Raw genomic sequence first — 72,089 nt, 5'->3', positions numbered from 1 at the left:
GGTGTCGATTAGACAATCGGCGGGGCTCGTCTTTGGCACTGATCTCACAGTGATGGTACCGCACGCTGTGGACACCCTATTGAATAAGAAACAGACACAGCATTTAACTAGTGCTCGTCTCACAGGCTATGAGTTGACGTTGTTTGCCCCTCATGTTACAATTAAAAGATGTGCCTCTCTGAATCCAGCCACGTTACTACCCCTATCTTCGGACGAAAAGGACAATGACGTCCATGATTGTTTGTTTCGGACTGAGGAAGAAACGAAGGGATGGATAGACTTAACAGACACTCCCCTAATTGAACCCCAAGGGGAATTGTATGTCGATGGCTCGTGTTTTAAACTTCCAGATGGCACTACGACTGCAGCCTATGCCATAACAATGTTGCAGAAGGTTGTGGAGACATCTAGGGTCCCTTATCAGTCAGCACAAGCTGCGGAGTTGGTAGCCTTGTTACGAGCGTGTGAATTGAGTTAGGGTCTGGATGTGAATATTTATACTGACAGCCAATACGCCTTCGGCGTGGCTCATAGTTATGGGCGACTGTGGGCACAAAGGGGTTTTTTGACATCACATGGACAGAAGATACAGCATGGCCCATTGATACTACGAATGTTAACAGCATTAACGCTTCCCAAAAGACTGGCTATAATAAAATGTAGTGCACACAAAGCAGTGGTGGACGATGTGGGCCGGGGTAATGCATTTGCAGATCAGACAGCTAAGGAAACTGCTAAGACAAAACTCCCACATATGTTTGTGGCAGGACCAGCTAGGTGGGTACCAGACAATGACATGTTTATGAGTACTGTGGAAAGTGTACGGGATATTCAGACGGGGGCAACAGTGGATGAGTTGAAGATATGGAAGGAGAGTGTGGGGCGACTGGATTCGGATGATTGTTGGACAGACAGACAAACAAAGGTGGTTGCTCCCAGACGCATATGTACTTCATGTGGTCACAATGGCTCATGGACCAGCGCATGTTAGTGCCCAGGGGATTTGTAAATTACTGGACCCAGTATGGCGAAATGACAATATCTCTAGAGTAGCAACACATTTGGTACAACATTGCATGGTCTGTTTGCGATACAATCCTGGGAGGGGGACAACTGTTCTCCCTGGTAATTTTGCACCTCCTTCTTTCCCTTTTGAGGTGATCCAGATGGATTACATTGAGATGGAGAGGATAAACAATTTTAAGTATGTTCTGGTGGTGGTGTGTTCTTTTAGTAGATGGGTGGAGGCTTTTCCAACGAAAGAATGCACAGCTATGGCAACAGCAAAGGTGTTGATTAAGGAATACTTCTCGAGGTATGGATTGCCTCGGGTGATCTGGAGTGACAACGGGACACACTTTACTGCTAGATTGATGAAACTGATATGTAAGGGACTGCAAATTCAGCAGAAATTTCATGCAGCACGACATCCCCAATCTGCAGGTTTGGTAGAGATATATAATGGGACTTTGAAGTTAAAGTTGGCTAAGATCCAAGAGAGTACAGGTCTGCGATGGCCAGACGCACTCCCTTTAGCTCTGCTTTATACTCGGGTGACAATTAACTCCACGACAGGTATCTCCCCATATGAGGTGGTCTTTGGTCGCCCAGCTAATGTTTGGGGTGTCCCGAGGCCTAAATATTTTGCTGATATTGAATATCATTTGTAGACAGACTGCTTATATGCTTTGACTAAAGATCTCTGTTCCCTTCACCAGCAGGTAGCAGACACGCTGAAGCATCCATTCCATCCAACCCGGTGACTGGGTATTGGTTCGTCGATATCAATGGAAATCCTGCTTGGAGCCGAGGTGGAGGCAGCCTCGGTTGGTACTACTGGCAACGCGTACCGCACTCATGATCCAGGGCCACAAGTCGTGGATGCATGTCAGTCACGTGAAGAAGGTTCCACTTCCAATGCCCTATGATGCGTGGGTGAGGGAGGGCATCGCTGATCAGGAAGGTGAAACAGTTCCTCGGTATGTGCCCTTCTCGGATGCTCAGTTGAGAGGAGAGGAGCTAGCTGAGAACGAAGAGAGGCTGACCTCAGTTGAGAGAGACGAAGTCACTCGAGATTGAATTGATTCGACATCAGCGGATAAGTCCCTTACCGTTGACCCCCCCATTTTGTTCACAGATCAAGAGGTGCGAAGGAGCCCTCTCTATAATCTGCGGCCCAGAAAAGGAGGACAGTGCACTGGAAGAGGGGCTGAGCGAGGGAAATAAGGAAGGACTACAGATTGAGGGAAGTAGGGAAGGACTACAGATTGAGCCCTGGTGCACTAGCCGAGACATTGCTACGAGAACATTAGGTCGTGTCTGGGCCCGGATTAAGTGCTCCTCTGAGTTGTGAAGCTGTGCAACTCCGACGTGGGAGTTAGGGCATGAACAATAGGAGCCTGCCTGTGAGGCTCTAATGGACACAGGGAGAAGATCCCCTCTGGTTGGCCTCAGTGTGGACTGATCGTTTTCCTTTTAGTTTATTATTGGACTTATAGCTAGGTGAATATGTACCCTTTTGGCCGTCCCATTCCCGAGGAGGAGCAGCCCTTTGCGGCTCCTCACAGAGCTGAACCTGATTCACCCTATTCATCATTATCCAGGAATGCAAAAATTCTTGTTATAGTAGTGATCATCATTGCATTTATAATAGTTCTTGGGATTCTATTTTTCCTTGATGAAAAGTAGCCGGTTCACCAATTTATGTCTACCACTACTCCGACACCCGAGCATAATGTGGTTACTTTAGACTATTGAGAAGGTTGATTGCGTAAGGGCTACCAGGATAATATTTTCATTAAGACATTACATCATGCTCATGCTGTATACAATGTTACTGACTGTTGGGTTTGTGGGTTATTGCCTTCAGCGGTACACAAAAAAGATAGGTTGCTGGCGTTTCCATTATCTTATGTGAATAGTTGTGTGGGATGGTGCACTCTGATCAGTTTGGTGAAATTCTTCCAGCAGCCTGATTTCTTGCCGCCCGACTCACCAACAGTGGATCCACCCTAACAATGTGAGTACGCCCTATACACCAATCCCCTTTTAGCCTGTTTCTTAATGACGGACGTTTTGACCAGACTTTTGTAGATACACGTTACAGAAAGGTGAGACGGTATACTGCACTGAATGACACACATCTCATGAGAGAGAGTTTTCGGCAATTGAATTCTTCTTTGATTTTCCGACGTCCTCCCCCGGGGAATAGCAGCAGGCATCCCTTAGTCCCTATTGCTGCGGTGGGTCCTCAATCTCCATTCTGCATTCTAGGAAGGGGACCTATAAAGGTTGGTAACAGTTCCTGTAATGTATCATCTTCAATTTGAGTGTCCATCACCCCCTCTTTAGTCTCTCCACCGAATATCTATTTTATCTGTGGTGAGAATGGATACCTCTGGTTACCTGAGGGCTGGGGGGTGCCTGCTATCTAGCGTATCTTCTACCCCCAGTTTATTTGGCTCCTTCTAATTACCATAAGACTCATCGTTGGTCCCCAGTGGTTCCCGGACAGAGGGGAAGGAGGGAACTTCAAGCAGATGACGTCAACCAGACTGATACTTCTTTACAACAATGGACGGACATTACACGGGGGTTGTTACCATTTTGGGGTCCCATGTTCAATAGTAGGGCTATTAGGAGACTATCTAGGGTTATGGAGAAGGTGGTCAATACAGAAGCTGACATTGTGACCAACATGACCGTTGAGATGCAGGCTATGAAACTTTTCACTTTACAAAACAGGATGGTTCTTGACATCATCCTGGCTGATAGGGGTGGAGCCTGTCGCATCATCTGGACCTCCTGTTGTGTTTACATACCTGATTCCGCTCCCACTGTTAATCTGGCTGTACTAAAACTTTATCGATTGGCTGCTGAGTTACATCAGGACACTGGCACCTGGTCATTGAGTGGGTGGTTCTGGCGTGCTTTCACTTCCTGGGGTTGGAAGATCTTGATGGGGGTAGTGGGGGTTTTGGGGTTTATCTTGATTTGCTGTTTTGTGTTTATTGCCTTCCTCCTTGTTGCTCGCTTTGAGCCAGTACTATGACCTCCTCTAAACATCAATCTCGACAATATCCAGTTTTGAATAATGTGATACATAAAGAGATTCAATCACTTATGGCTATTGATGAGACATTTTTGAGGATTGAGGATATTACTAGTCATTTGCTTTTCCCCTAGTTGTTGTAAAGGCACTCCTTTTGGTCAATAAAGACCGCGCACATGTTAGCCACACAATGCTAAAAGGAGGGCCCGATAGGTTTTGCATTTCCCGCCCCATAATTCACTCAATATGATGACGTATAAGTTAGCATAATGTGTCTAACCGAAATGATGTGTTGCATATGTATTTAGGACTAATTGGTTATTTTCATGTTCCAGTTAGCAATTTCTTAACTTAGCTCCTGTGCCGCCATTTTGGGAATATATCTCCGTGACAAGACTGCAATGCCCCTTCCCTTATGAGCAGAAAAATCCCTGGTCTCAGCGTTTCTCGCATTGAGTTAATATCTGCAGAAAAACTAACAACGAGAATGTGTTTCTTTGCTATCAGTAATGTTCCCATGCCTCGAGGAGCGGAGCCTTGGCACCGTGGCCTTGGGGTGATAACAGAGCCATGCTCCCGCCGGTGCAGTGGCTTCATGTTCACTATTTCCCCAGTCCTGTAGATTTCCATTAGGGGCGTGACTAATGTTGCTGTAGCGTGTTATAATGTATTGTCGTTTTGAGAATTGTCAGTCCTCTCGGCGCACTCCTCGGAGTGAAGTCCTGACAGGACCTCGCTATAGAGAGAAATTAATGGCCTAATAAATATTTTCGAATTCTTCTCCACTGTCTGGCTGGCTTATTTTATGGGAATGATATCTGAGTGAGGTAAGTTTGCTCAGGTGGTTTTGAGCCACGCGTATCAGTATTCAAGTTGATCTAGATCGCCCTGACCTGTTTTTTTAGCTTCTTGCTTAACTGGGTACTGTCTTTGTGCAGTTGGTTGATTTTTCAACCTGATTTTATGGTGTGGTGAGTCCTCATCCCATCCTACAGGATTTTTGTATAATGCTGGGGCTTGGGCGACTGCCCATTTCCTGATTAGATAAGGCTGGCATAATGATGTCTTCGCAATGTGGGCACTCCCTGACAAATTCTGGTGGCCAGTCTTGGTATGTCTCCCTCCATCTGGAGTGTTATTTCATATAACCTATGTTGAGAACTAACCCTGGTATCTGCGGTTTCAACTTGAATGTCCTCATTCAAGTCCACTGTCTCCAGAAGTCCCTTCAGGTTCTGGCGAGCTATTGTTACTTCTGCTGCGCTGTCCAACATTGTCTGAGCCCCTTCTCCGTTCTTGAGTTGTGTCCTCAAGATCTTCGACATGTCTGATTTTTAGACCTGCTACCTACTTTTTGGTGAATTGAGGTTTTGGTTTACTTTTCTGAACGTTTTGATCGTCTTTGGACTTCACGCGTTCTTCTTTGTTTTCTGAACGTCCTCTTCTTTTGGATTTCTGTGATGAAGTCTGAAAGGTACGAGAAGAAGATGTATCAGTATCTTGATATCTATCAGGTTTTCTCAAATTATCCCTATTCCTGAGGTTGTACCTCCTTTCAGAGGGCTCCTCTTGAGGAGACCTACCTCGGGAATGAGAATGCTTCTCTTTGGAAGTTTGTTTGCTATTTTCCCACTTCTTTTTAGAAGGAGTAGGAGTGTTTTTACTAAAGACCTTTTCAGGACTTTCAGACAGTTGTGGTTTCACTGGTTTCCCACCCAAACTGTCTCTGCCTAATTCTTCATAGCATTTTTCAATTATTCTGGCTAGTTCTTGTGGTTGGCTGTTACATCAAATTCCCTTAACTTCTGGCGGATCGCCACTCATGCTGCTTCTCCTTTGATATTAAATAATATTATTGTAGAGACCTGTTTGAAATCTTTCAGTAGTTTCATACCTCAATTTAGAGCAGGCTCTGAACCGTATTCGTTTTGAATCTGTTTCAGGACATCAGGTATTACCGCCATAGATGGAACACCGTGTGTTTTAGTGTAGATTTCAGCGAAGACTGTACCCCAAGTGGTGCAGTCCTCCAGATGGGGTGTGACCCCCATTGGTAAACAGATTGTTAAAATTCAGTGTTTTTCATGAGGGCTAGTATTAGGAAATACTACTTCAATTTGAATAATTTTCTGAGCTATCCAGAATGGAATTTGTTCACGTTTAGTGGGTAATTTACCCAAGACTGCATGTAAAGTCTGTGGTGTAATTTTTAGTGTAGTCCCCTGCTGAGAGGTTTGTTGTGGAAGAACTGTTGTAGGTTGGACTGTAAGAGCGGTATGACATATTGGACCAATTATTTAAAAAAGCAAAATGTAGAGAGCTAGGACTGTTGGTCGGCCGTCCTTGTCCCTAGAAGTATTTGATAACCAAAGAAGACGGCCAAATTAGATGACTATCTGACAAAAGAGTGTCTGGCACCTCAAAGGTTTGTTAAGAAAACCCTCACACACCAACCTGGTTGGTGTCATGCTTCATCATCAGCCTGCCTGCGCCTGAGGATCCCATTCAGGTGAACCCGCGGACGAGACCTCTATACAAATATGTGACTTAAAAGAGGCTCGCCCCCCCCCCAGGACCAGATGCGATACCCTGCAAATCTATTACTGTATTTACCAAATTGCGAGGACCCATATACGGTCAGTCCTCTATGCATATATAGCACTCCTTAGCACAAGTGCTAAAAATGCTTTTACAACTCACTTTTTCACGTCACTCTCTTTTATTCTGAGAGGTCCTGAAGAAAGCCCCACTATTTCTTAAAGTGGGCTGAAACATGTCGACCATCATTGGGTAATAAAAAGCTACACATAGTATCTGTAGCCCATTATCCACTCCCTTGTTTTTAAATATACCCCAGATCACCAGGAATAAATTAACGGGTAGAAGTCTGGAGGTATTTTTAGATTTACACTCACTTAATCACATTCACTTACACCTCAACCAGCTGCACTGTAAACAGGTGTCGCAGCACAGCTGGCTAGCATTCGGCTACCCGGCTGGGATCCGATGATAAAGCATGACACCAACCAGGTTGGTGTGTGAGGGTTTTCTTAACAAACCTTTGAGGTGCTAGACACTCTGTGTCAGACAGTCATCTATTTTGGCCGTCTTCTTTGGTTATCAAATATTGGACCAATTGTCTGTAGATTTTGATTAACCCTTTGTGTTGAGCTAGTAACTCTACGTCTGACATGTCATTATTGTCAGGATGTGGTGCATAGCCGGCTAAAACCGGCCATGTTGCTCCTGGTCTACCTAGTGGACCGAGCCTGGTAATGTGATTTAAATGTTTTAGGGTGGGTTAAATCAGAGCTCATGCTCCTAGTATGTGAGTGGAATTTCAATATCCTCGAAAGGAATATATTCCTCTGGTGGATCATCTTTTTTGTAGAACTGAAACATACGTGTTACTGGATTTGCTTCAGGGAAGACTATCCATGAATAGAATACCTCTGTCTGGTGATATTCATGTGCCTCTATCACAAAAACTGATCTACCACCCATTGAAGATAGACCATGTTTTATAAGTTTTATAGTGATGTCTTTCCTTAAATTTTTGAGGAATGATTATAGCAGTCGCATTGGTTTCTTGAAAACCTGTTAAGTTTAAAACACTGTCTGCGTTTTCGCCTGTAACTGCAGTCGAGGCGTTATCCTCGTCAGCCATTTTCAATGAAAGTTTGCAGAGCAAGTTTCAAGGAAACAAAGATAAGGTGCACAATATTTCGGAACACTGTATCCTTCTACGTTGAACAAACCAAAAAACTAATATATAGGAGTTTTCGTCCTACCCAGCTATGGCGGATATTATCCTTTACCCACTCCAGACGTCTATTGGAGTATTAAAGGGTCTCCGAGAAAAGCACGAGTTACTTCAGTATCTAGCGTTAAATTAGTGCCTTACCAAACGTTGGGCGCCATGTAGTGAAGTTCCTATATCCCTAATAGGCTCTGCGCATTGGAATAATATACACTATAGATGTGACATAGGACTGAGGTCAGTATGTCTCTATCGAGTACGTTAAACTTAATTGCGTGCTCCAGCTAACTCAGAGGTCACTAGAAACTTTCTCGAATGAACTAGAAGGGATTAGTCGCTGACAACCACTTAAACATTACAACTTTGTTTCCCTGAGAGTAGGAACAATATCTTCAGAGTTGTGGAAACTATTTCACCCAGTCAATCGTGCATGCCTCGTTTCTACAGAGTTGCACAAAAATAGAGAGACGGGCGTTTCAATAAAAAGGGTTTATTGAACAGTCTTCTTTCTCATGCAAGAGATATGAACTGCTACCATCGTTAGACAGAATGCGAAGTATAATGTGTACAGCGTAAACAGTAATCTAAAATAATACTGTAACAGCATTGTCTGTTGCTATGACGTATATAAAAATATATACATAAATAACACAGCCTAAAATACTCAACTGGTGCTTCTAAAATACACCTACCCCAGTGTACCTAACCTAGGTGTAGTACGAGGGAAGAAGTATGAGCTGTCTTAGCTATAGTTTAGTTTTACCAAGAATTGCCAAAGGTTTCTCTAGGTTCTAATATGCTCCATACCTTAGAATGAGAGAGGTTGGTATCTCTTTCCTGGGACTCAGTCTCCCAACACGCGCAAGGGGAGTCAGAAACACTGGAGCTGGATTCTTGGCAGTAGGATGACAGCTTCTAGTCAGTGCGTCAGCTGGGGAGTTGTCTTCCTTCGGTACTTGCTGTGGCGAGCTGCATCGTGCAAGTAGGTAGTCGAACTGCACCGAACCACACTGTGCTTTGCCATAGCAAGTGAAGGTATATTTATACCTTGAAGGTGTTTAGGAATGCCAGCATTGACGTAAAAGTCTGGCATATGAACGTCATGAATGAAGACCTAAGGAAAAGATGTTCATGCATATTAAATGAGTTCTTAGAGAAATCAATAACCAGGCAAGGGGAAGTCCCTAAAGCTTAAGAGTCTGTTTTTCCAAGAAGTCTTTGTGACGTAGATGAACGGATGTAAGTAGCCATGCCTGTATTTGGATAGCATGGGCTAAGCCTAAATAAGGACTGGATTTCTATTCCTATATTAGGGCTATGTGAATATACCTCTATAGGGTATGAATCGGGAAATGCATAGGAATCTAAATCGATACACAACAGGATATCTCCTATCACTCTGTCCATAATGTCCGTCATGTATCGCATTTATCAGGGTGTTGGCCATCTCAAGCCCTGGAATGGATATTTCAGAACCACAGGACCGGAGCAGCCCACAAGCCCTGCCTGACCGCTGTAAGTGCAAGATCGGTCTTCCCAGCTGGGATCGGATATTTGTATCAGCGGCTACGCCAGAATACCCAATACTGCTGCTGGACCCCCTTCAGCAAGAACTAAACTTATTGCTGCAGCTCCTGCCGATCCCGCTGCTGCTGCTCTGGTAGTAACTACTGAATGACCAATGCACCTGCATACTTTAGAAGCAGCGGTGCACTGTGGGGCCATTACACTGCCCAAAGCGGACACAGAGGGCTCAGAGTAGCCAGTAACACGTCTGTGAGTTGGAGCTGGTAGGAGACGGAGAGAGAGCCCAGCGTGGCTCCACTGCACTGCTCTGCTCACTTGGAAACAGTTGCAAGTGACCACCGAGCACAACTGCCACATCAAAGCGTCATTGTTGCCCAGACCGCTACCGCCGCCTATGGAGTCTCCGCTGGCTGCACTCTATTTTCGCTGCTCCGGCCGCCGGGTAGGTAATGTATATATATGTGTGTATATATGTATATATATATGTGTATGTATGTATGTGTATATGTACATATATGTCATCCAGGAGGGCATATCAATGATGAGGAAATAGCAGTACATTTCCATGCGCTGTAATTGATGCTGTTTTTGTTTCTAGGATACGATCCAAGTTACTGTTATAAAATATACAGATGCTTCTATTCCTGTTTTCTTGTATATTCATAGATACTTTTCTGTCATATGTCCAGTCACCTGTTTCTAATATGCACCCTTTTTTCAGGAGGAAAGGAAGGGGCCCTTGGATTCAACTTGGGACCTCCCGGGTTCCCTACCCTTTTCTTCAATGGATCAGTTCATCAGAAGTCCACTGACATACAGATAAGGATTTGAACATCACTGTTTAGTATAGTTTGTTTATCACTTTAAATAAAAGTTGTTTGTTTTTTACTTGTGAGCGTCTATAGCCATTTAATGTCATACCCACTATGGGACCATGAATTTTACATATTGGGACATGCCAACTGACACCAGCATATTTACAGAATGCACCATGTAACAATCAATTTTGTCTGCCGTGTAATATGAATCTTCCATTTTTACCCACTATGGGAACGACAGACAGTAGGGTATATGATGAAAGAATACATGTGTTTCCATACGATGCCGCTTAGCATTGCAATGTCTATGTCTACTTCACCCACTAGCACAACTGCCGCACGATTTGGCAGAACGAAATTAACAACATACAAGAATTGAGCATCTTGCATATCATATTGTTTAGTAATGCTATTGTATGTCCAAAAGTACTATACTATGTGCAGTTAAGTTAAATATCAGTTAATTATCGGTGCATCTATATTATGGGGATCTCACGCGACCACATTATGTTACATCACATAAGGATGTTTTCTTTTACCACTCCAAGATGGCACTCATTTTCAAGTAGGATGTTGTCCGTTGTTTGTTTTTTGCGATGCATTTGCCGATTAGTTCTACACCTATGTTGAATGTAGATATATGATGCTCTATATGCACTTGTTTTGTTGTGTGAAACTCGTCACGTTGATGGATTTATGATGGAATAAATCCTTTTTTGGTACCACTTTCCTTGTGGACATTTGTTCCTGAGAGCTCGCTGACTACGCCTATCCTTTACGGATTAAAATTACTGGTTGCTCCACCGGTTGCGCACCACCTCCCACGGGTCTCCAGGTACCTGGAAGAAGTTTCTGCTTGGTCTGTTTGCGTGTATGTGTATGTATGTATATCAGTGGTCGAAGTGGGTGGGATCGGCAGGGCACGGCGTGCCCCTACTTCTTTAATTCCAAGTTTTCCGTTCCCCTATGTGGTGCTAAAGGACATGCGTGCACTGGCACAAGGAGGACGCGGACACAGTGCGTCGTTGCAAGATACTTTAATCTCAGAGGGGAGGCACAGGCCTTTTCTCTTCTCTCTCGGTCTGTCCCACGATCTGCCGTCTCTCACAATACCTAGAGGAGGGGCCGCAGATCACCTGGGTCCAGAGCACTAGAACGCACCACCACATATCTCCTTCCTTTAACCCCTTCCATGCTGTCGTCGGCCATTGGCAGACGGCAACGCTACCTTGCTGGCGCTGCCGTCGGCCAATGGCCGTGGCGGCCGGCCCGTTTTGCGGAAGTGCTACACTTCCGCTAAATCGCGGGCGCAGTAGAGGGTTTAATAACAATGCAACAGGCATATGAACAATTGTCCCGACTACATAAACGTCTTGTCGGCAGCTTGTGGGTGAGCACTAGTGTACCCAGTTTGTGTGTGGAGAGCCCTCAGCGGAGGAGTCCTGGGTGTCTGCGTTGTCAGCTCCGGGTAAGATGGTGTTGACCCCTTGAATCTCTATGTGGTAAAGTCATTGTATCTTCTTGGTCGCACCACTCTTCTACCTGTGCGGGTGTGTGTGTAGGAGGCCTGCTCCTCTTGCGATTCTCTTCTCTGTTCGTTGTCATGTGGAGTGGACCTCCCTTGCCTTGTTCCTGGTGTATCCGCCTGACTGGGCGTTGGAGGAGGTCTATGTTGTGCTGGGGCGGCGTTGTTTCTTTCACCAGCCAAATTGGTGCTGCCCCTTGTCCCAACTTCTGGACCACCAGACTCAGCATTGTCGGTAGTGATGTCATCATCCAGATCCATTGCTCTCCCTTGAGGTGGCGTTGCGGGAGGGGACCCATTAGCTTGCCACTGTAGGACCTTGTTGCACTTTGCCATCCTGCTGTGCGACCATACTTTGCCTTCGCTTAGCTGTGCTGAGCGGGTGTACAGTTCTTGGACTCGCAGTGGGGGGCTGAATTTGCTGTCACCTTTCCTGCTGAAGTGGCTCAGTTTCACTCTTACCCAGTCCCCTCGGGCTAAGGAGACCGCCCGCACTCCATGTCCTTGTATATCTTTTGGGCTTTCTTTATGTTGCTTCTCACCACTGCTGGTGACCAGCGGCTTTGAAGTTTCAAGTCCATCCACGCCAGGTTGTCCCTTGTGAACCGCTCCCTGCCGCGCAGGATCCAGAACGGGCTGTACCCAGTAAGTGTGGGAGTGATACGATAGGCCCATACAGTGTTCCTGATTTTCGTCTCCCAGTTCTTGCCCGCGCAAATGGCTGCCTGTACTGAGCCCATGAGGACTCGGTTGAACCGTTCTGCTTGGCCGTTGCCAGCGGGATGATATACTGGTGTGTCTAGGTTTCGGATGTCGTTTCTTAGGAGGAATGCTGTCCACTTCTCCGAGGTGAACTGGGGGCCGTTGTCGCTGGTGAGGACTCTTGGAATACCCTGTCTCAAGAATGTGTTAGCCAAGAATGTGATGACGGCATCGGTGTCCACCTTTTTGCAGATCTCCACCTCCGGCCACTTGGAGTATCTGTCTACGAGGACGATAACGTGTTTTGGTACTCCCCACGAGTCCAGAATGGGGCCCAGGATGTCCACTGACAATTCTTCCCATGGGTTAGTGGGCGTGTTGAATTCCCCCATCGGGGGCCTCAGCATTGTGTGTGCTTTGTCGGCGTTAGCGCAGTGTTGGCATGCTCGCACAAACCTTTCCTCGGATTTGTCCACTGCTAGCCACCAGTATGATTGTTTGACTCCTCGTTTGGAATTGACAATGCCGAGATGGCCTTCATGCAGTATGGTGAGGAGGCGGTCCAGCACATTCTTTGGGGGAATGACTTTGTCACCTCTGAGGAGGTACGCAGTGTTATCGCTGAGAGATAACTCCTCGCGTACCTCCCAGTACTTCCTGAGATCTCCTTTCAAGTGTTTCTTCTCGGGCAAGCCTTGAGTGACATCGGTCTTCACCTTGGAGAAATCCTGTTCCCGGTCGTATGCCGTCTTCCAATCTTGCGCCCCGAAGGTGGTATCCTGGTTTGCAGTGAGCGCCACTTGGTATTCCTCCCAACGGTCGGAGTGTGAGGAGTCCTCCATTGCAGCTGACCGGCTGAGAAAGTCAGCTACTTTGTTCTTGTGGCCTGGTAAGAATTCCACATCGTAGACGAAATCCAGGAGCCGGAGTGTCATTTTGGCTATGCGTGGTGTGGCTTTGGCATTCCTGCTGGACTGTGATCAGCGGCTTGTGGTCCATGTGGAGTGTGAACCTGTATCCCCAGAGGTATTGTTTGAATTTCTCCATTGTCCATATGGCAGCCAGCATCTCTTTTTCTATGACATAAAACTTCTAATCGTTGGGCGCAAGGGAGCAGGATGCAAAACGGATGGTGATTTCCGTGGCACGTTGCGACAGGACGGCTCCTAATCCCTTCTTGCTGGCGTCAGTAGTCAAGATGCTGGGGGTTGAACTGTCAAACCCTTGGAGTGGAATGGCTTCGCAGATATCTATTTTGATGGCCTCGAATTCTGCATCCAAGTCTGCCGACCAGTGGAAGGTGGAATTGTCCTTTAGCAACTGGCGTAGGTTGTGTTGCTTGGTCGCGAAGTTCTTGACAAACTTGCTATAGAATTCCGCCAACCCGAGGAATGATCGTACTTCGTCCTTTGGGCTTGGGTGCTGCTTTGATGGCTTCTACGTTGGCTGTCTTCGGAGAAATTCTGTGTTCCCCGATTTCATGCCCCAGGTACGTGATTTGCGCAGGCCGAATCTGCACTTGTCTAGTTCGGCGGTGAGGCCATTGGTGGACAGGGTGCGCAGGACTGTTCTAAGCGTCTCATCGTGTTCTGGCTTGGTCCTCCCCATTACTGGGACATCATCCTGGAAGTACAGGACATCGCGGCAGTCTTTGAACAGCTTGTACATCAGTTATTGAAATACAGCTGCTGCGGACGCGAGCATCCAAATGGGGTGATGAACGCGGTCAGCTTCCCGAATGAAGGATGGAGTAAGATCTCATGGTACGCGGCCGTAAGATCAATGGTTGAAAACCACTTGATTCCACTCGTTTGCTCCAGCATGTTGTTGATCCGTGGAAGCGGGAACTTGTCAACTAGTATATTCTTGTTCAGTTACCGAAGATCTATGCACAGACGCACCTTTCTGTTGGGTTTGCGAGCCACCACCAAGGGTGCCAGCCACTCTGCGCTTTCGATGGTTTCAATGACTCCATTGTCCTCCAGGCGTTGTATTTCGAGTTGCACGGCTTCTCTGCAGTTGAAGGGGATGTTCTGCATCTTGTGACTGACAGGGACCACCCCATCTTTAAGTTGGATTTTGTGAGTGAACTTAGACAATTGTCCGATGGTCCAGCCGAAGACATTGGGGAACTCTTCATGAAGTTTGTCCATTTTGGGGTCGGGGCTTTCACTGGTCATCAGTACTTGCGTTTTTCCACCGGGATTGAGCTGGATGCCCAGTGCTCCCTGGTCGATCCATCCCAGGACTGAGGGTCCTGTTTCTGCCACGTACAACTTTCCCGTGGTCTCCCGCCCCTTGAATTCGAAGTGTAGTCGTCGGAATCCTACCATGGCAATCTTTTCACCCAGGAAGGTGACAGGATGTACATCCATAGGGTGTAGTTGACACCCTAGTGTGTCCACAAAGTCCTTGTCTGAAAAATTGTTTGTAGGCAATGCACAGCTTTTTTTTAGTAATGTGAGTTTAGTTAATAGTTAATCAGATTCAGATCATAGAGGTGCTCCAACTGGTGGCGTAACCGTCCGTTTGACACATAGCCCTTATGCGCATTTAGTATAACATCTGTTCAGAATGTCACGCTTGTTTCTAAACATGTTATGCTTGGTCCAAAACATGTATTATACTCCCTCTTTAATATGTTCACCTTCCATCTTTATATTTTTGTTCCTCCTTACTCTCTACTTTACATTTTATTTATTGTTTACCCCACCCACCTCAACATGTTTGTCTTCACTGAACCCGTTTTAAGATGGCCGACCCGTTCTCCCACTACCTTGTCCTTCTTTGATTCACCGTTTTGACACTCCTCCCATGTGTCTCACTTTTATGTTTACCTCACCCCCACACGTGAAATACCTTCGGTTTCACCCTGCGTGTCGCGTTTAGCTCACAGCCCACACGGAGACCTCGCGAGTCCCCCACCTGAACTTCCATTCGGTAAGACTCTAACTCCATCCGGGTCATTCGACCAATACTGCGTAAATGCTACTCGTATTTACTGCACTTTAAAATGCTGATGATCGTTCTAATTCTTGTATCTTTCAGCCTTAATGCGTGCTGAATTATCACGTGAGCGCCCCATTTTCATTCTCTCTCCGTAGCATGTCAACGATCGTTTTCTTCTCTCACCTCGGGTGTTTCCACTTTCATACCCGTACCTCACTTACCTTCCTTCTCCATACTCTTGGTTTTCAACCCCTTTTTTTCATCACGTTTGCACGATCTGTTTACTGATGTTAGTTTAAACAGTCACATTGCACTGGGAATCTGTTGTGCTTACCAGCATACCGTATAAATGTGTAACATATATCATGTACTTTGATGCAAATGCAGTTCGTTCTTTTTTCGTTTTTAGAGCTCCTTGAGAAAGGGCATTCTGCCCGAAATGCATTGGAGCGACTATGATTTAATCTTACTTATGAAAACAACCAATTGATGTTGATGAATTGAATCTACATTATGAAAAGCTGGAAAAAAAACTACCATAAAAATTGAAAATAAAGAAACTTTTGAAATTAATGGAGTCTTCTTATATATGAAGAACCAGAGGGTGTGCCCAAGCACTGGGATGCTCACACATCTTGTGTGCACAAAGTCCTTGTCCCATATGTCTCGTTTTATGATAGTGAATGTGGACCCTGAGTCCGCCACCATGGAGATCTGGATGCGTGTCGACGCCTAACACTGGTCCTCTATTCACAAGATGCAATCTTCGTCTTCTTCCTCTTCTTTCGTGTCGGCTCCGAGTCGTATACAACACACTTGACTGCACTGCTGCGGGGTCCCCTCCTGCAGAATTTACCCAAGTGGGCAGTTACGCCGCAAAATGAGCACTTGACGTGGAAGGCAGGACATTGTTTGTCACTGGCCGGATGTATGACGTTATAACGCATACTTTTACTCCGCAGACCATTACAACGCGACTTTTACACCGCATACCGTTACAACGCATAGCGCCTTGGGGCGCTGGATAGTGGTAAGTATAATTTACTATTCTAACTCCAGTCCCCGTGGACCCTAGGGAAGGTGTTGGATAGTAAATTATACTTATTCCCTATCCTAGAGCGCCCCCCAGCGCAATGCGTTGTAATGGTATGCGGAGTAAAAGTCGCGTTGTAATGGTAGTGCGGAGTAAAAAATGCGTTGTAACAGGTGTATACCCACTGGCCATGTGCGTTTGGCTGCCGCACCTGTAGCAGGAGCTTTTCGAGTCGGTGAGGGACCGGGGTTTTCCTGTCGAGGTCTTCACGGGGTGTCGGCTGGACTTTTGACCCGTGAAGGAGCTTGGCTTATCTCTGGGCGTGTCTTTGTCACTTATCCTGCACACTGTTGGTTTTGTGTCCTCCTTTCTCGCTGCGCACCTTTTGGACAGTACCGCCTTTTTGACGATCGCTATAATTTCATGGAGGGGAGCCTCCCCACTCACCCACAATTTCTCCTGCATGCTGGTGTTGACTGTGTGCATCATTATCTGGTCGCGTATCAGGTCATCGTGTAAGGGCCCAAACTTGTAGTTTATAGCCAGTTTCTTAAGTGCTGCGACGTAGTCATCCACCGTCTCCGTGTCGCTTTGTTTGCGGTGAAAGAAATTGTATCTGTCTATGGCTAAGCAGATAACCGGCTGGTAGTGGCCGTCTAAGTCGTCTCGCGCATGCTGAAAGACGTCTTCATTCGTGGCTGCTCTTGGCTTCTTGACCATGTTTTCATACACTCGTAAGCCCTCCGGTCCGAGATTGTGAAGGAGTGTCTTCTTCCTGCGTTTGCTTGAGAACTCTTCTTCGCCTTCGTCCTCTAGAGCCGATAGGTAGTTCAGGAAGTACCCCTTCCAGTCTGCCCAGTTCATGGCAGGTTCTCCCGGCTTACGGAGGAAAGGTACGGGGTTGGTCAATGAGAAGGTTTGGGCGCACATCTTGCTGGCCGGAAGCATGTCCTGTAGGAGAGGGTCATCGGTGGTGCACCCAGCTGACGGCAGTGGATGGGGTGGTGGAACCTTCAGGTGCACCTAGTGGGACTCACTCTGGCCTTCCTAGGCAGCCGCAGGGACGTCCTGGGTGCACTGGCAGCATTGGGGCGCCTGGATTGCGTCTTCTTCAGGACGCAGATAGGTGAGAGGAAGCTGCGTGGCCCAATTGTAGTGAGTGCACCGCAGTGTGGTAGGTTGCCTTGCCCCTTGAGTGTGAGAAGGGTGAGGGTACTCTGTTGGGCCTGGAAGTAGTGGCCGTGGTGCAGAGGAGCTGGTTACTTGCACATGGTAGGGACAGGTGGCAGTGAGGCAGCAAGGGTGTCTTTGTTGAGGGACACTGCAGCAGTGGGAGGCCTGAATCACGCTGTGGCAGGAGAGTGGTGCTGGACCGCACTTGCTGTGCGCGGCCTCGTGAGTGGTGGTATTGCACTCTTTTAATGCTGCTGAAGCTGTAGCAGGGCAGGCGCGCGGACGTTGGCAGGCTCCTGGTAGCGTGGAGCCACTCTCGTGCTGTGCACGTACCTGGAGGCTGGGAGAGGTTGCTTAAAGGGGGTCACACTGTGCGCGCCTACCCCTCTCTAAGAATCCGTATGCCACGCCAGTCACAGGGTTCAGCGCGGGCACAGCAATGACAGCGGCTTCCTCCGCAGCTCGTCGCCAGTCTGTGGTACTAAAGGACGTGCGTGCACCGGCACAAGGAGGACGCGGACACAGTACGTTGTTGCAAGATACTTTAATCTCACGGGGGAGGCACGGGCATTTTCTCTTCTGTCTCACTCTGCCCCACGATCTGCCGCCTCTCGCGATACCTAGAGGAGGGGCCGCAGATCACGTGGGTGAAGAGCACTAGAACGCAACACCACACCCTACTTTTTTATTTTGAAAATGCGTCCCAGAATGCAATAAATTGCCATCGCGTATAAATAAAGCTCGGCATTCCTGGCGTTCGTGGCAGGCGGGGCGGCAGAGAAGTAACAGGACTCTCATCTTTAACTGAAAACCGTGACTTCAAGATGGAGTTCTCACTCTCTTTCCTCTCCTTTCTTTTATTTGCTCCCCTGTGAAATGGATCCAAAAAAGAAAAATTATTTTGCAGGAAATGTCGTATTTTTCTGACATTTTAATTCTATAGTGCAGCATCGGTAATAAAAGATTAAAAATATGGAAAATAACTAAATAAAGTAAGACAGAGAGATAGCAAACTGGCCAGATTAATTATATTCATACCCAAACACATGAGCGCCACTTTTTTAGAGTTTGCCAGTGAAGCACTGTTTTTTTCTTTTCTTTGTTTTCCCTGGGCTTGCAACTAATGCATCAATCCTAGAGGCACTGCAATGTGAGGACTGGAAAACATAATGTGTACTGCGGCTCTGTGTCCAAGGATGGGGTCTTTTTTACCATACTGCTTACGATTTGTAAGGATATAAGCAATGGACATTGAAACGGGTCCATTCAGGATCCTGTAGTCATGTCCTTAACTTTTCAGGCCAAAGCACTCACTGATTTCTGAATAGTGAGTATACACGAGTTAAGGTAACCATGTTGTTCCTGCTGACATTTCACATGGTTTGCAACATTTTGAATTTCCTAGGAGTGCTTTCTCCAGGATGTTGTTACTTTTTTTTTTGTAGGCCGCAAATTGTTCTTGTCTAGTGTGTAATTTAAATTGAGCCCCATCCAGGTGTTTATAGCAGGCAACAATTGGGTTGTAGTAGAAGGCAGTGTACGTTTTTCTTAGTGGGGCAGTATGGTGTTCAGTGGGGGAGAGGATGTGACACTTTAGCCAGAGCTTCTTAATTTGGAAATGGGGAACCAGGTTCAGCCTTAATGACCAGTCCATCAGACCACTCCTGAGAGAGCACAGTCCCATGCTAGACCTTAGAAGGCTTCGACAGACCTTAGAAGCCCTGGTGTCTTAGCACCAGCAGGTGGAACCGAGCATGACAAGTTTAGGTTAACCTTCAAAGCTTGTCTCCCACAATCCATACTGAAGTTCACCTCCAGTCTTGCGGGCAGGCCTATGAAGCAGCACAACCTAGAACAACAGTGACTCTGTCACTGAGGTCACAGGACCCTTGAGAAGGGCCAGCACTAGGGTGGTGCAACCGGTGTGACCGCACCGTTGCTGACTGTGGGTGGAGGCATTATGTTTGCAAGTATATTATGGTTTTAAAAGCGCTTGCTGCCTCCTTCCTGGCCTCCAGCAATTTTCGGCAACAATACAAATGTCATGATGACTCTGGTGATTAATGTTCTTTCTAGGGAGAGATCGGAATTTTGTCTTGTGGAAGCTTTGACTCATGGAAAGGTAGCTCAGAGGGTTAATGTACCTGCTGCAAAGAACATGTACCATGCAGATCACAAAGTGCACATAATGTAAATAGGTCAGTGGGCTTCTGCTTTTGTTAGACAGGCACCATGCAGTGCCTGGCACCATGTGCATGCCAATGTTGGCATGCACATGGTGCCAGGCACTGCATGGTGCCTGTCACGTTGTGCATGCCAATGCACAACATGCATATTTTACATTGCGTCTGGTGCTGCTTACAGCACAGTCTTCCGCAATGTAAAAGGTGTGGGATGGGACCGCCATGGTGGCGGTCGCATTCTAATTGGCATAGCGGTACCGCTTCAACTCTGGTGGTCGGTCCCGTTTACCGTTACAGTGGCGGGTGGACAAAGTCAGCCCGTCATCGTAATAGGTCCCTTTGTTAGGATTTTAACTTGCAAACTGCAAGTAACAAAAAGATCTCTCTAACAAAAGCAGAAGCCCACTGACCTATTTACATTATGTGCACTTTGTGATCTGCATGGTACATGTTCTTTGCAGCAGGTACATTAACCCTCTGAGCTACCTTTCCATGAGTCAAAGCTTCCACAAGACAAAATTCCGATCTCTCCCTAGAAAGAACATTAATCACCAGAGTCATCATGACATGACATAATTTTACTTTGACTTTCTAAGAAGAAGCATTTCTTCTGAGAATCTTTTCAAATAGAACGAAGTTTACCATATAACAGCAATAGACTCATCTTCCAGCCATTCTTTGACATGACAAGCCCCCAAAGTCATTCTCCGCATGCCTTTCCATTGCAGAGTCTCCGCCATGGAAAGGCATGCCCAACCACGCATCATAATATGGATGGCGGTGCCTGCAAGGCACCGCCACCATATTGGGTTCCTTTTCTGCCCGGCCGGAAATCCGACCTGTGGAAAAAGGGGGGAACGGTCTTTCCATCCGCAGTAGTACCCCTCACTATACTAATATGCCAGAGGGCGAAACTGGAAAATTCAAAGGGCGGATCGCCACCGCCAGGCCGGGGGTGGTGATCCGCCCGAGATCCTAATAGGCCCCATAGTACAGTGAGCTATTAACTGTCATCTAAGCGCTGCATACAAACCGCAAGGTATAAATTAGTGCGTTATGGTTTTTCCCCCAGTCTTTGATTATTCTAATGTTGCAAGGAGTGTTCTTTTGGACAGAAATCAAAGCTGATTATTAAAGAGAACCCCCAACCGTGGTTTACATTTTAAATTCTGATTTTGTGTTTCCACAGACCAATCAGTATTAAACTATATGGCCTACTAGTACGGGTGTCATGTGACTCCTACAACTTGTAGTCCTTAGCCTTATGTAACATTTTCTATACAGTGATGTACACACATATTGATTGTCTCTGTGTAATGTGATGTAAAGTGTTCTGACACCTTACAATAGTATGAGTGGCGCTGTAAATCAAATTAAATGCATCTGAGAGATAGTGTAGTTATGGACACTTGAGGGGCACTGTTAAAGGGTGGTAGTGAGGGAATCCATGGCAGAGGTGGTAAGCATTAATGTACAGGGCACCACCAGTGCTAAGGCAGCAAACTTCACGGTCCCTCTGCTTCATTCGCAAGCACTTTTAACATGTAGCAACGAGTCACAAGAAAACAGTAAAACAAAGTTGAATTATAAGGAAAGGGGGCAGGGTAGAAACATGTTGACCCTCGAGGCCTGCTCAGGGGGTCCCACATAGATCTTTAGGCACAAATATTTATTCATTTTTTTAAATAAAAAATACGCGGGGTACGCATTTTGTATTTGTAGGCGGTGGAAAAGGAAAAAAAACTGGAAGTCCGTTTTATTCTTAATGAGCTCCTGGGGGGAGGGGGACAAATCCCGGGGGCAATTTTTTTCTATAATGGGGGGCTTGGAAGTGTGCAACAGGAACAAAAGAATGAAGAAAAAAAACTAATGTCGAGGACAGCGATGCTCCTGCTTCTTGCGTTTTATCAGGTCAATAAACTGTTTCCCATAACACAAAATTTTATTGCAATAAATGCATAGAATTTTAACTTTAGCAAAATCAGGATCAATTTGTGGGTGTGAACTGCTTGCTGAAAATAGTGCCACAGCAGTTGATGTGTTTGGTGCAGTAGCAGGTGGGTTGTCCTTCAACCTCTGTGTTGCAGCACGAGCAAAGTTGTTGGGGTGTACGTTCCTCACGTGTGGGTCCATTTTTGCTGTGCCAAAGGAGTATTTTTGAGTTGGATCACCCCTTGAAAGAGTTTGGAAAATTTTACAGGTTACTTTTGGAGCATTAACCTTTTTTTGCCCTTCTGGAAAAGTAAAAAACTGCCATATTAGAGCTTCTTTCCTCTTCTTTGGAGGTTCTTCAGGAATTAAATATTGCTCTGAAGAATGGCTGGAAGATGAGTCTATTGCTGTTATATGGTAGACTTCGTTCTATTTGAAAAGATTCTCAGAAGAAATGCTTCTTCTTAGAAAGTCAAAGTAAAATTATTAAAATGGGACTGAAGTTTCAACAGTTATAATAGGAAGTGTTATGAACCAATCAAATCTCTTCCTTTAAAGTCACATGGCTTTGTGTACGCTTGCGCTGTGCTTACGGTGCTCTAACGATGTGAGTACGCATGACGTTCCACCGTGATTTGTGTAATTGCTATTAAAAGTAATATAGGATTACTGGAACTTTAAAAAAAAATTTTCATAATTATCCTAGATCATGTCTCCTGTTACTATGTTCATTAAATACATAAATATATGTTTTTAAACAATTAAAAACATTCGCGTCTTTGCGTACGGGGCACCGTACATGACGTCACACGGAAGCTTTGATGCGACGTGTAACGTGAAAGCGTATTCATAGCGTATGCTGAGAATGATTAGCAGTACAAACTATGGTGCGATCACTCTCTCACTGTCAAATCAGAGCACAGGGCGCGCTATGAGAATGGTTAGAAGTGGTCACTTATTGGAGATCCGATTTGGCTGTGTGGCATATCCACGGTATCATAATGTTACTTTTTAGCCTGTTTAAGTTTGAGGTTTGCATGAAATACTATGCTATAGGCAGATATGGATCTTTGGGCAGCACTTATCTCCATGAAGCTTGGTTATTATCATTTACATATAGGTGCCTGAGGGAGGGAAAATAAGTCTATCTGAATGGGAGGATTGCAGAATAGCACCAGATCACTCCTTAATTTGTAGACACATACAATTGCATGGCTATTGTCAGCCTCGGATTGGTAACGAGTGGCACTCGGGCAATGGCATCCGAATTCCAGCCGTGGGCTGTTTTTTGGGCAGCCTGGGGGGCCAATTTGGGCAGTGTCTGTGTTGTTCATGCCGAAAGAGGCCCAGTGGGTGCCTGAGTGGCCTTTCTGGAGGTAGATGCTTCAATTACCTCCCTTTTATCAACAGGCAGTGAGTGGTGTCACTCCCTTTCTCTTGCTGGGCCGGCCCGTTAATATATGCCTTTTGAGTGGGGGCAGGGGGCCTGGGCAAAAGTGGACACACTTGTTTTCATGGGTATTTCACTAGTGTAAACTGATCCGTGCATTTTTTTTAACCCCCCCCCTTTTTAATACAATTTCGCCAAAACAGTGTTTTGCGGAAAGGCTATATGTCAATGTGGGCCACTTTTTTTTAGCGTGCCCGGGCCGATTTTTAATCCCAATCCAACCCTGGCTCTTGTAAACAAGATGCGCCTAATTTGGCCTGAGTTTTGAAAAGGCACTTTGACACCTGCTATCATACCAACGTACAAGTTTACTGGAAACGTGAGTTATTTAATTTGAAATAATGCAGGTTGTTGTGCAATGTTAGCAGGCATCGCTTACATGGAGGAGGAGTGTGGCTCACTGATTAGAGCGGCAGACCCTGATGCAGAGGTCTGGCCCGGGACCAGGGTTCAATTCCCGTCGCGGCAGGGTTTTGAGCTCAAATGTCCGTGGACCCGATAATTCTCGGCACGGTGCCTACTCTAATCATGGGGTCCCACGCTGCAACTCTGGGCAATAGCTTGCTTAGTCTCCACACCGGCCCTAATCGCTAAGGATGCCTGGCTTCACCAGAGGGGTGCCCAGGAGTTGGGCGGCTCACAGGAACAGGCCAGGACGGGTTCCTCAGCGGTTTATTCAGCGCGGGGACACACTGGTAAGTGTAACCATGCGCTTTATAAGCTTCAGAATTACAATTATTACATGATTACGGTAACTGAGCGTGTGGTTTGCTATAAAAAAGTTGTGTTTACTCCTCTGCATGGGAAGCTGGATGTTTCCATCTGGCCGTCGATTCCGACCTTGAAAGAAGAGTCAACCAAATGAGCAGTATAAGAGCGCTATTGTCTCAAAATGGTCGCTCTTACATCTGCTAGAGAAACATTTGTCCTTCATGTAGCAAAAACCCGCACAGAAGTGCATGATTTATTAAACACAGTTTGGGGAGTTAATTCAGAGTATCTTTAATGCGTCCTTGACTACGGGTTACCTTACTTTTTTTAACTTAGAAGCAGTGGCCTTGTGGCTTCTTTTCAAACTATATTTGGTGTCTTCTCGGCATTTTTCCATTACATTTTTTCCAGCATCTTTGGTGGATTCCCCTTAATACTCGCATTAGTTGCCGGTGTGCTTCTATTAATTTGTTTACTTAAATATGGATGCACATCCTGCAGCACACGAGAATATGTCCCGGCTGTTGCTGTTCCGCAACCGAATGCTTAGTTATTACGGAGCGCTGCCTCTGGCTACATTGAGTGCAGTTTATGGATTATCGTGTTCGATTCTCCTTTTTCACATGCGTTCAACCTGTCTTCCATTGCTTGAGCTGTGATTTCGACTGGGCCCTGGATTTTTGTCTCTGCTGTACAGTGTCTCCCAATGTGGATTATGACCAGCTGATGAGCCCCTTAGTGGTTCATGACTTGCTCTGTTCTGGCGGCGGGATTATGGCCTTAGCAGCGATACATGGAATATTGGGACGTTGGAATGTTTTTGCAGCGGTGCATGACTTTTCTTGGCACGCAGTGACATTGAAGATGACCCGAGTTTTCCTCCGGTGGTGATAGAGGCTCCGGTCGTTGAGGAACATGTATGTTCAATCTCACTATTGAATTGGATGGCTGAAATGTTTTCAGATGAGAACAATGACTTCCTCTTGGAGGCTGTTGCTACATACTGTGCTTATACGCGGTTGGATTAAGACTCTTTGATTTTTCTACCTATTCTTTATTATTTAGTTACTGTTTTCTATCAAACAGCGAATCATTTTTTTTGCAAATTTGAACTGGACTCTGCTTTTCAGGCTTGGACTCTGCGTTCCTAATTCGCCCACGTTTATATCACGTGCTTTGATCGAGGGAGGGTGTCGTGGGCAGAGCCTTGCACTCACACCGTGTTAAGTTAGCATGGGTTTATTAGAAGCTGAAACGCCATTTTTGCTTTCCTGCTCTGCTTTGCACACGACACGCACTTGTGATATTGTTTAGAGAAGGCTGAGTACTTTGCTTCACGTGAGAATCATTTGTTATGGTAGATTTCTAGACTGCCTCGCTAGTTTAGTGTGTATAGTGAGAGCATGGAACATCAAGGTTATCTTGGATACTGTGTCTGTTATTCGGAATGATGCTCGCACGTTCGACCCATAACACATATGCAGCTGTTGCCACCTCTGATACTGGTGCGTTTAATAATGCATTGTGGAGGCATAATTACACACAGTTGGAGAACATTCGTATCCTGACAGTTTGTGCAGAACTCAATGTGATCCAGTACTGCTGAGTACCAGAGGTATGGGTCCGCCCATGTAATCCTATGAGACCTTCTGTAGTTATGAACTAACCTGGTAGGTAGGGAGGGTGAAATGTAGGTATGTTTTAAATCTGTTTCCCTTTAGCATTATAGGATGCTTTCTCCCTTTGTATTTTATGGAATAGTTACAATGCTGACAACCTTGTTTCTGATAATATGTTTGATTGTATTATCTAAGGTACTGCGCATGAGATTACGGCATTCGAAATAAACATTTCAAACTTGCACGTGTCTTTATTTACTCCTTGTTTTGGACTGGTGTAAGACTAAAACGAAAGAGTGCTCTTTTTATCCACCTTCCTGGAGGTAATCTAAGTTGTATGTTCTGGGTTGACTAGTCATTGATGTTTTTGCAATAGGACAAAGAACCAATGAGTCACTGATTGCTAGTCTGGTAGGGGGTTTGGGTACTAAGGTGGGTTTTGGTACACCGTAATTCACTGAGGTCCTAAGTCTTTGTGCAAAAGTTCTGTGTAGGAGCAGAATTCCTGCAACAGTAGTTACAACAAAAAGGCTCGATAAAGGGCATTGAGTTTGAATCAGAATATGAAATTGATGAATAATTGATAACCCCAGCCCAAAAAGGGAGCAAATGTGCAAATTGATAGTGGCCTTCAGCCGGGGTAGTTGTTACAATAAAAATGCTCGATAAAGGCCTGCACTTTGAATAGGAATATGAAATAGAAGAATAGTTGATAATCACAGCTAAGGAATGCAGCAAGTAGTTGTGTGTATGTGTGTATGATGTGTTGATTGAGTGGAAGATGAAAAAGGTGAAAAATAAGAAAGGCTGGAGACACGCAAACTAACCACTGCCTTGTCAGTGAAGTGGATCTTTGGATTTCCAGCTCATTACACAGATAGGGTGTTGGATTCCGCAGTGGGAGCAAGAGAAACGAGTACCACACCTAAGGATGCAAGCTAGTGCATAAAGTACACACAGTGTGCGGTAGAAAGGACGCAAGAAAGGAGGGAAGTGTGGAAATTACCCACTGCTATTCACGGGTAGTAGTTACCAAGAAGGCTGAATAAAGGGTCTGCACTTTGAATTTGAATTAAAGAAGAATAATTGATAAGCCCAGCCAAGAAAGGCAGCAAGTAGGTGTGTGTATTTGTGGATGAAGTGTTGATTGAGCGGAAGATGAATAAGGTGAAAAATAAGAGAGGCTTCAGAGATGCAAACTTTCCATTTCTTTGTAAAGGAGGTGGGTGTATAGTTTTCCAGTGTATGTATATCTATATATACATATATATATATATATATATATATATATATATATATATATATATATCACAACACGGATTCCCGGTGAAAGCCAGTACCTGCTCGCGAGTGGGTCGTTTTCAGGGTCCCGGAAACCCAATATAATTATCCAGCCATTCTCCCATCAGGAAAACACGTAAACGACACGCCAGGAGTTGCTGTGCTCGAAAATTTATTTGGCAGCAAAAACAAACAACGCGTTTCACCTCACGGCTTGTTCACGTTTGTTGTGAACTCCAAACCATAGTCCTTTTACATTATCAATTAATGATCATAGAGATAGGACTTTTTGCGCACACCAATAAGTGAAAATATAACGGACATCTTGGAACAGGTAATAACATCATGTCATGCCAGTTACAATCGTAACTTAAGATTTGTAAAGCTGCATAGTGGCCACAATTCGTAACCTTTTACATATTACTATTTGACAATCTACTATGATAGGTTCAACCAAGATAGTTTGTGTTTAACCAAAGATATTCTTACAGCCAAGGACATTATTAAGGTCATATCAATCCATACTATTATAAGTTGGTTACCCCAAAACTTCGTGTGGTTAGGTAAAAATATATAAGCCCGCAATTTTGCCCCAGTGGGCGTGAAAAAATTATTATATGGGCAGCATGATAACCTCTAACCAATATGCATGACATGATAAAATGGAATACAATGTTAATGAAAAATAATAACATTGAAATTGCATTAAGCCCAAGTGGGCATATTTTATATATGTATCACGTTACAATTAGATTTGATAACCACATATTTATCATGTCCTATTAAGTTTCAAACGTACTAACCTATAACTTGTTCTTGGCTGCTTGCATCATACGGTTGGTTTATTGTCATATTGTATTTAAATTAAATCATTAAAGTCTCTTCTGTGCCACACATAATTTTCTCGAACTGGCGTTTCAATGTATAATTGTTCCAATGTCCAAAGTTGTCGAATTAAGTTCTGTGAAATTAAAAAATATATACAAAGGTTTAAAAAGACGACTCTAAGCTAAACAGCTACTTCTTTTTACAGTTTCTCAACAATGTCCAATATACAAGCTGATTACATTTTTTCATTTTTATCTCTCCAAATGAACAGAAAGCTCCTCATGGTTATTCAAACCCTGGGGGAATGTAGTTTCGAAATCGATGATATATTTAGATTCCATTTTTCGAAGGCATGTTGTTCGGTCTCCCCCACGTATTCCCAGGTCCACTTTGTCAAGTACCACCATTCTTAACAAGTTTTCATCTTGAAAATGATACTTGAAAAAGTGTCTGGCCACTGGATATTGTGCATTGTGGTTCTTGATAGCTCTAAGGTGTTGTAGCACTCTTTCTTTGGCTTTTAGGGTGGTACTTCCTATATACCATTTATTACAAGGGCAAATAAGTAAGTAAACACAGTACATGGTGTTGCATGTTACAGTTTTTTGTATAGAGAACACTCTCCCCGTACTTGGTACCGTCACCTCTTTACAGTTAATACTGTTTCGGCAGGCTTTACACGATCTACAGCACCTAAAGCCTGGTGTATCATTGGGTATGTTTGTGCTGGTCACGGAATTGGGGCTGAGTTCGTCTCTTAAAGATTTGCTCTTTCTAAACGTAACCTGTGGGTTGTGGTTTAGATGTGGTTTCAGATGTTGGTCAGTTAGCAACACGTGCCAGTGTCTATTAAGAATCTTCTTCAATGCCATGGCTTGACCTGAGAATGTGGTGATGAATCTAATATTGGATTCACTGTTGTTGACTCTGTTAGTATCTAAAAGTTCTTTCCTCTCTTTTGTGTCTACTCTCTTCACGGCTTCCTGTATGGTTTTGTTGTTATACCCTCGTTCTTTGAAGCGTTTGATCATTATTTCTTGTTCAGTCTCAAACGCTTCCTTGGTACTGCAGTTACGTTTGGCACGTAACAGTTCCCCATAGGGGATACTGTCAATGAGGTTTCTGGGATGTGCACTCCTTGCATTCAATAGGCTGTTGCCGGCTGTAGTTTTCCTATAGAGACTAGTCGTCATCACCGTCCCTATGATTTCAACATTTATGTCTAGAAATTCAATTTTCGATCTGTGTATATGCTCAGTGAATCTAAGATTCATTTCATTGGTGTTTAACTGGCACACGAATCTTCTCACTGATTCTTCTGTGCCGTTCCAGATCAGAAAAATGTCGTCGATATACCTCAGCCACAGGACAACTTTGTTGTTAAATTCGGCGATCTCACTGGACACCTGCTCCTCCCACCAACCCATGAAGAGGTTGGCATAACTGGGGGCGAAGCAGGTGCCCATTGCCGTGCCCTGTAACTGCCGGTATACCAACTCATCAAAAATGAAAAAGTTGTGATGTAGGCAAAATTCAATTAGCTCTAGCAACATATTTGAGTGCTCCAAAAACGCAATGGATCTAGATTTCAAAAAATGCCCCACTGCTTGTAGGCCTAGATTGTGTTTGATGCACGTATACAAGCTATTTACATCTAGGGTAACCAAGATGTAAGTTGGTTCCCAAACAATACCTTCTATACTTTTCAAAAAGTGTGTAGTATCTTTCAAATACGTGGGTAAAGCCACTACAAAAGGTCGTAAGTAAAGGTCAATGTATTGACAGGTTTTTTTCAAGAAGTGAACCTATCGACGACACTATAGGTCTCCCTGGTGGATCAGTGGCATTTTTATGCACTTTCGGGAGTAGATATAGAATAGGAGTTCTGGGATGATCACATTTCAGAAATTGATATTCTTCCCAGGTAAGCAGACCTTTGTCTCTGAAGTTCTGTAATTTAATTTCAAACAGACCTTTAGTTAGTCTTATATCAGAGAAAGAGCTTGCCTCATAACAGTTTACATCTTCTAACTGTCTATGCCCTTCTCTCAGATACTTCTCTTTGTCTAGGACAACCACATTGCCCCCCTTGTCCGCATGGCGGATGACAATATTGGCATCATCTTTGAGACTTTTAATTGCATTATGCTGTTCAAATGTCACATTTTTCTTATTGTTAGGCATACGATCAAGTCTCAATTTTTTAAGGTCTTGCAAAACACCCTTTTCAAACACTTCCACTGCCTCACACATGATCTGAGGAATGAACTTAGATTTTACTTTAAAATCACCAGTGCTCTTTTTATCCACCTTCCTTGAGGTAATCTAAGTTGTATGTTCTGGGTTGACTAGTCATTGATGTTTTTGCAATAGGACAAAGAACCAATGAGTCACTGATTGCTAGTCTGGTAGGGGGTTTGGGTACTAAGGTGGGTTTTGGTACACCGTAATTCACTGAGGTCCTAAGTCTTTGTGCAAAAGTTCTGTGTAGGAGCAGAATTCCTGCAACAGTAGTTACAACAAAAAGGCTCGATAAAGGGCATTGAGTTTGAATCAGAATATGAAATTGATGAATAATTGATAACCCCAGCCCAAAAAGGGAGCAAATGTGCAAATTTATAGTGGCCTTCGGCCGGGGTAGTTGTTACAATAAAAATGCTCGATAAAGGCCTGCACTTTGAATAGGAATATGAAATAGAAGAATAGTTGATAATCACAGCTAAGGAATGCAGCAAGTAGTTGTGTGTATGTGTGTATGATGTGTTGATTGAGTGGAAGATGAAAAAGGTGAAAAATAAGAAAGGCTGGAGACACGCAAACTAACCACTGCCTTGTCAGTGAAGTGGATCTTTGGATTTCCAGCTCATTACACAGATAGGGTGTTGGATTCCGCAGTGGGAGCAAGAGAAACGAGTACCACACCTAAGGATGCAAGCTAGTGCATAAAGTACACACAGTGTGCGGTAGAAAGGACGCAAGAAAGGAGGGAAGTGTGGAAATTACCCACTGCTATTCACGGGTAGTAGTTACCAAGAAGGCTGAATAAAGGGTCTGCACTTTGAATTTGAATTAAAGAAGAATAATTGATAAGCCCAGCCAAGAAAGGCAGCAAGTAGGTGTGTGTATTTGTGGATGAAGTGTTGATTGAGCGGAAGATGAATAAGGTGAAAAATAAGAGAGGCTGCAGAGATGCAAACTTCCCATTTCTTTGTAAAGGAGGTGGGTGTATAGTTTTCCAGTGTATGTATATATATATATATATATACACACACACTGAAAAAACCATAGGTTTTAGGCACGTTATAGTTAGGAATTAGCATTTAAAAACCTTGCAAATTCACTGAAAAAACCATAGGTTTTAGCCACGATATTGTTAGGAATTAGCATTTAAAAAACCTTCGAAATTCACTGAAGAAAACATAGTTTCACACGTTATAGTTAGCTGGACATTTCACTCATACAAAACCATTGAAATTCCCCTGTTACAGTTAGTTCAGCTAACTATAACTCACGCGCCCGCAATCCACTGCTGATGACATCACATATTACATCGCTCATGACATGGTCAGTGACATCACTCATGACATCTTAAATGACATCACTGATGACTTGTGAACCAACGTGCGATACTTGAGTTTGGAAATTGTGTGCTCTCCGAAGTGCTGGTTATTTGGGATTTTTTTTATGTATATATATGTTTGTAGATGTATATATATATATATATATATATTATATGTATATATGTATGTATGTATATGTGTGTGTTTATATGTATGTATATATATATGTGTAAATATATGTATGTATATATATGTGTGTGTATATATGTGTGTATATATGTGTGTGTATATGTGTATGTGTGTGTGTGTGTATATATGTGTATACATATGTGTATATATATGTGTGTATATATGTATGCATATATATGTGCATATATGTATGTATATATCTGTGTATATATATGTATACATGTTTGTTTATATATGTATGTATGTATATATGTGTATATGTATGTATATATGTTTTTATATATGTATGTATATATAGTGTATATGTATATATATGTGTGTACATATATGTGTATATATATGTGTGTATATATGTATGTATATGTGTGTATGTATGTATATATATGTGTATATGTATGTATGTGTATATGTATGTATATGTATATATATGTGTGTATATATGTATATATATGTATATATGTCCAATCCTCTGCGTTCGCTTAGGGCCCCTGCCTCTTGTAGTGGCGGGCCTCGGATGGGATAGCGAATCCCTTAACATCCACAAGAACCTTCTCCTTAAGAAAAGAATGTCCGGGCCACTTGTAGATACACACGTACTTTATTTCAAAATGTGCTTCGCTCGACGCGTTTCGCAGGCTGAACCCGCTTTCTCACGAGAACGAGAAAAGTTTTTTAGTGCAAGATATATACACGTGTCACATGGTATTTGACGTCATACCGTAGTGGTGGAAAACAGACTAGCAAATCACGCTAAGGGCTAAGTACATATCTGCTTACACAGTGGCTGCCCAAACATAATAAATCAAATTATTTTGACATATTTACAACTCAAGCATGCAAAATAATAACGTAGTAAAATTATAACGTAAATTATTTTATCTATTACTCGAAGAAAGTCCAGCCCAAGTGGGCGCTTTAGCACACGCCTCAATAGTGCCCAAGTGGGCAAAAGAATTTAGCGCATTTTTTTCAAGCAATATATTCCCAATTAAATTCTAATTTAGCCCAAGTGGGCCCATGAGTAAACAAAGGCAGGTTGTAAATAACATAATCTTCTTTTTCAGTTATCGGCATTCCACATATGTGTCTCTGGTACCAATTCCCGACAGCATTGATTCCAAAGTTTCTGAAAAAATAATAAAAGCATTCTGTCAAACTTCAATAAACCAAATGGGTTTGTGATTTAAAACTCTTTTTCTCTTACAGTGGTTAAAAGGACGGAAATTCTGAATGCAGCAAACAATTTTATACAATAAAGGATTCTCACCCTAAATGTACTGCTAACTCCTCATGGAGATTGTGCCCCCTCGGTTGTGTCGTTCTGAATTTGATTATTAGTTTGGACTCCAATCTCCTCAGCTCCTGAATTCTGTTACCCCCTCTCGCTCTGGCCGGTATTGTATCCAGTACACAGAAAGAAAGGAGGCGTGCATTGCTTTTATGGCAAACAGCGAAATGCCTTGCTATTGGGTACTGCTTGTCGTTGTTGGTAATTGCCCGCATATGCTCAAGGACTCGCATTTTTGCCGGCTTTTTGGTACTGCCGATATAAAACATATCACACGGGCACTTGAGCGCATATATGGCAAAGTCTGTTAGACAGGTGACATGTTTTAAAATCTTGAATTTTTCCCTGTCTTTTGCCAGCATTATCTCCTTAAGGTTCCTACTGTTACGGCAAGCTTTACATTTGCCGCACACAAAGAACCCATGAATGGGTTTCTTGGTGCCTAGGTTTTCAGGTACCACAGTGCTACATAGGAGATCTTTTAAGGATTTTGGTCTCCGGTAAGTGATCTGAGGGTGTTCCGTCAATTCAGAGGCCAGATCTTTGTCAAGCGCAAGTACACTCCAAAATTTTCCCACTATACTTTTTATCTTTCTGGATTGTGTGTGGTAGTCAGTAATCAATCTACTGGTGACCGTCTGTACTTTACTCAGATCAACCACTGATTTGTCAGAATGGGCTATTTTATCTGTCTCTCTTGCGCTCACTGCTTTTAAAGCATTGGAAATGCACCTCTGTGTGTATCCCCTCTGTTTGAACCGCTCTATCATAACCCTGACTTCTTTATCATAGTCTTCGTCACTGGAACAGTTGCGCCTTGCCCTAAGAAATTCACCAAAAGGTATAGAATTGATGAGATTCTTAGGGTGACAGCTCCTAGCGTGTAAAAGACTATTGCCCGCTGTTTCCTTCCTGAATAAGCAAGTAGTTAACTTGTTATTATCAGCGCGGACTTTTAAGTCTAGGAAATCAATCACCGTTTGACTTATGTGACTGGTAAATGATAAATTGAACTCATTAATGTTGAGCTCTTGAACAAAATCTATGTATATGTATATATGTGTGTATATATATATATATATATATATATATATATATATATATAATACCACGAAGTTTGCCCTTGAGCTTGGGAGGTCACACGGCTTGGAATTGGCCATCCGGCATATTCGTCATTCTCCCCGCATGGTGCCTCAGTTTGTTGTTCTAGCCTGACGCGTTTCGATGCTCCTGCATCTCATCAGAGGCAGCTTGTAATTCACAGTCAAGATAAGCCCTCTTTTATTTCCGTTTTTTCATGCGTGTGTATTTCGTTTACACTGTTGATATTCATATTGTGATGCATGCTGGGAACTTGAGTCACTTCGTTGCATGCTCGAGTTCCAAGAGAGCTTTTGTCGTTATCCCTGAGTGGGTTTCCCACTGTGAAATCATTAAAGCTTTTCATTTTTCTTGGTAGAATTTAGCACGATGTGGAGAGTTTCATTCGATGATGGCCAATTCCAAGCCGTGTGACCTCCCAAGCTCAAGGGCAAACTTCGTGGTATCATGTGAAGCGGCGGCCCCCGCCGCGGGAGGAGCACCATCTCTCAAACGAGAAAAAGAGAGGCTGGGCCAACGAACTTCTCTATGGCCGAACAGCGCTTGGGGTTCGTCGAATGAAACTCTCCACATCGTGCTAAATTCTACCAAGAAAAATGAAAAGCTTTAATGATTTCACAGTGGGAAACCCACTCAGGGATAACGACAAAAGCTCTCTTGGAACTCGAGCATGCAACGAAGTGACTCAAGTTCCCAGCATGCATCACAATATGAATATCAACAGTGTAAACGAAATACACACGCAGGAAAAAACGGAAATAAAAGAGGGCTTATCTTGACTGTGAATTACAAGCTGCCTCTGATGAGATGCAGGAGCATCGAAACGCGTCAGGCTAGAACAACAAACTGAGGCACCATGCGGGGAGAATGACGAATATGCCGGATGGCCAATTCCAAGCCGTGTGACCTCCCAAGCTCAAGGGCAAACTTCGTGGTATCATATATATATATATATATATATATTCACTGAAAAAACCATAGGTTATAGACCATATGTAGTTAGGAATTAGCATTTAAAAAACCTTATTTTACTCACACAAAACCATTGAAATTCCATATATAGTTAGTTGTACTAACTATATATCGCGCACCCGCAATCCACTGCTGATGATGTCACATATTACATCATTCATGACATGGTCAGTGACATCACTGATGACATCACTGATGACATCTCAAATGACATCACTGATGACAACATCCAGTGACTGTATGTTTCTGTAAAGTTAAAATATGTCTTATATATTGAAGAATGAGTGGATGTATAAGTGTCTGGATGATGAATTTAGTAGGTGCATGACTGACTGTATGAGTGAGTGGTTAAATGTGTCTCACTGAGCGCATGGGTTAGTGACTAAACTGTCTTAATTTGTGCATCATTATGTCTGTTGTTCTGTAAACTGCTGCATGTGTTGATCATTAGCTATATGAGTAACTATATGGGTTATTGATTGGTTGCCCAAGCATTTGTATTGGAGACTGAGAGTGTGTGTGGGTGGCTGGGAGGTGTATGACTCTGTGCATAGATGTATGGGTTCAAAAGTGCATGTGGAAACAGCTGTATGGGCGGTTTACTGTGTGCATGAGTGTATTGGTGAGTGAATGGATATCTCAGTGCTACATGTCAAAGTAAGTACATATGTAAAACACAGTACATGTGGTAGTTGACATATATAAATAACTGTGCATAAGAGCCAGTGAATGTGTGAGTGGCTGTATGGATTATTGTGAACTTGTATCAGGGATTGTATAACAGAGTAAATATGTGTTATTATATGTTTCAATAAGTAAGGTGTGTTTAACGATATAGTTGAGCAAATGGAGGTGTGATTGATTCTTTGCAAGACTGATTAGGTGTGTGAGTAACTCCATGGATGAGTGACAGTCTGTGAGTGTCTGTTTACACTGAGTGTATCTACGGTTATATTAGAGTCTGAAGAGGTTCATCGTATCATCACATGAATGATGTCATGAGTAATGTCAAATGAGATGTCATCAGTGATGTCATGAGTGATGTCATTTGAGATGTCATCAGTGATGTCACTGACCATGTCATGAATGATGTAATATGTGACATCATCAGCAGTGGATTGCGGGTGCGCGATATATAGTTAGTACAACTAACTATATATGGAATTTCAATGGTTTTGTGTGAGTAAAATAAGGTTTTTTAAATGCTAATTCCTAACTATATATGGTCTATAACCTATGGTTTTTTCAGTGAATTTTCAAGGTTTTGTAAATGCTAATTCCTAACTATATATGGTCTATAACCTATGGTTTTTTCAGTGAATTTCATAGGTTTTTTAATAGCAAATCTTTATAAAAATAATACATTTTAAATCTAATTTTATATTTTATAATTTTTTTATTTTTTTTTAATATTATTTTTAGTGCGCTCCCGGGGCGCGGACAGGTGAACGCACGGGTAAGCGCAATCTTGCGGCGCGCCCCAGGGCGCGTACTAATGCGCGTCCCGGAAGCGCTATTGCCGAGAACGAAAACAACATTGTGACGTATCGCGTAGCCGCCACGCCTTGCGTCATAAGACACGTATCGCGTAGCCGCGAGATGCGTCTTATGACGCACTGCGTAAGCGCACCCAGAAGCGCATACGATCGCGCAACGTAAGCGCCCCGATGCGCTTACGATACACGCCCGGGACGCGCCCCGGGGCGCGTAGCGTAAGCGCGTCAAACCATGTGACTTTAAAATAACACTTTTCATTGGTTCAGAACTTTTTTTTTTCCAAATTGTGTGAAACCCACCCATTTCTCTCACTATTGCTTTGTACTTGGAGAGAGCAAGAGCTGTTGTGTCTACTCTATCTCCTACTTTTCTGATCTCCAGCAATGGCTGCAAGAGAGTCATCCAGCAGTGATTCAGAGGGATTTTTAGATGAGGACCCTCCTCAGCAAAAGAAAAAAACCCATTTCATCTGGAAATTTTACGAAATCCCAGAAGGACAGAAAAAAGTCAACGCTCCCAAAGTAACATGCAAAATATGTGGGAGTAGTTTATCCAGAGGCAATCCTCTGAAAAAATATAGTTTTGGGAATGCTAATTTGATCCGGCATGTGAAAAGAAGACACCCTAACAACTTTGCCAGGGAGAGTGTCAGAGAGCTGGCACGGAATGCACCCACAGATGGCGGCAGCACCTCCACTGGTGGAGCAACACCTTCGGGACCACCCCGTGGAAGAATGGTCCCTAACATTCAGCCGGTGTTTGCGGGCATCAAATTTTCGTGCACAGAGTGTGACGAACTGCTCTGCTATGGGGAGCAGAGTGTTGAACTGATTGCCCTAAAGAAACAGCAACACCGCTGCTCTTCCAGTCCCTAAATGTTCAAATGTTTTTGCTCCTGTTGAGCAGTTTTGGAATCCTTGTTTTTGTTTTTCCCTTGAAAAAAATCCAAAAAAAATATAAAATTGTTTTTAAAAAGTCTAAAAAAATATAAAACAACAAAAACAAAAAAAAATATATAAAACAACAAAATCAAAAAAAAAGTTCTTTTCAGAACTACCTCCAATTTTTAAAAAGAAGCTTTATTTTTTTAAAAGTCTGTCATTTTTAATCTCCATGGTACGCTCCCCCGTACGCTCCCCGGTGCGCGTACCGGGCGCTCACCCCCGCGAAAATCGATTTTTTTTTTATTTTTTTTTTCACCCGCGGGAGCCTTTTATGGCCCCCACATGAAACCTAGGGGGTCAGGGGGTGTGTACCCTGCCCCCTCTTGCTCATTTCCCCCTTTGATTTTTGCCACCTCTTGTGTCTCAATCCTACCGAGACACAAGATGGCGGCCGCTGCGGACTGTTTCGAATGTTTACAGACACCCGAGAACCAATCAGCTTGCCGTGCGCAAGTCGCGTTGCGCGCCTGGAGCGCTCCCCGGTACGCGTACCGAGGAGCGCTCCAGGCGCGGCTCTAGATATATATCTTTTTTTGAACGTTAATTTCTCAAAATCCACTGTAGCACATATATTGAGACCTACAAAAGGCACATCGGGCTACCAGTCCCTACAATTTTGCCAAGTTTCGTGCAAATCCATTCAGCCGTTCGGGCTAAAAGTGAGGCCAACCGCCCTATGGAAAACTCAATGTTAAAAACACGTTTTGGGACCCCCCTTTTTTCTCGACACCCCCTTGACGAAACCCCCCCAAATTTTCAGGGGCTGCTCAGAAACAAAATGTTCCATTTTCCTGAAAATTTCAGCCAATTCCGTCTACAAACGCCAAAGTTATTAGACATAGAATTTTCAAAAATCCCATAGGGAAAAAATCCTAACTATATATACCTACTGGCGACCGCCAGTAGGTAATATGTGTATATGTGTATATGTGTATGTCTATATATGTATGTGTATCTATATGTATATATGTATCTATATATATATATATATATATATATATATATATATATATGTAGTAGAATCATCTCAAGGTAGAAATCCGTAGGAAACAGACGAAGCGAACCCGATTGATGGTGCAATATTTTTATTTAATGCCCAACACCACCGCCGCCATAACTCGTTTCAGTCCGCGTGGGGCCTTGATCACATGACACAGTTGAGGGTGCGGATTCAACATTTAAAGTGCAAGTATGTGACGTTTATCCTGTGCATTAACTGTGTTACGGAGATACAGACATGGAAAAAATACGACATCACTGCCATGTAATAGTCGGTTGGTAGAGGGTCACCAGAAATGTAAATACATTCACTAAGTGCAAACTAGAGCATATATGATAAAATACCATGAGAATAGCAGCAAATTGAAGAAATATATAAATATATACTCAATACATTACTGTTCAACTCTAAAAATAACATGGGTTGGTAAAACCATACTTATATTTATGAATAAAAATGGAGCTAAAAAAAAAGTTAAAACAATGTAAAACTTTATCTCAAGAAGTAGCAGCATTATTCAAAATGCATATAAGTCTAAAATAGCACCTGGGATAAACCCATGCGGTTTAAGATGTTTAGAAAAATAGAGCCCAAGTGGGCAATTACCAAATCATCCATGTCAATAAATTAATCAGTGCAAAAATGCGCAGAATCATGTTGCAATCAAAAGTGCAAACCGTGTGCAAAAGTGTAAACAACGAACAATAAGAAATAAAATTCTCAAATTGAAATATTAAAAACGTTAGGTAGGCAGCCGCATAAGTGTACAATTATATCATACTGATTAATTATAGATAATTGAAAAAATCTTCACTAGCGTTGAATCAATTTGGTGCCTTACAGTCCATTACTATGATGTACCATGTCTCTAGTTTACGTAACGGGGATTCACAATCCCCACCTCATCTCAGTGGTGGGACCATGTCAATCACATAGTACTTCAGATTGACAGAATTCTTGGCATGAAATTCATCAAAGTGTCTTGCAACAGAATAAACAGCATCGTCGTTGTTAATGGCACGTATGTGCTGGAGTATCCTCTTGTGGACCTGCAGTCTAATGCTACCCACATAGCGCAGACCACAGGGACACTCCAGAACATATACTGCAAACTCTGTCTTGCAAGTAAGCTTTTTCTGAATGCGGACATGTCTGTTGTTGAAGGGAGCCATATATTCAGTCTTGCTGACTCCATTTCTGCAGGCTTTACAGACAGAGCATTTGATAAAGCCCTTGCTGCTGTTGAGCTAAGAGCTGTTAGTTCTAACCTCAGGGCTACTGGACACCAGGCAGTTGCTCATAGATCTCGCCTTTCTGTATGTAATACTGGGTGATCGCGGTATTTGAATCTCTAATACCAGGTCACTTCTAATCAATGCCCAATTTTTGTTCACAATCTTGCGAATTGTTTGGTGTTGATTATTATATGTTAGGATCAGTCTGGTCTCAGTTTGCTCAGTCTGGACCAACTTAATTTTACCTGCTAACGCCTGAGACATACCAGGTTCATTAACTTTACGTATGACCTTGTCAATCGATTCAGGAAGATAGCCTCTTCTTAAAAACCTGTCCCTGCACTCTCTCTGTGCTGCCATACACTCCTGGTCAGTGCTGCAAATTCTTCTTATTTCAAAGGAACAAGGGTCCACAGCTTAGAGAGATTTCAAAAAGAACCAAATAACATAAAGACCACAATCGGACAATATGTACAATTCTTCTTCTACCCAGCCGGGCAAAGAATTTATTTTAAGAATGTTTGACAAGGGGTCAATTCAAATATTACGATGTCATATCAAACATAGTAGTGTTTGAAAGTAAGGCACAAGCCTGTGCCGTACTTATTAAGATCGAGAGAAGTTGTGAAAAAGGGTGCAGGAGAAAGAATAGTTTACATCAGGCAAAGAAAGAGTTGAGCAAAACAGTGGTACTACTTTTGAATTTAGATTTGCAGTATTCACTTTAGTAGAACACACAATAATGATTCACAATATTAAAAATGTATGTCTACATAGCAGTGTCGACGGCGTTTCGATCCTATGCTCTACAATAAAAGGATCATCATCAGGACTTAATATATGCCTGGAATAACATACAATAGTCAGGCCTGTAAGGAGAAACAGGAGAGAACAGAGAAACAAAACAATTTTTTAGAGGCTGCTCTGTATTTCGAAATATAGGGCGTCAACTTGGTCACACTCTCAATAACATGCAATTCGGAATCGCAGTGCGGTGACAGTGTTTTCAATACTGAGTTTCTTAATTTTATTCTGGAGAGGATGTGCCTATTTCGTGAAAGGTAGTCATTTCTGTGAACGTGAAAAAATGACCATTCGTGTTTTTACCAGTTATTCTGTCGGACTAGCCAAAGTGTGAGACCGTGGTGGGGGAGTGCAAATCTTATACTTAAAAGAGCGTGGGAATGGCCAGAGTAAAGTTGCCTCTTTGACGTACCCAAGGGCGGGTTTGAGGAGGCACTTTCAGTAGTTGCTGTAATCAGTGCAGGCTTATACTCCATTAGCCCTGAACATCATGAGGCTGTAAGAAAGAGCGGACGTTAAGTCTGACTCAGAGCCGTACTTGTTCATAGCAAGATATCAGTTGCCGGCTCTTACCAGTGAGGTTTCAGTGTCCTGGGATGGCTGCCCAGTCAAGAGTGCTCATTCAAGGGCGATATATGGGGATGATCTATGAGAAAAATTGCGCGATGTTAAACGTGCAAAATTAATGGATTTCGTCATGGGGTGGAAGCGGGAGTAAGCTCACCTTGGAGTTAGGATTGATCGTAGGCAAGTTATATTGCAGTGAGCGCCTTGGTTGGCGTTCTCACCCGGGTATCAGGGGCTCCGTAGCGGCGGTCGGAAAAGTAAACGATCCGCTATGATTAAGGAAAAAGGGAAAAGGGGAATGGAGTTGGAGTAGCCCACACGCTTTCCGTATTCTAATGACGAAATGGGGCAGCGGCATGGTCTTACCTTATGCTGGGCAGGATGGCGATGCATCTATTCCACGCACGGGTTGTTGCGTCCACGCTGTAGGGACTGGGCTCCGGACTTAAATGGAGCGCAGTCACGTGACGTTAGTGATGGGAATATTCGTGAAGTGTGGCGGCCATATTGGAATGGTGTTTTGGCGCTTCCAGTGCGTGTTTAAGGGCTAACCAGGCAGTGATCATGCATTTGTGCAATTCTGTAAGAACAGCTTCCGCTTAACGCAGTGTCATAATTAGAGGGTTTAAGGACGTTTTTTTAAAAAAAATTCCGGTAATTTCAAAAATTGGTCGGACAGAGGTACAGCATCAACCAATAGATTGTGGTGGCCATCTTGGAGTGGTGGGGGAGTGGATTTATGTGCTTAGGGTACGTGCCTGGCAGGTGAGAAAGCATGCAATTTCAGCAACATTAACCTGCAGGGGCACAGTATTCTATATATAATGGTTATATACATCCATGCATGTTCTTAGTAAACAACCTGGAAATCATTTGCACTGCCAGTTTTGTTGAGATACAATCAGAGCAGATTTGTCCAGTCCTCGCTCCTATTCAAGCCAGTCCTAATAGTGTTGAATTGGATGATGGACTTAAGTTCCTCTCGGTTCAGAATTTGAGCCACATTACCCTCTTTGTGGGAGTTTGATGGATTTCAAGATGGTCCACTTGATGTCATCGGCCGTGTGGTTCATCTCTGCAAAGTGCTCTACCATTGGAGCATTCGGCGTGTTGCATCTTATTCTACTGCGATGTTGGCTGATTCGTGTCTTGGTCTTTTGAACTGTTTGCCCTATATACATTTTGTCGCATGGGCAGAAAATCGCGTATACAACATTGCATGTATTACAGTTTGTGAACGATTTCATATCGAAGTTTACACCATTGTGACTAATATTCCTGGTCTCAATTGTGAAATCGCAAACAATGCAGTGTCCACATTTGACATGGCCCCTCAATGGTGGCAGCCCCCACGTAGAATCAAGAGTAGTATGGGGAGTGGGGGTTGGTAGGGCTGCCCTCACCAGATGGTCGTTCAGGTTCTTACTTTTTCTAAATGCGAAAAGGGGTCTTTCCAGGGTGAGGACACCAGCATTTATGGTGGGCCAGTGCTTCAAGATTGATTTTCTAATTTTGTTAGACACTGGACAAAATGTGGTCACACATGCAATTCTGTCTTTGTTTTCTTTTAGCTTTGGTGTCAATAGGGCATCCCTTGGACAGTACCATGCCCTTTTTGAGGCTGTTTTAGCTATTCTTCTCGGATAGCCACGCATTTTTAATTTGGTTGATAGGATTTCGGCCTCCCTGAAGTAGTCAGTTTTGTTGGAGCAGTTACGCTTTAAGTGGGTTCCCTTGTTAAATTTAAATACGTGAGCGCAAATTCTTCTTATTCAGAGCATTTCCCCGTAGGGAATGCTCCTAATTAAGTGTGCAGGATGATGACTGGACGCATATAATATGGCATTGCTGGCAGTCGGATTCCTATACATTCTAGTCTGTAGTTTATATTCAATAAAAAAATCTACATATAGAAAACATATCGACCTGTTGCTTATCTGACCAGTAAAAACCAAGATTCACGTTATTGCTGTTAAGTTTCTCAATGAACTGCAAAGCTTCACATTCCAATCCATTCCAAATTATCAAAAGATCATCAATATACCTAAACCATTTCACAACGTTTTCTGACATGATTTCTGAGTAGGTGGGCATAAGGACCTGTTCCTCCCATTACCCCATATGCAGACAGGCATAGCTAGGGGAGAAACAAGCCCCCATAGCCAAACCTCTCACCTGCTGGAATACTTGGTTGGAAAATAAAAATAAATTGCTTACAAGACAACAACATTCTGTTGTGTTCGTAAAAACAGATGGGTCTTGTGTTCAAATAATGTTCAATAGCTTTTAATCCATCCCTGTGATGGATGCTGGTGTACAGGGAGGATACATCCAGAGATATCAGCAAGTACTCAGATTGCCATGTCATTCCCTCTAGTTTCTGTAGCAAGTCACCAGTATCGAGGATAAAAGGAAGGAAGGTTTTTTGACATAGTCCTGTAAAGAAAAGTCAACATACTTGCTGGCGTTTCCCATGATGCTATTGCAAGCTGAAATTACTGGGCGACCAGGTGGCTTCACATTGTCTTTATGAATTGTGGGTATAAAATAAACTATGGGCATCACTGGTTGATCATTCTTTAAGAATTTAAACTCGCCCATAGTTAGTAAACCTGTGCTCCGCCATGCCAGTATATTGGTGTCAAACAGATTCCAGGCCAGTTTGACCTCTGTCGTTGTTGATCTTTTATAACAGTCCCTGTCGTTAAGTTGACCAAGGGCCTCCTCCATATACATTTCCCTCGGCCACACTACGTTCCCGCATTTATCTGACTGGCGGACAACAACATTCACATTGTTTTGCGATTTCTTGATAAGTTGATGGTAAGTAAAATCACGGTAATGATGTCTCTTATTTATATTGACTTGTTTTTGGTACAGCAGCCTCAAATCCAGTGAAACTTTTTCATGAAACATGTCTATATTGTCTTTCAACATCAGTGGACAAAACGTAGATTTAGCTTTAAACTTGGTGGGGGCTGTGATGACTCTTTGCTCTGTACCCGAATTAGAAGACACAGTGTCAGTACTGTTCTCACCCTGCATTTGTAGTAAGTCCTGCAATAATTCTGCATCACCCACTGTTAGTAAAGGTGGACTCAAATTGGGTGCTACAGGCGGTGCTTATTGTGCTGACTTGTGTAATGAATGAAACTCGCGGAGTTTCAACTTGCGCACGTATTTAAACATGTCAATTCTGGTACCAGTATAGTCAGTTACTTTTAGCACTAAATGATAGCCCCCAATGCTAAAATGCTGGTCTCTTTTTCACTCAATGATAGATTAGTAAGATTAATGACAGTTTGAGAATCACTAATTTTGGTGCTAGAATCTATTTGCGCTTCCATTGTTTGCGGGGTTTTCTGTTGGGTGGCTTTGTACTCACGTTTGCGTTATTTGTTACATCTCAGCCTTGCGCCCCGCTTCCTCTTGGTGCTTTGTTGGCGTTTGCATATCGAGCACCAGAGCGTAGCGTCTGCCTCCCATCCTGGCACATACAATCTAATTCTTGTGCCAGTGTGAATTTTCAAAACCCCAAGCGCTGTGCCCTTTGTTGCTCGTTATCTGACTCACTGTCTAGGTTTGAGCTCAAATCCGAAAGTGATGAAGCCGCTGGTAGGTCATTATTAGCGGTTTGCGATGTAACGGAGCTACTGGTGTTAACTTCTGGGTAGCTTTCACACGGTTGTACTTTTTCGCAAAAGTGAATATTTGCCCATGTTCATAATCCAACTGGTCTTGTTGGAATTTATATGCTTTCCTTTATGACTTCCTCTCTGTGCAGGCGCGCTGTCATTTCTTCACGAATATTTAACAATATTGGGAGTGCTAAGTAACTTGTCTATTTCTGTATTCATGGCGTCGATTGGACTCTGTAATGCAGCCCGGTCACTCTGCGTATTTGACAAGGATTTCCACCAAAAGCCGAGAGGACTCAAGGTTTCACTCGGATAGCATGCAGGGGTCTGGGTTCTCAGAACTTGGTACAAGCATTATCCGCAGACCCCGCTGTATCCTGCCCACCTCCAAGTACCTGGTGAGAGAGCGATGCTCCCACCACTTTGCATGCTCCGCTTTACTCGCATTTTCCAGGTTTTTGAAGAGCTCATTATTTTTGGTTGCGAATCCGGTTGACTGCTGGATATCGTACTTTGTAGACGTTCCCCAGATGGGGATTCAACAAACATTTCGCTGACTGGCTCCTAAACGTGTCTGCGGACATGGTGTAAAAGTAATGGGCTTGTCTCAGATTTGTAGCGCCGATTAAATACCGGCGTCCAATTCTTGCACACTCCTTTGCGGGACTCCTATCGCAGAGAGCACGGTTCCTCCGGTCCGCCGACCTCGACTCCGCCACACTGTTTCTGCTGCTTGGTGCGCTTCCACTGTCGTGGGGCAACCACAGCTTCTCCTGCTACGAGTGTAGAGGTTTCCGAAGCACTCAGAATCACTGCTTCCTGCCATACCGCCCGTAACCAAAGGATGGGTTTCGCTGGATTCGAGGAAGCCATCTCGAAGAATACTTGTAGAAGAATCGTCTCAAGTTAGAAATCCGTAGGAAGCAGACAAAGCGAACTCAATTGATGGTGCAATATTTTTATTTAATGCCCAACACCACCGCCGCCATAACGCATTTCAGCCCGCGTGAGGCCTTGATCACATGACACAGTTAAGGGGGTGGATTCAACATTTAAAGTGCAAGTATGTGACATTTATCCTGTGCATCAGCTGTGTTACTGAGATACAGACATGGAAAAAGTACTACATCACTACCACGTAATAGTCGGTTGGTAGAGGGTCACCAGAAATGAAAATATATTCACTAAGTGCAAAATAGAGCATACATGATAAAATACCATGAGAATCGCAGCAAATTGAATAAATATATAAATATATAAATAAATACTCAATACATTACTGTTCAACTCTAAAAATAACATGGGTTGGTAAAATCATACTTATATTGATGAATACAAATTCAGCAAAAAAAGTTAAAAGATTGTAAACTTTTCCAAGAAATAGCAGCATTATTCAAAATTCATATGTCTAAAATAGCACCTGGGATGAACCCATGCGGTTTAGAGTATATATATATATAACTACGGGTTCCAGCATGCCTTAAGGATGACTCACCTGAGAGGCCCAAGTGGGCTTTAATTATGCATGCAGCTAAATGGCGCCCTGGCGAGTTTGGCAGTTCACACAGCGTCACCCTCTGATGAGGAGCCACCGAGCTCTGAAACGCGTAAGGGACTTTATTTTTGGAGATGAAATACCGGTTTTGAAAATAAATGCTTTTTGTGAAAGCTCCCAACTGCGAAGGGCATCCTTGCTTCAGGGCGATTTTTTGGATGTTTATAACTCGGCAGCCTGGCCGAGAAGGATGCCCCACCATGAACTTCAATATGGGGCCAAAGGTTTGAATGTTCGCGGACCCCACCGAACTCAAGAATTACCGCCCTATCTCGCTCCTCCCGTTCCCAGCCAAAGTCATCGAGAAGACCGTCAACAAGCAGCTGGCCGCCTTCCTCGAGACAAATGGATCCCTCGACCCCTCACAGTCTGGCTTCCGTGCCAACCACAGCACCGAGACCGCCCTCATCGCTGCCACCGATGACATCCGAGCCCTGATGGACAACGGAGAAACAGCGGCCCTCATCCTCCTAGACCTCTCCGCAGCTTTCGACACTGTCTGCCACCGCACCCTAGTGCAGCGCCTCAGCAACATCGGAATCCAGGGGAAGGCACTGGAATGGATCGTCTCCTTCCTCGACGGAAGAACACAGAGAGTCCGTCTACCACCGTACAAGTCAGAGGCCACCGGAGTCATCTGCGGCGTTCCTCAAGGATCCTCCCTGAGCCCCACCCTCTTCAACGTCTACATGAGCCCCCTCGCGACCATCGCACGCCAACACAACCTGAACATCATCTCCTACGCCGATGACACCCAGCTGATCCTCTCCCTGACCAACGACCCCGCCGCCGCCAGAGCCAACCTTCACGAAGGGATGAAAGATGTAGCCGAGTGGATGACGACCAGCCGCCTGAAACTGAACTCAGACAAGACGGAAGTCCTCATCCTGGGTTCCTCGCCCTCCGCCTGGGACGACTCCTGGTGGCCCCCCGCCCTGGGCACCGCACCCACACCGACAGACCACGCACGCAACCTGGGCTTCATCCTGGACTCCTCCCTCTCCATGACCAGACAAGTCAACGCCGTCTCCTCGTCATGCTTCAACATCCTGCGCATGCTACGGAAGATCTTCCGGTGGATCCCCACCGAAACCAGAAAGACGGTCACCCAAGCCCTCGTCACCAGCCGACTGGACTACGGCAACGCCCTCTACGCCGGAACCACCGCCAAGCTCCAGAAGAGACTCCAGCGGATCCAGAACGCCTCAGCCAGACTTATCCTCGACATCCCCCGACGCAGCCACATCTCCGGACATCTGAGAGACCTGCACTGGCTCCCCGTCAACAAGAGAATCACCTTCCGTCTCCTCACCCATGCACACAAAGCCCTACACGATCAAGGCCCGAGCTACCTCAACAACCGCATCAACTTCTACACTCCCAAGCGCCACCTCCGATCAGCCAGTCACGCCCTCGCCGCCGTCCCCCGCATCCGAAGAACGACAACAGGAGGAAGGTCCTTCTCCTACCTGGCCGCCAAGACCTGGAACTCCCTCCCGACCGACCTACGCCTGACCCAAGACCACCTCTCCTTCAGGAAGAAGCTCAAGACCTGGCTGTTCGAGCAGTAGCAGCCCCCCCCCCCCCTCCCAAGCGCCTTGAGACCCTCCGGGTGAGTAGTGCGCTCTACAAATGTCCTTGATTGATTGATTGATTGATTGAATGTTTGGACCGCGAGGCGCAGATGGGCTTTATGAAAGGGAACTGGTGATTTCACTGCAGCCCACTTGGGATTGATTTCGTGAAGAAAAAGACAGAAGTTGAACTGCACCCACATGGGATAATCGTTTGCAGTAACAAAACTACGGGTTCCAGCATGCCTGAAGGATGACACACCTAAAAGGCCCACGTGGGCTTTAATTATGCATGCAGCTAAATGGAGCCCTGGCGAGTTTGGCAGTTCACACAGCGTCACCCTCTGATGAGGAGCCACCGAGCTCTGAAACGCGTAAGGGACTTTATTTTTTGAGATGAAATACCGGTTTTGAAAATAAATGCTTTTTGTGAAAGCTCCCAACTGCGAAGGGCATCCTTGCTTCAGGGCGATTTTTTGGATGTTTATAACTCGGCAGCCTGGCCGAGAAGGATGCCCCACCATGAACTTCAATATGGCGCCAAAGGTTTGAATGTTTGGACCGCGAGGCGCAGATGGGCTTTATGAAAGGGAACTGGTGATTTCACTGCAGCCCACTTGGGTTTGATTTCGTGAAGAAAAAGACACAGAAGTTGAACTGCACCCACATGGGATAATCGTTCGCTGTAACAAAACTACGGGTTCCAGCATGCCTGAAGGATGACTCACCTGAGAGGCCCACGTGGGCTTTAATTATGCATGCAGCTAAATGGCGCCCTGGCGAGTTTGGCAGTTCACACAGCGTCACCCTCTGATGAGGAGTCACCGAGCTCTGAAACGCGTAAGGGACTTTGTTTTTGGAGATGAAATACCGGTTTTGAAAATAAATGCTTTTTGTGAAAGCTCCCAACTGCAAAGGGAATCCTTGCGTCAGGGCGATTTTTTGGATGTTTATAACTCGGCAGCCTGGCCGAGAAGGATGCCCCACCATGAACTTCAACATGGGGCCACAGGTTTGAATGTTTGGACCGCGAGGCGCAGATGGGCTTTATGAAAGGGAACTGGTGATTTCTCTGCAGCCCACTTGGGATTGATTTCGTGAAGAAAAATACACAGAAGTTGAACTGCACCCACATGGGACAATCGTTTGCAGTAACAAAACTACGGGTTCCAGCATGCCTGAAGGATGACTCACCTGAGAGGCCCACGTGGGCTTTAATTATGCATGCAGCTAAATGGCGCCCTGGCGAGTTTGGCAGTTCACACAGCGTCACCCTCTGATGAGGAACCCCCGAGCTCTGAAACGCATAAGGGACTTTATTTTTGGAGATGAAATACCGGTTTTGAAAATAAATGCTTTTTGTGAAAGCTCTCAACTGCGAAGGGCATCCTTGCTTCAGGGTGATTTTTTGGATGTTTATAACTCGGCAGCCTGGCCGAGAAGGATGCCCCACCATGAACTTCAATATGGGGCCAAAGGTTTGAATGTTTGGACCGCGAGGCGCAGATGGGCTTTATGAAAGGGAACTGGTGATTTCACTGCAGCCCACTTGGGATTGATTTCGTGAAGAAAAAGACACAGAAGGCGAACTGCACCCACATGGGATAATCGTTTGCAGAAACAAAACTACGGGTTCCAGCATGCCTGAAGGATGACTCACCTGAGAGGTCCACGTGGGCTTTAATTATGCATGCAGCTAAATGGCGCCCTGGCGAGTTTGGCAGTTCACACAGCGTCACCCTCTGATGAGGAGCCACCGAGCTCTGAAACGCATAAGGGACTTTATTTTTGGAGATGAAATACCGGTTTTGAAAATAAATGCTTTTTGAGAAAGCTCCCAACTGCGAAGGGCATCCTTGCTTCAGGGTTATTTTTTGGATGTTTATAACTCGGCAGCCTGGCCGAGAAGGATGCCCCACCATGAACTTCAATATGGGGCCAAAGGTTTGAATGTTTGGACCGCGAGGCGCAGATGGGCTTTATGAAAGGGAACTGGTGATTTCACTGCATCCCACTTGGGATTGATTTCGTGAAGAAAAAGACACAGAAGTTGAACTGCACCCACATGGGACAATCGTTTGCAGTAACAAAACTACGGGTTCCAGCATGCCTGAAGGATGACTCACCTGAGAGGCCCACGTAGGCTTTAATTATGCATGCAGCTAAATGGCGCCCTGGCGAGTTTGGCAGTTCACACAGCGTCACCCTCTGATGAGGAACCACCGAGCTCTGAAACGCATAAGGGACTTTATTTTTGGAGATGAAATACCGGTTTTGAAAATAAATGCTTTTTGTGAAAGCTCTCAACTGCGAAGGGCATCCTTGCTTCAGGGTGATTTTTTGGATGTTTATAACTCGGCAGCCTGGCCGAGAAGGATGCCCCACCATGAACTTCAATATGGGGCCAAAGGTTTGAATGTTTGGACCGCGAGGCGCAGATGGGCTTTATGAAAGGGAACTGGTGATTTCACTGCAGCCCACTTGGGATTGATTTCGTGAAGAAAAAGACTCAGAAGTTGAACTGCACCCACACGGGATAATCGTTCGCAGTAACAAAACTACGGGTTCCAGCATGCCTGAAGGATGACTCACCTGAGAGGTCCACGTGGGCTTTAATTATGCATGCAGCTAAATGGCGCCCTGGCGAGTTTGGCAGTTCACACAGCGTCACCCTCTGATGAGGAGCCACCGAGCTCTGAAACGCATAAGGGACTTTATTTTTGGAGATGAAATACCGTTTTTGAAAATAAATGCTTTTTGTGAAAGCTCCCAACTGCGATGGGCATTCTTGCTTCAGGACGATTTTTCGGATGTTTATAACTCGGCAGCCTGGCCGAGAAGGATGCCCCACAATGAACTTCAATATGGGGCCAAAGTTTTGAATGTTTGGACCGCGAGGCGCAGATGGGCTTTATGAAAGGGAACTGGTGATTTCACTGCAGCCCACTTGGGTTTTATTTCGTGAAGAAAAAGACACAGAAGTTTAACTGCACCCACGTGGGATAATCGTTTGCAGTAACAAAACTACGGGTTCCAGCATGCCTGAAGGATGACTCACCTGAGAGGCCCACGTGGGCTTTAATTATGCATGCAGCTAAATGGCGCCCTGGCGAGTTTGGCAGTTCACAAAGCGTCACCCTCTGATGAGGAGCCACCAAGCTCTGAAACGCGTAAGGGACTTTATTTTTGGAGTTGAAATGCCGGTTTTGAAAATAAATGCTTTTTGTGAAAGCTCCCAACTGCGAAGGGCATCCTTGCTTCAGGGCGATTTTTGGGATGTTTATAACTCGGCAGCCTGGCCGAGAAGGATGCCCCACCATGAACTTCAATATGGCGCCAAAGGTTTGAATGTTTGGACCGCGAGGCGCAGATGGGCTTTATGAAAGGGAACTGGTGATTTCACTGCAGCCCACTTGGGATTGATTTTGTGAAGAAAAAGAAACAGAAGTTGAACTGCACCCACATGGGATAATCGTTCGCAGTAACAAAACTACGGGTTCCAGCATGCCTGAAGGATGACTCACCCGAGAGGTCCACGTGGGCTTTAATTATGCATGCAGCTAAATGGCGCCCTGGCGAGTTTGGCAGTTCACACAGCGTCACCCTCTGATGAGGAGCCACCGAGCTCTGAAACGCGTAAGGGACTTTATTTTTGGAGATGAAATACCGGTTTTGAAAATAAATGCTTTTTGTGAAAGCTCCCAACTGCGAAGGACATCCTTGCTTCAGGGCGATTTTTGGGATGTTTATAACTCGGCAGCCTGGCCGAGAAGGATGCCCCACCATGAACTTCAATATGGGGCCAAAGGTTTGAATGTTTGGACCGCGAGGCGCAGATGGGCTTAATGAAAGGGAACTGGTGATTTCACTGCAGCCCACTTGGGATTGATTTTGTGAAGAAAAAGACACAGAAGTTGAACTGCACCCACATGGGATAATCGTTCGCAGTAACAAAACTACGGGTTCCAGCATGCCTGAAGGATGACTCACCTGAGAGGCCCACGTGGGCTTTAATTATGCATGCAGCTAAATGGCGCCCTGGCGAGTTTGGCAGCTCACACAGCGTCACCCTCTGATGAGGAGCCACCGAGCTCTGAAACGCGTAAGGGACTTTATTTTTTGAGATGAAATACCGTTTTGAAAATAAATGCTTTTTGTGAAAGCTCCCAACTGCGAAGGGCATCCTTGCTTCAGGGCGATTTTTGGGATATATATATATATATATATATATATATATATATATATATATATATATATATATATATATAAGCTCCTAGTTCCCCACAGGTTAGGGAAGCACTCAAGCCACGGTGTACATCCACACACCCACAACACGTCTCAGGCAGCCGACGCGTTTCGAAATAAATTCTTCTTCAAAGGCTAAATTCCACAAAGTACACAGTGTTCGTTAAGACCACGCCTTTATTCCATTCAGTAACATTAGATGCCTCCTGATAGGCTGCCGTTAGTTGCCTCCTGATAGGCTGTAGGTATTCTGGGATACGTAGTCCACCATGTACAGTTGCATGCAGAATTATATTAAAAGACCCTCCAATGGGCCCCGAGGCGTGCGTGGTAAATTATAGGTGCCATGGCTCCATGCAGAACAGGACAAGATTTCCAGCTCGCTGGCCCGCTGCTTTCCTGCCTTCATGCGGTGGTGCTTCCCCTTACGGCTGGGTTGCCGCGTACAAATGAAAGCTCCTAGTTCCCCACAGGTTCGGGAAGCACTCAAGCCACGGTGTACATCCACACACCCTCAACACGCGATTGGGCATCTCCTAATTAGGAGGCTTAAGGACAGGGTATCGGAACACTTCAGGGCTCTGAAGACTTTAGATACCAGATACCCAATCGCGGCTCACGCTGCAGAATGTGGATCACAGGGAGTCCACCCTACATTCACATTCCATGGAATAGAGAATGTTCAGATGGATGTGAGAGGAGGGAACAGAGAGCTTAAATTACGGCAGAGGGTGGCTCGTCGGATTTTGAATCTGCGTGCTGTGGATAAAGGTTTAAATTTTGACAATGAGCTGCAATATTTTCTAGGATGAACACTTTGATAACATCTAATTGTTGGGGTTTTTTCTGTCATGAGATGTGGTTGTATTAGTCACTTTTGTTGTTAATCACCTTTATATTCACTACAATTCCTGAGAATGTACATGATCAGCACTTTATTCATACGATGTACCGGTTCTGATTACATTTTAAAATAATGTACTACTCTAAATTGGGTAGATTTTTCCCTGTTACAGGACTGTATATAGGAAGGTACATTTACATGGGGTTAATAACTATTCTCTTCCTCTGTTTTCTACAATTGGTGATTGTGCACGATCTAATACTGACTCTGGTTGACTTTTCCAGCACAACTGGTAATTCTATTTATACACATTTTCTTTATTTTTCTTTTTGCTCTTTTTTCTTTATTTTTTTTCTCGTGATGGATTGCATGGTCGAACGATTTTAGAAAACTAGGTTTTGTTAGGAGATACGCTGCTACATGCGCCATGAGACTCCCTCGGGATGTGATATGTGCGCAATACAAGTATTCAGACTAGACTAGACTTCCAAGCAAAGGATCACATACGTTGATGGCCTCGTGAATGTAATTTCCCACCACGAGTGCCGGATAAAGTTTTTTCTATTGAGAATGCAATTGAACACGCAACTATGGGCGCCATTTTGGATAAGTCACGGATCGGGGACTAATTGGTCCCTTCTTTATGTTTGAGACCAAGTATAAATTGACAGTCAAAGATGGCGCGGGTGCTAGACGCCGTACTTGTGCTGCTATCGTGATCCAACATCCGAAATAATACGGGTAAGAGCATTACGAGAGCAACTATGCCTCTATAATCCTTTTAATTTTAAAATGGATCGTTCCCCTTGACTTGGAACGAGTATTTAATATGGAATACATAATAAAAGTCAGAAAGAAGGTCTAATGAATAACTAGAATGCCCGCACTTTAGAAAGATACATTAGAGTGAGTAGGCTTTGGTTAAAATTACATCATAGTAATCATCTGAGGAATACTTTGATGAATTTTAACGCCGGGGTTTGGATATTATTATTCCCTACTTTTAGATGTGGAAGTTGGACCAGCCCTGACGTGGGTCGTGTTCATTAATACTAACAAAGGTGCTACTTCTTCGATTCACTCGATCGTTTTTCAACGTTTTTAGTGAGTATTAAGGATATTTGTATGACTATCGGTATGGTGTAATGAAAGTGAGAGTGTTATAGACAGTGTGAGGTCGTGTTACTTTTATCTTGGTAATATCCATCTGTTGACTTATTTGCCACAGAGCTTATAGACAACGTCGCTTTAAACAACAAGCCAGTGGCAATACCAATTACGTAAACAAACAGACTGGTGAGCATTGGTATTTCTTTATGCATGCAATATCTCATGCTTGCATTTTGAGTTTTTTAGGGTTTGGAGGTTTAAGGAACTTTATTCTGCTAATCGCACTTGGTTGAATATGCTTTTTCACAATTTGGCTGAAGTTCATTTTTTGTCTTGCTTTTCACTTTTGTTGTTTTAATGAGGGTCTTTTGAGCTTGTCTTTGCACTTCTTTTTCTTTTTTTCTTTGAAATAGAAAATTTGGGCTTGTGTTCGGTGGTGATTACACACTGGAATGTTGACTCAATGATTCTTAGTGAGCTCCTGTCTTTTGTAGAAATAACGTTATGATGATGCTCATATCATAACTTGTCTTATTTAAATTGCTTGTAAATATGTAATATATGACATATTTAGTTTGTAATTATTGTCTCTATTGCACATTCTAGCCCTGATGAAGTCTAATTGCATAAACTGCTGTAAATAGACGAAACACGTGTTGGCTAGTAATCCAAAGAGATGCTTGATGCTTGAAAAGAACATTAAAGAAGAAGATTGACACCGATTTTGGAACACGTTACTTTATTCAACAGCTGTTTTGTACACAATTCAGTTATGCTCGGGATATATTGTATATACCATATATATATATATATATATATATATATATATATATATATATATATATATATATATATATATATATATATAGATATATAGATATATATACTGAAAAAACCATAGGTTTCAGGGGCGTTATAGTTAGCTGGACATTTCACTCTTAAAAAACCATTGATATTCCCCCGTTATAGTTAATTCAGCTAACTATAACTCGCTCACCCGCAATGCACTGCTAATCACGTCACATATTACATCGCTCATGACATGGTCAGTGACAGCACTCATGACATCACTGATGACATCATACAGTGAATGTGTGTTTTTCTCAAAATTAAATATGTTTTATATATGTATACCTCAAAGTCGATGGAAGAATAAATGGGCACGTGTCTAAATGGATGATTTTTTTGTTTTGTAATACTGATTGTATAACGGGCTGATTAAGTGTATCTTAATGAATACATGGGTTAGTGAGTAATGTTTAAATATGTAAATATCTGTATCAGTCTCTCACTTTGGGGTCGATTCCGATCCGTTAAAAATCTCCGTCCGTACGACTCGCATCCGGAGCCGTTTCCGTACGACTCGTACGGACGCCGTACGACCGGACGATTCCGATCCCGATCGGGCGACCCGGACGCGATTCGTACGGTCCACATCGATTCGTACGGAAAAGTGCAGGATCACCTACACACCGTACGGCGCGTACCCCCCATGATCGCAGGGGTACGCGCCGTACCCCTGCGATCATGGGGGTACGTGTCGTACACCCAGCCTACATGGGGGGTACGTGCCGAACACCCAGCGTACATGGGGTACGGCACGTACCCCATGTACGCTGGGTGTACGGCACGTACCCCCATGATCGCAGGGGTACGGCGCGTACCCCTGCGATCATGGGGTGTAGGCGGCGTACCCGGGGGGGCCGTTCCGTACCTGTTTCGGGGCGAACTCTGACTGTACGACAGTTTCCAGCTCCCGTAAAAAAAGGGTCGTACGGAGCGTACACAACACGGATCGTACTTGCCGGGTCGTAAAAAGCAGCCGCGAAACGTCTGGACGTCGTGTACAGCGGCTTCCGAGGGCAATTCGTACGGGGATTTCATTTGTACGGTCCCTGGTACGATTCGGACGGATAGCTGCATCGGGTGTGGATCGTACTACGTCGTTCGTATGGAGACGGTTACGGGTACGATTCGTAAGGAAAAAAATGCTCCGTACGACGATTCGGAGCGCTTTTTCCAGGATCGGAATCGGCCCCTTTGTGTGTAAGTGACTGCATGGGTTGGTGAGTAGCTACATGAGTGTCTATATGGGTTACTACTTGGTTTTTCGAGTATCAGTATGAGTGTCTAAGTGTCTGTATGGTTTAGTGGGGGGTATTAATTAGTCCATAGATGCATGAATGAGTGACTTACTGTTTGTATGTGTTGAAGACAGTATGTGTGCAGGACTGTATGGGTGGATGAGTGTGTGTATGGGTGTGTTAGTGAGTGAATGATTATCTCAATCGTGTCTTTATAAGTAACTACATATATTTTAAACTAGTATATGTGAGTATTGGTGTATATAAGTGAGTATATGTGAGAGTTTAGAAGAGTTCCTGTATGAATAATTATGTTTTTCTATAAGTGATTGTTTAAAAGAGTAAGTATGTGTACGTTTCTGTAGAAGTAGGTGTGGTGGTGTGTGTATAACTGTATATGCAAGTAAATGGATGTTTGATTCTTTATTAGCATGCGTGACTATGTGTGTGAGTAACTCTATGTAAATTGATATGTAAATTGATATGTAAATTGATACTTGTATAGCGCACTACTCACCCGCAAGGGTCTCAAGGCGCTTGTACGAATACCGCTGTGGAACCCATCCTGGCTTTCCCTGTGAGGTGTCCACTCCTGGGCACCCCCAAGGTGGGGGCCAGGCATCCTTAGCGTTGTGGGGGCCGTTGTGGAGATTAAGCAAGCTATTGCCCAGAGTTGCAGAGTGGGACTCCATGATTGGAATAGGCACCGAGGCAAGAATTATCAGGTCCGTGGAATTTTGAGCCCAAGACCCGCCGAGGCGGGGAATTGAACCCTGGTCCCGGGCTAGACCTCTGCATCAGGGTCTGCCGCTCTAACCATTGAGCCACACTTCTCCACATGGATTAGTGGTGGTATGTAACAGGATGTATAGGTGTATGAGTACATATGATAAGTGTGTACATGTATGAGTGACTATATAGGACTGTTGGTGAATGAGTGGATGGGTATGTATTTCTTGGAATTACTGAATAGGTTGCTGTAACTGGTATTGGTATGTCCGTTGTTTTGAAAATGTTAGTTTCTATTTTTGAATGAGTGTATCAAAGGTTATATTAGGGTGAGAGGAGGTCTGCCACTCTATCACAAGGATGATGTTATCAGTGATGTCACTGACCATGTCATGAGTGATGTAATATGTGACGTCATCAGCAGTGCATTGCGGGTGCACAGTTTATCGTTAGCGTAATTACCACCGCGTAATGGCCGACTGGTATGAGCTCTCCAGAAGAGCTCTGAGCGCTTGGGATCTGCTTGCCTCGATTATCCCTATTAACGGCAGTCAACAACTGGAACAGAACAGTGGAACTGAACAAGAAAGAGAAAATGGATCGATTATAGCTACTTGAATAAGGAGCGGGGCCAACCTGGACGCCTACCTCGGTCTTAGTTGACTCCAGTGGAGCGGACTATTGATGGACCATCACCTATGAAACGGAGAGTTGACCGGACCCTCTACAGCACATCGCCGCCCACTCTTGCCTGCTCCGACTCTGGCTGGGTTAAGCCATCGAGTATCGCCAACATCGGAATAGAGACGGAACAGAGACATCACCTACAAAACGGAGAGTTGACCGGACCCCCCCCCCCTCGCATCCCCTCCCACTTCTACCCGCTCCGACTCCGGATGGGTTAAGCCGTCTAGGACCGCTGACATCAGATTGGAGACTGGATTCGTCCACAGATCGAACATCGCTGCCCTCTCAAATAAATGAGGAAGGGCTCGGCTGGTACTAGGATGACGCATTGGGGCTCACAAGGACGTCCATAAGGAATGAGGGAACACGCAGATTTATCGGGAAATAGCTCCCGGAACCTCACGGAGCAAGCCTCCCCGCACAAGCGATCCATAGGACGAAGTCGCAGCCTAGCTCCGCCCCTTCAGGATCAACTAATAGCAATGCCAATATTAATGTTGTAGTCCTATCACGGCATTCTGTATACGTGGCGGTCTGTATTACGGACTTCACATTGTAACCATGGCAACATAACTCTTTTCATGTGAGCGTGGCGTGAGCTGTGCAGACTCCTCCACAACTTTAGCTCTTTCTGGCTCCTGGCTCGGATCAACGGCAGCTCTTGGTTTGAAGCGGTGACTCAGCTCCGTAGATCGCATTAACGTGACCAAAGGCAAGTTGGTTTTTCTTGCTTGCCTGCTTCATCGCCTGGCTCGATCCTTTCGACTTTATTACATTTGTTGTGTAGACAAAACATTTTTATTCTTATTTTGTATATACTTCTTTTACCTCCTAGTTATACGTTTGTTATTTTCACTATTACTGAGGTAGTTGGTTTGTTCCTGGCAAAATGGCTGACTGTTTGTTTACACCCGGACTTGGGGCTCCTTTACCTATCTACCTAGGGCAAAATGGCAGATTGTTTTAAAACCTGGACATCGGGGGTCTGAACCCCTGTAAGGGTAAAAGGACTATAGTCTTCAGCTACTAAACAGTGTAATAGGTCTACCCTGACCCATTCCACCATTCCCCTCAATTGGATGTTTTGACACTCATGGTAATAGACATAGGACTACATAGATGCCTATGAGGTTTTCTACAAAGGAAGCGGCCATATTGGAACGATCACTACACTGGATGTTTTGACCATCATGGAAAGAAACACAGGACTACATAGATGCCCATAAGGTTCTCTACAAAGGAAGCGGCCATATTGAAATGATCATGACACAAGGGCATTTTCACACAAACATTGACCACCTACCTCTCTATCTCAGGTCAGATTGCCTATTTAATAGATCTATCTGCCTCTTTTGTCCTGAACTTCGGGGGTTGGCACCACTGTTATGGAAAAAGGACTACAGTCCTCAGCTAATAAACAGTGTAATAGGACTACCCTGACCCCTTCCACCACTCCCCTCAGTGGAATAATTGGACCTTCATGGAAATAGACATAGGACTACATAGACGCCTATAAGGTTCTCTACACAGGAAGCGGCCATATTGGAACGATCACTACACTAGGGCACATCAAATAAACATCGTCTACCTACCCCGCCACCTCCCTACTCCAGGCCAGTTTTTGCCCAGTGTGCCCAAAGTGGGCGTTTTCAAGAGATTTACGATCACATAATTGCGAATGATTTTGAGGAGGTTCCCCAACCACCCTTGAAACATAGTAAGGTGCGGAGTCCACCCACCCCTCTACCTCTCTATTACAGGTCAGTTTTCCAAACTAAGCGATCTCTCTGCCTCTTTGTCCTCTACCTAGCCGACCTCACAGCCTACCCCGCACCTGACCCCCCGAATCGATCAGCAGGACTCCAGTCCTAACGTTCTCCCACCTCCAGACCAATTTCTAACCGCTCCCAATTCTGTTACCAATCCTGCTACCCCCGTCATAAATGTAAATGTATTGCGACTTATATAGCGCACGTATCACCCGAAGGTATCAAGGCGCTTGCTTAGGGAACCCGTCCTGGTATTCCCCTGTGAGATACCCCGGCAGGGTATCCACAAGGTGAAAGCCAGGCATCCCGCCGCGAGGGGCCATAGTGGAGATTAAGCAAGCTATTGCCCAGAGTCGCAGAGTGTGACCCCGTGAGTCGAGTAGGCACCGGAGCGAGAATTGTCGAGTCCGTTGAATTTTTGAGCCCGAGACCTGCCGAGGCGGGGAACCGAACCCTGGTCCACGGCTGATCTCAGCTTCCGGGTCTGCCGCCTCTAACCACTGAGCCACGCTTCTCCACACTCATAGCTGCTACTTCCCATAGCCACCCCCCAACCAAACCCGTCACCCCACACATCACCTCCTTGCTTCCGTCCTTTTTCCTTTCTCCTCCCATTCTCTCTCTCCCAGGACCCCCGTGGCCCCAGCATCCAGAGTCTCTTTGGCGCTTCCTCACATTCGCCCACCCACCCACATACAACATGGAACTCACAGGCACTCACACACACAACATCATCTACCCCACTGGCCTCTCAAACAAATCGGCCAAACGGTTCAAACACAACCTCATCAAATCTCACCCTGAAACCCTCTTCGCCGATCCCTACTTCTCAACACGCAACGGACACTCAACCAGCGACATCATCTTCCCCACTAAACGGAGAACTCAATGGAGGAAAGTATTCCTAGCCACTTTTCCTATCTCCTCCACCAGAAAATCAGCACACGGTCTAGCTATTTATACTGCCCCTTCCCAACTCTTCCAAGGTACAGCAACAATCACTATCTATAACAACGGCACCATCCTAATACAAGCCAATGACCATAGCTTAATACTCCTAGACAACATCTTCCCTATCATTAAAGAACAATTGGACAAAACGCAAATGTTTCCACTACCCACCTACACACACTCCAAAATTACTAGGTATGATATTGTCCTTTCCCACCCTCCTCCCCCTCCTTCCCGGTCATCTCTGGCTCCTGATTCTCCTGATCCATCTCCTTCCATGACACGAGGCTCCCAGACGTGCACCCCCACCTATACAACTAGCAGCACCGCACCGATACAGCTCACGCTCCCCCTACCCATCATGGCCGGGACCACTCTTGCTCCTCACACTCCCACGGATACCACTATAGGCCGGACCATAGCTCTCTACCCCTTCTCCCCCCCTATCCACCCTCCTTCTGACTCCTCTGATTCTTCCGCCACCCCAGATACCCCAGCTACTCATACCTATACAGCTAACAGTGATACAAACACTGTTTCCATACAACTCAACCTATCCCCCTCCTACTAATCCCAATCTACTCACGTACCCAAATTAACAACGGAACCCACTACGGGAACCATCACTCCTCACCCTCCTTCCCCCACTCACAATATCACACCTTTTATGTACAAGACTCATGCCATCCAGCCTACCACAGCCCAGTCCCCTGCACAACACGGTCCATCCCTCGACTTCCTTAACACCAGCTCACCCTCTAAACAACATTTGCCTCCCTCTTCTCCTCCCACTCATGCCCACCGAAATGGTAAACCCTCTATCCAACCATCTCCATCACTTCCTCTACCACACACGCACACAGCCGCACAATCGAACGCACGCACCCCGGTACTACCACATTCATCTAACAAACTGTCACCCCTTGCACACACATTTAGCGCATCTCCCCACCCCACCACAACCCCAGCAGACACTAGACTGGATGAGATCATGTCCACACTTCATCTAATCAAAGAAGATCTTAACGCTCTTAATACCATGCTATCGAATCATCCATGGCTCCCAAGATCCAATGCTCCTAACAAGTCCCCCACACACTCCCTCCGCACAAAACACATTGCTCCCAGGTGGATATCAGTACCCTCCCGTAACCTACCCTCCCGCCTTTCGCGTACCAACAACCATCTCTCCGAGACCGATCTCCTTTCTCTCCTGCTCTCCTACAAACCGCCCTCTACTACCACTATTCCTCCTACACACATGCCCATACCCTCTATCCTCGCAAACCCTCACAGGCTCTCGTCTCACAACAATAGAGGATTCATCATCAATAATCTCTGTAAAGTCCCACTCATCCAGGAACCCACCTCTTCCCCCATCTCCCCACGTCTTAAATGCTCACTCTTGAATTGTAGATCGGCATCGAAACACGCCACTGACATAGCCAACCTCATTATCTCGACTAACCTTGACCTCATCATACTCACAAACATGGCTTACAGACTCTTCCTCGCCACTAATCGACATTTTGGTTCCCCCTAACTATGACATCATCAGACTAGATAGGCTGGGAGGCAAGATTGGAGGTGGCATTGCGTGCATACACCGCAGCAACATTACCATTAACAGAGCCATACCAGCGCTACTCCCTTCTTGTGAATACATCAGTCTCGACATCAACAACAATGGTAAACCTGTCTGCTCGCTCCACATCATCTATCACCCACCTGGCGCAAAACCTCCTTTTCACAGAACACCTCATGGACTTGATCACATCACTCACCGGTTGACGAAACACACAAATTTTCCTGGGTGAGTTGAACCTCCACTGTAACGACCTTAATGACACGGTAGTCAACAGCATTAAAAACTTCCTCAACGCCTTAGACCTCATCCAACTGTGCAACAGTTCGACTCACAATAAGGGCGCAATCTTGGATTTAATAATTGCCAAGACTGAGGCCACCCAACTGGAATCTATCCTCCCTTGTGACTGGTCTGACCATCACATCATCACCTTCTTCATCAATGAAACAATCAAGCTGACATCTGCACAAGTTACAAAACCTAAGGTATGGAAAAGGGACTGGAAAAAGCTCAACACAAACTCTTTACCCGCCTCTAGCAAGAAGCTACTTCTACCTGCCGCTGGAACTTCCAACGTAACGGACCTCACCAACCACTACCTAAACTCCATGACCTCGATAATTAACGAATTTGCTCCCCTGCAACTAAAGAGAGTCTCCACGAAAGACTCTACACCCTGGTTCAACGGGCTCCTTAACGAGGACAGACATTCTCTCAGAACTGCCGAACGCGACAGGAGATCAGTACCATCCGCCAATCTCCGCCTGACGCTAAAAAGAAAGAGAAATGCTTATTTTCGTTAGGTCAAACGCACCAAAGCAGACTTCTTTAGCCAACAACTTGACAAGGCAAAAAATCACCCCCAAAAACTTTTTGAATTGATCAAAACGCAATCTAAGACCAACCGCAAAGGCCACTTGAATTAACTCACCCACAGCCATCTTGTGATGACTTTTCTAACCACTTTAGCCTAAAGACGGAGAACATCAAGAAAGATCTCCTCAAGGACTTAATCTCTCACTCTGGCAACCTCACCAAATCCCCCCCCTACTCCCTAACGCTTCTCAACAAATCCCATCAAAGTTTACCTTGAAAAACAACGCAAAATGGTCATACTTTTACACCTACTCTGAGGAAGCTATAGGAAAATTTCTCAGTGCCCTGAAGCCTTCCAATCACCTCATGGACCCTCTCCCCGCAAATGCGGTCAAAGATCTTATACCTTTGATACTACCTATTTGGACCAAGATCATCAACAGCTCACTTCAACAAGGATGCATCCCGGACGCATTAAAGGTAGGACAAGTGTCTCCCATCCTGAAGAAACCTACAGCTGACCCTACGGACCTCAACAACTACCGCCCAATCTCCAATATTCCCACCCTGGCCAAAGTTCTGGAAAAATGTGTTCTTCACCAACTGACAAAACATATCGATCACTTCAACCTCCTTATAAACACCAATCCGGCTTCCGGGCAAATCACAGCACGGAATCAGCCATGACACACATCATAGATGATGCACTACAACTTCTCAATCAGAAGGAAGCATGTCTCCTCATCCTATTAGACCTTTCCTCAGCGTTCGACACGGTCAAACACGATCACCTGACAGATCTGTTGAAACACAGAATGGGTCTCTCAGGACCAGTGCTAGACTGGTTTACCTCCTTTTTGCTTACCCGGACTCAAAAATTCAAGGTAAACAACACACTGTCCAAACCAGCTCCTGTTACGCTAGGTGTCCCACAAGGCTCCTCGTTATCCCCCACACTCTTCAACCCCTTCATGGAACCACTCACCAATCTGCTACAAACATCCAACGTGCAATTCCACATGTATGCAGACGACACTCAACTCTACCTCAAAATCAACACCTTGGACGACATTAGTTTACTCAACAATACTCTTAAGACCACCAAATCATGGCTGGCAATGAATCTCCTCAAACTGAATGCCTTAAAAACTGAATTCCTCCTTATTGCCCCACCCGCCAAAGTCCCCACTAGGCACAATTTGATAAAACACCTCACAGCACTTGATGTTCAACCAACCATCGTGGACTCGGCGAAATCCCTTGGTATAACTTTGGATAGTAACATCAACATGCAGAAACATATTAGCAATGCAACGAGGGGAGCAAACTTTGAGATCAATACTCTAAGGAAGCTGAAGCCCTTCCTACCTCCCAATGACTTCAAGTTAGAGGTTCAGGCTTTAGTTTTACCTCTGCTGGACTATGGAAGCATCTCTTTATGCGGTCTCTCCAAGGCCACTACAGCTCCTCTAAGAGCCTCTACCAACGCGGCAGCGAGACTAATCACTGGCTCAAAAAAAAGGGCTCACATCTCCCCGGATCTAATGTAGTGTAGTTCCTATTTTCCCAATAGGCTCTGCGCATTGGAATAATACCAACAGCAGTAAAGGCCTAGGCCAGACGTTAACTAGGTCTACTACTGTCGATACTAGACTTAAGTTTTGGGTTTGCCAGCGTAGCTCAGAGTTCGCTAGAAACTTTCTCGAATATTCAAGGAGGAATTAACTTCCCTGATTAGACAAGAAGGGATTTAGTTTCTGACAACCATAGAACATGACAACTTTGCTCTCCCCTAATCAAGAGTCAATCTCAAGAGTCGTGTGAGCACAAGGCAATTATTTTACTCAGTCAGTACGTGCATTCTTAGTCTCATCAGATTGTAGAGAAAAGGAAGAGAGACGGGCGTGTTCAATAAAAAGGTGTTATTTATTGATCAGTCTCTTTTCTCGTACAAGAGAAATGGATCGATATTATTGCAATACTTATAGTTAAGTAAAGTGCATACATTAAAAGCAATAGTATAAAATAATACTGTAAAAACATTGATATGGTTTCTGAGCCATATGATGTTTAAAATGATTAAAATATATTTACATACACATATACATTTGACTAAACGTACTCAACTGGTGTTTCTAAATACGCCTACCCCGTGTACCTGACCTAAGTCTAATGCGTGGGCGGGAATAGAAAGTTACAGTTTAAGTTAAGTTTGTTTTTGCCAAGTGAATAACTAAAGAATTCTCTGTGAGGGGTTATTCAGTTCTGTACCTGGAATTTAGGATGAATGAGGAATGGTATCTCTTTCTCTGCTCTCGATATTCCAGGCCGCCTGCGAGGGCTGCCCGAAAGCGCCGGTGCTGGGTCTCTCGGCTTGAGATAGCAGCGCGTCTCTCAGCGCGTCAGGAAGGCGGGGCTGCGCCAGCAGGGTCTGCTTCTGCTCTCGGCTTCGGCAAGTGTGGCTGCTCCGTCTTGTCACCACGCGTGTGTTTGCATAGGGCAAGATCGGTAATATTTATACCTTAAAGGTGCCGAGATTGACGTAAGGATGGACATAGATACGTCAATAAAGATGTCATACGACTTACTCGTTAGCACATTCTTTACTAAAGTTCTCTGTGAAATCAAAACAATGGCCGCACGGATTTTCCAGGTTGTCATAGGTTTGATTTGTTATGAGAACGTCGTATGCCTTATCAGGGGCTGGAGGAATATCGCTTGTCTAATTAGATCTCAAGCGTTATGACCTAATCAGATAACACGTTCCTGTGCCGTAGTGTGACTGCGTCAGATAACGGTATCTGCATCATGGGGGCTGTTCTTGCCTCATGGGCTGACTGTTAGTTAACTTGATAGTTAGTTTAACCAGAATAGGGTCAGGAATAGGGGGATCGATTCAGAACCTATAGGAATACATGACACCCACTCCACGCTAACTATGGTCATATTTACTAATCTATGCATAGTATAACATAGTACAACATACTATAGAGTATAGTGTATACCTTACCACCCCAAAATACATAAACGCATTTTGAAATTTTCAAATATACTGAAAAATTGCAGTCATATATATTGTATGCACTTAAGCTATGAATTAAATGTAAAAGTAAACACGCATTTTTATGCATTATTGCTTATTGGTATATGAGAAATACACATGAAATGGCTCTTAATATGGCTATACAGAAAGGAAGTTCGAGACCATTTCATCACATAATAAAATATTTGTGAACATCCCAGCGGGCAACTAAAGTTTATAAAGTATCTAAAAATAGAAATCTTAGTTCTCTAGGAATAGTTTCTTACTTTAAGCAGAAGATCAGTGTCCCGGAAAAAATATGGGAAAATATTTTAGGGGGTTGCTGAAAATTGCTGTCCGTGAACTGGATTGTAATTGTTCATGTGACTTTATTTTTAAAGTTGAAGGCCGAATTCAGGGAACGCCGTGTGCGAGTTTACTCAAAAGTCTCTATTTCTGTTCTGGAGAGAACATCATATCATTCAGGCTTTCGAAAAAACTGTCAACCGCTTCATGGGAAAGTTCCACTAAGTCGGAAATAGGTGTAACCATGCATTCATGCGCATGATTGTCTCCATTGACATTCTGATTTGCATCACTGACAGAAGGTCGTACCTGTTCGATGCTGCTTTCATCTTGAACTTCACTACTCTTCAATCGTAGTGGGGAAGATTCCAGGAATGCCGTCATCAGGATTGGCAGCCTTTGAGGGCAGCACAAAGCGTGAACCTTGGTAGGAACCAACAGTGTATCTGCATCCACTGGCGCATCCGATTGTAGCGTCAGACAGGTGTCTAACACGCATTCTTCTCCGCATAGCAGACACCTTAGTACAGGTAAAACACACCTTTGCCACATTGGTCGAAATGATAGAAACCAAGTCATGTTCAGGTCTCTAAGCCGGGAGAGTCCCAGGATTTTTGATATCTGGTCCCGGTATCCAATGGCTAGGATCGTCTCTTCCATTGTCGCGAGAGTTTGATCTGTGACATGGGTTGCCATAACGAAAAATAAGGACTAAGAATAGGATTCCTGCAATTAGTCCCAGGATCAGGGGAAGTCCGCCAAAAATCGAATGGACGAAATCTGGAAAAATACCCAGTATTGCTTTGAATGGTGTTAATGCCATCGAAAATACTGTCTTAAATACCCCTGAGATCCCATTGGTATCAGAAATATTTAAGATTTCGCTCAGGATTTCCGCGAAATGTACGGGGGAATTAGTTGATAATAATGTATGTATCTCTGCAGTCGTCCTTGCGACTTGTAGATCATACGTTTCTTTTGATGACGAGAGCCTTGTAGGCGTCTGAAGAAGCACTGTTTTCATTCTGCTTAAAGTATCTATTCGAATAGAAGTAATTTTCAAATTGGGCCATGCCCTTGCCTCCCTGTCTGGAAAGGAGCTGGGGAACAAAGAACGTCCACAGCACTTGACCTTCGCCGTCGTAGTGACTAGATAAGGAGTCCCGGGCCTAAGACTACAACATCTGCGGTCTACAATAAGAATGTAACTCCCATTAAAGAGTCTTTGAAAGAATGGTTCTATTTCAGTTGCAGGTGCGCCTTGCTGGTGACATGAAAGGTTGTATGAATTCCCTTCACAGGCTCCGTGCAAACTAATACCGTTACACAGAAGCGTGCCGCTTAGTGACATAGCACAATTGTTGCCACTAAGAAACACTTTCTGTCCTTTATTACTGACACATGCATGTGAATAGGGCAGGTTCCAAGTTGTTTTAAGGTACCCCTTTCCCAATTTCTCGTACATGCCAGCCTGTATATATTTTTGGCAGTATTGAAACCTGAAGGTTGAGATTGGAATATTTATGATTCCGTGTATTATCCATTCACTGACAGGTCGTTCTGACATTGTCATTGGTAATCTTTCTAGTTTTTCAATGCTCAAGATTGTATAATCAGCACCCTTTTGCGCCATACCGATTTGTCTATCAGTAAGGTTAAAGATTTGGAATAGTGACGTTGTGTTGATTAAACGCCAAGGCACATAGCCTGAACGCAGATTTTGTAACGTCCAGCCAAGCTGTACAATAGAACGCAATTGTGACTGACCATGTTGTAATAACAGTAAGTCTTGCGATAATATATCGATTGCTGAAGACACAATGCTGTCCAATGAAAAAATTCTGGAGGACAGAGTCATTAACCCATTGTCCACTACAGAAAGTGATTTTTCCAAATTGATACGGTCAATTTCCCGTATTCTTTCTGCTATTTCAATTTGAGTAACCTTCCAGGCCTCATTGTATGCTGCATATACAGAGGCTGCTATGAAACGCTTTTGACGCTGTTTGCGTGGTCCCAGAATGAAATCACGCAAGTCAGCACCATCAGTAAGTAAAGTTAGGTGTTGCTTAATTTCAGGCAGTGTGGAAGTTTGAAGCCATTGAAGGCATAATTTGCCCACACTGTAGGTTGTTATTATCCCTGGGTGATGTCTTTCGGGATATCTAGGGTCTGGCCTGGTCATTTTGAAACCCTGTGTTTTATTCAGGAATCTATCTTGACAGTTATTTGTATCTGTGGGCCAGATCAACCATTGTTTCCAATCAGGATGTGTTCTGTTTTGGTTTAATATATGGTTTACGTCTATCTCTTCATCTGTATCAGAGCTATTGCTAAACATTGTTGGCTTTGGAATAGACGGATTATTTAAATCTTTGATTTTGGCTAAGCCAAGACAGGTGGTTTGTTGAACAGTGTCATTTAAAAATATCATTTGTTCTGGGATCATGCAAGCTCTAAACAAAGCTTCTAAACCCTGTACTTGCCATTCTTTTGTACCCCAAACACTTTTCAAATCAACATTATTGTCCCAATAATCAAATCCAAAAGTATTCATTTTTTCAAAGAATGAATCTGAATATATCAATTTTGTGTTGGTTATCATGGTTTTCATCCCTGTCTTGTTTGACAATTTAAAATAAAATGTTTCAGCATTACTTTTGTTAAATCCTGAAAAATATGAATATTTGTCATACACGGTTCTAGAGCTCCCTTTTGGAGGTGTAGCACAATGTTCCCATTGATTATAATTCAAAACATTTCTAGGTTGTGCACATTTATGTAAAAAATGGTTACCATAATGGTTATAGCAATACATACTATCATAATTTGTAGAACCTTGCAAATAATCATGTTTTGTAAATTTAGCAGACATTACTAAGTCAGACATCATGTTGTTAATGCTTTCGAAGTCCCAATCATCAGCAAATGAGTTTGGTTTTGCAAAGTCACTCAAGGAGATCTTGATTTGGTGTGGATATTTCAGGATCTCGACCGGACCATAAATTTCATAGTCAGTGTTGTCCCAGGCTACCCCACCAGGTATCGGATTGGCTGTGAAGTTGGCTGAAGAAAGTTCTGAAGAAAGTTCTCTTTTCTCGACGTGTGAAGATGTGTGTGGTTTGAGGATCAAGTTGATGTTCTGACTTGCTGTGTCCATTTTAGCATATTTTCCCTCAATGAAGCGTCCCAAAGTAAAAAAAAAACCATGATGAGCCAAAGTATGAGGATAAATGCACCAAACCCCACCCAAAATTCAATCCATGGAGAAATCAGATAAGTTTCTTTCAGTTGTTTCAAAAGTTCCTTAGCTTTGTCTTTAAAGGATTTTGATGATGGCTGTGTCTTTGATTCACTGAAGCCTTCAGAGGAATCACCGAAGTTGATGAAGTACCCGGATGCAGTTCTGTCAATTGTTCCAATTGCTTCAGGATTTTTGTTTCTTGCATTGTCACTCGGTACTTCATTGTAGATTGGTGTTTCTCTGCTAAATGTTTTTATTTGGGTTTTCAGAGGTCTTAGTTCTATTGCATTGTTGCATAGTCCTTGTTGTTCTTCTGTAGGCGTTTCGAATGTGATGAGCCTCTTTGTTAGGACCTCTGTACTGGTAGCAAACCTTGGTGTTCTGCTACTTATTGGGAGTCCACTTGGCCTACTGTTTGTTATCTGCCACATGTTGTGGTTTTACCAGGTCGATGGATACAACTCGGTTCTCCTTTTTTCCAGCAAGTGGCGGTAGTACAACTGATCTTGTCCCGTTGACAGACAAGACAGGAACTGCTTTTCTGTAAGAAGGCCCAAATTCCTTCTTTACCGCGATCTTCTCCCTGACTAGATCCCCGACTTTTGGAATCCAGACAGGTCTTGCTGGGACAGGTGGTGATTCTTCAGTGGTTGTTGGCTGTTGTTTCAACTGTATGTTGCTCAGGTCTTTTCTTGTTTTGTTTAAGTCCTGCAAAATAGCCAAACGGTCTTTGACATCAAAGGTTTTTTCTTTCACCACTGAAGTCTGACCATCAAGGTCAGAGATAATCATTCTAGTTCCAAATAATAATTCGTACGGACTGAATCCCTTCAGAGAATTTCTTGGCAAGTTATTTAGACTACGTTGGACACTTATTAGATGTTTGACCCACCCAGCTCCCGAACCTAATATCCTTTCTATTATAGATTGCTTTCTGCCTTGGTTTTTTCTTTACACCATCCCGTACCCTCAGGAAGGAAGTGAGAAGATTCCCGCTGGGCTGTGCTCATTTGGCCATGTTTCCCCCCAGGCTGGTGTGCCTGAGTGAAAACAATGGTCGAACGTAGCATGCTCTTAGCGTATATGCCATTTAGACTCGCAAATCTTTGTATAACAGTCCGGACGTCAGCCGAGTGCTGAGGATCTACATTATAAGTGGAAACTAGCCTGTATATGTTAATCGCAAGCCATTCTTTTTACTGGTGATATTATCTGCAGTCAGATTCCACCGTATTATATTTTTTCTCTCCCCACTGCGATTTCTGTTGCAGTTTGGGCAGTTTTTTACAAACATGGTATGATGTAGGCTCATGCCTGGCCACCAGTACCGTGATTGTAATTCTTCCAGAGAATCTTTTAGTTTGAGGTGTCCAAGACCCTCACCCATATGTGCGTCTGCGATTAACAAGTGTCTCCTGTCCATGTTTGGAATCACTCTATCCCCCACTCCAGGGATTCGAGCAAAAGGGACGGAGTTTGCATCGATTATGTATGTGTAATTGAGTGGATAGTTGATCGGTAACGCTGAGCAGTCGCCTTTTGATGACGTTTTCACCGCCAGCAATGTTTCACCGTCAATGTATTTTAATGTACGCTTTTTTCGAACTACGGGAGCCGATTTAGTGGCTGCCGCTGCGGCTGTTTCAGCCAATGAATTCCCTACAACGTGAACGCCATCACGTTGATGACTCAGTGAGTGAGTCACGTGAGTCTTTGGTAGTTCTTTTTGTAAAAGAGCTATTTGTTCCCAGAGCAGTCTCTGCTTTATTGGTGCATCTGTGTCATCTTTGTAACCGTTCTGAATCCATGTCTGCAAATCGCTGTTATATGATTTGACGCAGTAATATGAATCTGACACTATAAGTGTCGGGAATTCGCGATCCGCATTATCTAGCGCCATTTTCAATGCGATTATTTCAGTTTGTTGTTCTGAATTAGTTTCTACTGAGTGTGATTTTGTTAATAGAGGTTTTAATATACCTCTGCGCCACACTTCTTTTGTAATCTCACATGTGGGGTTGTATGCTTGTTCTCCCCAAACGGAGGGTTGAGCATGTCCGTCTGTATAGATTACACAGGCGTAATGTCGTAGAGGCAGAATGTCGATTGGCAGAGGATACGTCTTTTCATATTTTAGATTTTTTAATTCTTCTAGTTCTGGATCAAAGTAGTAGTATACTTTGTCCGTTGTGATTGAATTCACCCATTGTATCCATTCCGGATTCAATGTTATTGTTGGTAAATTACACGGTGTTGTTAGTGCCTCAAAGGCTGATTCTGCTGTTCTGACTGTGATATGTCTACCGTCAGCTATGTCTTTTTCTCTAGCTATTGCGGTTTGAACTGCACGAATGATTTTTTCTGTATTACTGAATTTCTGTTCAGCTTCTGTATACAAGTGTGATTTGAATGCAATTGGTACCTTTTCTCCCTCATTAGAGGTCAGGTATGTGAATCCGCATCTCCCTGGGATGACTCGAATCACAAGATTGCGTGTGTTATCACGTGTTTCTAATTTTGTTTTAATTAGCATGTCTGTTTGTAAGGATCTCAAAATTTCTGTGTGTGTTTGAGTCCAATTGGATCTTTTAAAGTCTGGTTTAATTAGATCATAAAGGGGTTTGACCCTTTCTGCGTAATTTGCAATGTATGTTCTTCCGAAATTTAGGAAACCTAGAATTGACTGTAGGTTTTTTAGTGTTTTAGGAGCTTGGATTACGGCACATTTCTCTAGGAAATTGTCAGCCAGGCTTTTGCCTTCACTTGATAACTCATATCCTAAGAATAGGACCGTCAGATGGGCAATTCTGGATTTTTTGAAGTTGAATTTGTAACCCTCTGCAGCGAACCCAAGTATTATGGTGTTCACCCTTTTCAAGTGAGTCTCCAAGTCATCATCTGTTAAGTAAATGTCATTGACATAGGATAATGCTTCATCATCATATAGTTCTAGTAATTCTGTTACTCTCGCTGAGAATACCCCCGGGCTGTTCTTGTACTCCTGGGCTAACCGACAGAATTGTTTTTGAGTGCCATTTACTGAGAATGCAGTTAAATATCTGCTCTCTGGTGCTATGTTTTGACAAAAGAATCCATTGGAGATGTCCAAGGTTGTTTTGTATTTTTTGCGCACTATGTTATTCATTAGTGCAGCACTGTGTGAGTTTTGCACTGCAAAGGTTTTGCAACATGTGTTAAGGTGTCGGTAATCCAAAACTAGACGATATG

At 44.1% G+C, this 72,089-nt stretch overlaps 1 long non-coding RNA gene across 1 annotated transcript; it reads right to left on the bottom strand.

Moving 5' to 3' along the window:
• Window positions 1-18,120: 18,120 nt before the first annotated feature.
• Window positions 18,121-44,189, bottom strand: LOC144753855 (uncharacterized). Its single transcript, XR_013594568.1, has 3 exons — window positions 44,085-44,189; window positions 27,518-27,675; window positions 18,121-18,407 (listed from the first exon to the last, which is right to left on the bottom strand). It is a non-coding gene; the product is annotated as an uncharacterized LOC144753855 (long non-coding RNA).
• Window positions 44,190-72,089: the final 27,900 nt, after the last annotated feature.

The sequence above is a fragment of the Lissotriton helveticus genome, chromosome 5_1, assembly GCF_964261635.1.
Source record: "Lissotriton helveticus chromosome 5_1, aLisHel1.1, whole genome shotgun sequence".
NCBI lineage: Eukaryota > Metazoa > Chordata > Amphibia > Caudata > Salamandridae > Lissotriton > Lissotriton helveticus.
Note: the sequence above shows the minus strand (reverse complement) of the source record. Positions and strands in the feature narration are given on the sequence as shown.